The sequence below is a fragment of the Rhineura floridana genome, chromosome 5 (genome assembly GCF_030035675.1).
Source record: "Rhineura floridana isolate rRhiFlo1 chromosome 5, rRhiFlo1.hap2, whole genome shotgun sequence".
In the NCBI taxonomy this organism is placed as follows: Eukaryota; Metazoa; Chordata; class Lepidosauria; order Squamata; family Rhineuridae; genus Rhineura; species Rhineura floridana.
In genome coordinates, this window is record NC_084484.1 from 31,832,243 (window position 1) to 31,904,331 (window position 72,089).

General features: G+C 41.5%; 1 long non-coding RNA gene across 1 annotated transcript; it reads left to right on the top strand.

Annotated features, from left to right (window-relative positions):
- Positions 1-18,409: 18,409 nt before the first annotated feature.
- LOC133385790 (uncharacterized) lies at positions 18,410-43,895 on the top strand. The gene is made up of 4 exons (XR_009762957.1): positions 18,410-18,547; positions 27,186-27,323; positions 43,123-43,192; positions 43,775-43,895. It is a non-coding gene; the product is annotated as an uncharacterized LOC133385790 (long non-coding RNA).
- Positions 43,896-72,089: the final 28,194 nt, after the last annotated feature.

Consider the following 72,089-nt stretch of genomic DNA (forward strand, 5'->3'; position numbering starts at 1 on the left):
ACTCCCCTGAAGGAGCAGGTTTGTAGCTTGGGGGTTCTCCTAGAACCATCTCTGTCACTTGAGGCTCAGGTAGCCTCGGTGGCACGGAGTGCCTTCTACCAACTTTGGTTGGTAGCCCAGCTGCACCCCTATCTGGACAGGGATAACCTGGCTTCAGTTGTCCATGCTCTGGTAACCTCCAAGTTAGATTACTGCAATACACTCTATGTGGGGCTGCCTTTGAAGACGGTTCGGAAACGGCAGCTTGTGCAAAATGCAGCGGCCAGATTGGTAACAGGAACCAGACGGTCTGAACATATAAAACCGATTCTGGCCCGCTTGGATTGGCTGCCTGTATGTTTCCGAGCTCGATTCAAGGTGCTGGTTTTAACCTATAAAGCCTTACACGGCTTGGGACCACAAAACCTGATGGAACGCCTCTCCTGATACGAACCAACCCGTACACTACGCTCAACATCTAAGGCCCTCCTCCGGGTGCCTACTCCGAGGGAAGCTCAGAGGGTGGCAACAAGGGAGAGGGCCTTCTCAGTGGTGGCCCCCAAATTATGGAATGATCTTTCTGACAAGGTGCACCTGGCGCCATCACTTTTATCCTTTCGGTGCCAGGTCAAGACTTTCCTTTTCTCCCAGGCATTTTAGCATGTGTTTTTTTAATTGTTTTAAATTTTTAAATTGTGTTTTAAATTGTTTTTAAAAGATGTGTTTTAAATTTGTATATGTATTTTTAGTGTTTTTAGGTACTGTAAACTGCCGAGAGAGCTTCGGCTACGGTGCGGTATACAAATACAATAAATAAATAAATAAATATCCTGCCTGATTTTCCTTACGTTACATAAACCAGTAAGAATATAATCTTACTTCTTTAGGTCACTGCAGCTTCCTGAGAACACAACTTTATTACGATGCTACCCTAGACCAGAATGCTTAGAGTTCTTTTTCTTGAAGAGGGTACACCTAATTCAGAATCCATGAGTAAGTGCTGGCAGTCTAAATTGCTCTTTCCAATGTACATTATCTCATGCTTATTGAGAGGCGCTTCAGCTAAGTTAAACTGCAATTGCTTTTCTGAAGACTCTAGTATTTGCATGCCACATACTGTCACTACAAGTAGAGAATAAAAGGAGCTGGAAATCATATCAGTTTATAGTCAGCCTCATGCTCTATTCACATGTGCAGAAGTTTAGTTTCATTCCTTCCAGTATCCACTCACATTCAATGAATGAAATTCAATGAGAAATGCCATATGATGACTTTTCATTACTGTCTTTTGCAGCTGGGCTAGCAAGTACAAGGTATAGGGGAAGGGTTGGAAACCTGTGTCCATCAAGTGTTGCTGGACTCCAGATCCCATTATCCATGACATTTGGCTTGATGGAAATTGAAGTCTAACATCTGGATGGATCAGACCAAAGGTTTCCAGCATTGAGCAGCTGCCTCTGGAAAGACCACAAGCAATATATGAAAACAACATGTACATGTCTTCCAACCATTGTCCCCAATGTGTGTTATTCTGAAAGGAAGTTTCTAAACATGGGTGTTCTATATAGTTGTCATGATGGGCAGAACAATCCTAACTAAAGGAAGCTCTGGAAATTAGGCCAGCGTACCTTAAAGTGGGGTAACTTACCCCTTTTCCAAACTCTATTCAGGAGACTCTGGTGGCTATTGCTGGAGTGGCTGAGCTGGCAGGTGAGCATGGGCCTGAGTTTTAAGTATGGGACTCTAGGTCACATGACCGAGCTGAACACAGTTTTTAATAGGGGTAGGTGTCCCCTATGCCCTGCTACACCCCTGCCATGTCACTTTCTCTGGACTTACCCTGGCCTCGACTGAGCCAGCTTTGGCTAAACCAGTTGAGCTGGGATGGAAGACTTATGCCAGCATATCTCCAACTGAGCCGAGAGGAGGGACTTCAGCCAGCATAGCCTCAGCTGAGCCCAGGCTCAGCCAGGAGATCCACCCGTTCCAATTCCGCTTATCCCAGCAGATGTTTGGTTCGGATTGCTCACTAATAGTACCCAGCAAAATGTTATCTTCCATGAATATGTGTATTCCTTTTAAAAGCCACCAAACACAGTGACATTCACCACATCTTGTAGTGATATAACTCCCACTCTTGAAAGGTACATGTAAGTCAATACTGGAGTATTTTAGGAAGAATGTACCAATGTTTCTCTTTCTGAAAGGAAAAAACTGTATGAAAATGGCTTAATGTTCTGTGATACAATTTTATGTTAGTTTTGGAGTGTATAGCTTTGTTTTTTAAAAAGAAAAGAAAAGAATGGTCTATCATCTATGTTAAATGCATTTTCATTGCACTTTATTTGTCACTTACCTTGGGTCTTCTGGCGGGAGGGAGAGATTGGGAAGCGGAATAAATGAAGAAACAATAATCATTAACTGTACAGTGGCTTTGGGTACTTTTGCACATTGTTCTGATCAGTAGCATGACATGCAAATTGGAAGCACTATCCACAAAGCACTTTATTGAAGAAAGGACATGACTGCCACATTACCTGCAGTTCCACTATACAGCTGTCATTGTCTGTGGTACATATAGTAATTTTTCTGTGTCCCACTACAGTCTGAAGGAAACTTTAGTGGAACCTTAACATCCAGAAGCCCAATTAGCACTCTTACAAGAGGTGCACATGCATTTTGATAAGACTGATACAAGGACCCATTAGATATTGCCCATGATAAGATAACAGTATGCCCCCTTCCTGTTGTGCAAAAAGTGTCAAATTGTTTTGAAAGCTAGGAAGATGTCCTCGTCAGCTTGGCATGGGTTCTTTGGTTTGTATGCCTTTCTTCCAAATAGCTGTGCAATAGTACTTCTTCATTGTGTCTTGATAAACCAGCACATTATCAGCCTGGGATGCATGGTACACCCCCAAGTGGTCAAGTGGATAGATATTAAGCTAAGGAAGCTTAACCATGAAGTCACTGGGTTGAACTGGGAAAAGCCCTGTCTTGCATTTTAAAAAAAGTGGGAGAGCTGCAAGGATTGATTATGCCAATGCTTTATCAAAAGAAATTATATGTTATGAGTGAGATCCAACATAACATTAGTGCATGAAGTTTGAGAGTTGATATTGCTGCACAAGTGTTTATGCTAGGGGTTGAGCAACATATTTCACAAGCACAAGATGGCTGTTGCATGAGTGGGTTACCCCAGTTGGATGTTGCCCATAATTCCTTTATGAGCCTGCTCAACAAAACTATGTGCTCTAATAACCTCACATACTGTATACTCTAGCAAACTTTGCAAATCCCCCTTTCACAGCATGACTGTCTATCTGTAAAACAGAGATAGTAATAGGAGAATACCTCACGGCAGGGGTTTCCACCTTTGGGGGCTTACAGGCACATTTGAAAACCAGAGAAATTGTCATGGGCACCACACACCACAACCTATTCTATTAGGTACAACTGAGTTCTTCTTTCAAGCCTAATTTCAGGGGGGAGGGGGAGAGGATCCTGTGAGTGCTAGGGAAAATATCTGTAGGTGCATATGCACCCATGGGTGCCACATTGGCAAGCTCTGATTCATATTGGGGGGGGAACAATGCAAGGGTGGGAGGAGGAAAAACAATGCAAGGGCGGGAGGGAGAGAGCCAGAATAGATGGAGTGATGGAAGGAGGAGAGTGAAAAAATTCTGCAAGTGATCAGTGCCAATAGCGGCTGCTAGGGCGGGGTGCTGCAGCATTGCTTAACTGACTTCTCAACTCAGATGTCACTGCCAATAGCGGAGACAGAGAGCAACAAAGCAACAGGGAGGCTGGTGCTCTGCAGGTGCAGAGGTAGGAACATTAGATTGGCTCCACTACTGCGCCTGCACTGTGCTGACCTTCCTGCCCCCTCCCTCTTGGTGACCGGCAATGACGTCTGCCTTGGAAAGCCAGGTAAGCAATGCCACCTTACCCTGCTCTGCTGCAAGTGACCAGTTTACTGGCAAGAGATCTCTGTCCCTCCACTTGCAGCCTATTGGATATGGAGAGAGAAAGGGAAAATGAGGCCAAGGGAGAGAAGGAAGTATCAGAGAAGGAGGGGAGAAAGAGAGGAATGGGGGAGAGAGAATAAGGCTGGTCCCCTACTTTTGGCTCTGGCCTCATCCACTGCTGGCTTCAGTCCCTTTCACTGTCAGCATGCAGACCCTGACAGATTACCCCCAAGGGAATGTGGCCCTTGAGAGGAAAAAAAGGTTACCTCCCCATGCTCTATACTATACAAAACAATTAGAGTGAATGAATTCATTCTGAAAATGGTACACAGTTAGCTCATTTTAAACATACAATGAATGAAAGCTCATGGAATGCCTACTTGCTGCACTGTACTGTATATTACAGTGATAGTTCTTGTATTCTTTGATCCCAAGGACTTAATGAACGGAGACATTCTCTCCTTATGTGTTTCAATGGTGCCTTGATGTACTTATTAGATCCAGAGTTAGTGGATCAGAGCATTTGTCTTATAAGCCTAGGATGTTTAAATATCTTCCTAAATTCTGGCAGCTGCAAGTTGGTAATACTTATAACCAGAGCTTGGAAATGTTACTTTTTTGAACTACAACTCCCATCAGCCCAATCCAGTGGCCATGCTGGCTGGGGCTGATGGGAGTTGTAGTTCAAAAAAGTAACTTTTCCAAGCTCTGCTTATGACTGCTATCATTTAAACAATAAAACAATTAAAAAGGTGTGTCAGTGCAAGAAATTTAATCATCATCATCTGTAAAAGCAGACTGTAGACATATTATTTTTTGTACAATATGGTAGGTTGTATATTCAGTGCATTGAGATTTCTGATTTTCTGTTGCTCAGCTGCTCTTCTCATTTCTAACAGTGATCCTGTTATAATTCAGTTTCTGTACAAAACCTCTATTATTGGCTGAGTGGTTTCCTGAGACTTCGGGTGGATTTGTTTGCCATAAAGGTATTGCTTTCTTCACTGAATTCCAAATATTTTCCTTTTCACTATCAGCTTTCTGAGTGTTCAGTGAGGAATCATTGACTAGTTTTACATTTCACCATGCATGGGGGAAGGAGTCCTCTAATCCATTTTTAGCTGTGTACTGTGGAGAAAATCCTGGAAGTTCAATAATCTAGTGAGCATGTACAATCTATTTAACAGAATCCAGATCCCTGCCAAATGACTCCCTGTTGATCATGATATATCCCAATTTCTGGTGTACTGCTATCATAAGAACATATAATTTCCAGGGACAAGAAAATCAACAGCTCATCTAAGATGAAACCAGGCTATTACCATCTGTGATCAGTGCTGAATACCTTAATGGAAACTAGCATAACAACATTTTGCTACAAAAACTCTGCTTTCTTTTATGTAATTATTTCTATTAAAGCATAATAATATGTTGCCCTTAAAATGGTTATTTCATAATTCAGAACTGAATAATGTAATACCTAGTATTTTATATATTGCATATAATTCTATAATATGTTCCTGTTAATGTTCAGTCACAATATTCACTATTTGCTACGTTTATATCTCACTCTTCTTCTAAGAAGCTCAGAATGACTTTCCCAGATGATCTCCCATCCAGGCATAATTTAGGACCAGACTTCCTTGTGGTCTAAATTTTACTATGTGCCTTCGGAAAGTACCTGGAACATATTTCTTTTAGACCAGAGGTGGTCAACCTATGGTCATCCAGATGCTGTTACACTCCATCTCCCTCAGCATACATGAGCAATGGTCAAGGATCATGGTAGGCGCAGCGCAACATCTGGAAGACCACAGGTTCCCCATCCCTCCTTTAAGGGACCAAAGCTATGGTAGGGTTTCTTGCCATCAGTTATCGCCACAAATGTTTCATGTAGCACATTGTATCAACATTAATGGCAAAATGCTTGGCAAAATGCTAATGGGACTGATAAACTCATGACACGATGGAATTGAAACACCCTGATGCAACAATGGGAATCTGGTTCCATAGACAGCCTTCTGCATGCCCAACAATCTGGATATGCATCTATATCCACATTGTGATACTCATCCATTGCACTGCAGTGATGTATCTTTTGATGCGCATAGCAAAGCACATCCCATCCTGAGGAACACTATTTGCTGTGTGCTACTAGTTGTGTGTAACAATAATAGGATCAGGGCCAAAGAACTGCATATCTTTTCTTTGGGTGAGTAAATTTATTCTGAAGTACATGAACGTCTATTATGCCACGAGCATAGCATGAATTTATTCATCAGGGTTTGAGAATTGAAGGAATCTCAGAAAACCTTCTAGGGGCAAAACATTGACCCTATTGAAATGAATGCATTAACTCCAGCAGTGTCTGAATTTCCCTGAAAGAGGTTAAATAATTTATAGAGAGAATGAGTATCACCTATTTCCCTGCAACGATGCAATAATGAAGTTCAGACTATTTCAAAAAGGGACCAGTTTTTGAATTCACACACAAGGTTTTAGAATTCTGTTACTCCCCCCCCATTTCCAAAAGTACATTGCACATTATTAAGTTGTAGGAATTTTTGTAGTTACAAAAATGGCTTAAATATCTTCCCTGTTTTGATAATTGTAATTTTAAAATGAAAAATTATAAGCTAGTATGATTTGTACTGTTTTAATTAACTACAAGGCAAGGTTATTGTAAAGGTTAATTAAAATCTGCCTCCTATGACTGTGGGGAAAACACTTTATAATAAGTACTTCAAGAGGTATTGTAGTTTTCTGTATGTGCACTCAAGCATGGTAACTTCCATCAGTTTAACATGCACAAAAGAGAGTTGTGATCTTTTTGTTTTGTTTTTGTTTGTTTGTGTGATTTACTCAAAAAGCCTGATAATCAAAAAAAATCACATCACTCATATTAAAATATAAGAAATAATAAAGTGTGTGTGTATATATGTAGGATTAACTAGCAATTTCTTAGTTTTGTTTTTGAGCTCTTATGCCACATAAAAATGATGGTGCATATTTAAAAATATGTTGAGATGATTATGACTGAAGAGACAAGATCAAAATAGTTCCCCTTTAATCCTCTGGAACTCAGCAGAGATGGTACAGGTTTCCTCTTTGATTAAACTCATCCTCAGAGGTGACTGCTTCCACAAAGAAAACAATAATTAATCAGTTAATTACACTGCTGGCTTACCTTATGAACTTGGGAACAAATGGAATTTAATTTGAAAAGAATAGCAAGGCTTTCTTTTCACCTTTCCTCATCTCTGAGAAGTGACAGATTACTTAAGGGAAATAGATCACATAAAATACAAAGTGGTGTACTCTTCTAGGATTTTATGCAGCAATATACCTGTACTTTTAGGTCCAAATCACTCTTTGTGACATACCTGATCTGGGATCTGTCAAATAGCCACAAATCAGCAGGACAGGGGTGATTTGCAGCTGAGAACATAAGAAGGTTATGGGATTGAATTGGCCTCTGTCACTTTTATGGATGACCTCTATCGGGAAAAGGGCAGGGGAAGCTCAACCGTGTTACTCTTGAACTCTCAGTGGCTTTTGATACCATTGACTATGTTATCCTCCTGAACCAGCTCTGTGAGATATGTTTTGCAATAGTTCTAGTCCTGCCTGTGGGGTCAGTTTCAGAGAATAGCACTGGATGATTATCTCTTGGCCTTCATGCTGTGGGGTGCCAAAGGGAACCATCCTTTCCCCAATGCTATTTAATATCTACATGAAGCTATTGGGAGTGGTCTCTAGAAGATTTGGGGTGAGGTGTTATCAGTACATTGATACGCAGCTCTGTTTCTCTATGACGTCTGAATCAGGAGAGGTTGAGCAAACCCTGGACTGGTACCTAGACTTGGTGGTGGGCTGAAAGAAGGCCAACAAAATGACTCTGAATCCTGGCAAGATGGAGGTGCTGTGAGTGAGCAATTCCTGTGTTCAGATAATTGGTCAACTGCCTGCTTTGGAAAAGCAGGTTCATAATTTGGAAGGGCTCTGGAGATTGAGCACAAATTCAATTCAGTATGCATTTAAAGATGAACCTACCTAATTTGCACTTTCTGAAAGAATATGCAAACTAACACAACCATCCTTTCAAATTTGCACTTCTACAAATTTTGCAATGTCGTTCTCCAGCCTTTCCCTCACAAATAGCCCCTGGTTCTATTTGTGTGCAATTTGGAAGACTTAATTCACTCTGGAAGGGCCTGTAAATTTCATCTACTTTGTCCAAAAGCAGAAAATGGTATAGTCATTTTTAGATTCCCCATTATAGTGAATAGGGAACACAGAGCTTCATTTCATACAGAGCAGCTCAGAATCCAAAACACAGGTTAAAGCAGAGACCACAGAGTGACTCATAAACAGATATAGATGCAAGGCAAATCTTGGGATCCAGGCACATCCCATTCTATACATAGCTCTAGCCTGCACTTGCATACATATTCCCACAATTTGGTAGGCATTCCATTTTTTAAAAAGTGACATAGAGAACTGAACTCCAATACCTTGAATTCACCATGAGAGATGTCAAACACCCGTGTAAATTATTCTCTGCCTTGGCTTTATCCCCTGTATAATGGTCAATTTAAGTGGTGAGAAATTTCTGTGTGATAATTGCTGCTTTTGATTGATGGCCTGAACGCATGAAACAGTTATTTAATCTGTGCTGTTCTCTTACAGCCAGCTGTTTCTCCTATAGTGTCTTTGTCAAAGTAGAGAAGGCAACCTGAGACATGATAAAAAAATAGTGTGATGCCTGGTAGCAGAGCTGCTAAGAGAGATTTCACACATGGAGGCTTCAATACTATACACACTTACCTGGGAGTAAATCTAATGGAACTCAATGGGATTTCTGAGGAGACATTCATAGGATTGCAATGTCAGACAGTCAACTGATCTGCATAGCTATTATTTGGAAAACCAAAATCTGTTACTACTTAATTTGATAGAGTGAATCCAGTCTCCAGTGCCTGATGTCAGGAATTATTGCGGACTGTTTCAGCCATATAATACCTGTTAGCGAATAGCCTTTGAAGATGGTGTTTCTCCCAATGCTTCCTTCTTTAGAATTAGTTGTACTCTTGTTGAATACAAAACAGGCAACAACAATATTCTACAATCGCTGTGTGAGAACATCCTGTTTCTGACTTGACACATGGTATCAGGAATGGTGGAGATCTGGGAAAAACCAAAATCAAATGGAGCAAAAAATAAAATAAAATCAGGAAAAACGGTATGTGTCTGTGAAAATCACACTTCCTATAAAACATTTTGTCTTTTGAAGAACTGAATGAAATATAAAGTAGTTCATACTGGTAAAAAATATTTTGATCCAAGAGTCAAAGACAGTAACATTAGTGTTTACTGGATTTGCCTGCATTGGTTGACATGAGTCGTTCAATGAAAATGTCAAATGAGCATGAAAATAAACTGATGAGTATCATGTTGCCCCTAGCCAATCTGAGGCGGACCAGCATTTGGAAGATTATGTCCAAAAGGTTATCATAAAGCTGGAAAAGATGCTGCAAATAACAATCAAAACCGTCCCTAAAAGGAAAGGCTAAAATCCATTGGAACTTTTTTGTTTAGAATATATAAAAAAATTAATTGGTATTTTCCAGTAAATAATACATTGTAACCACTTAGATATTGACCTAGTCGAGACAACAAATAATCAAAATCTCAATAAGGTTGAAAACAACAAATAAACAAATTAAAGTATTAGCCAGGTAAAACGAGCACGCTCCAGTAGAGTTAAGAGGAGACAATAGCACTGTTCATAAAATTACCTATGTTTTCTCAGAAATGAAAACCACACCTTCTGTACAGTCTAGGCGCAATGAGTGAAGGGACCTTAATGCAACCAGATCTACTTGAATACTGGTGGTAGAGATTATCCATGTTCCTTTTTACTGGTGTTATCCACAAAGGCAAACCAGACTACAATAAAGTTGCCCCTTTTGTTTTGGCCTCGCATGACCCTCATTTTAGTTGTCAGTTTTTCTAATACAACTGTGTCCTGCACAGCTCAGTACCAATATCACAGGTCGGCTCTAACTAGGAATCCTTCAATCGTGGATTTCACAGCTGTTAAAAGGTGGCTGATTAATTCCTTACCATGCAAGTCCTTGTCTTAAAACAAAATTTAAAAAGCCATGTGTTGGGGGGGACTTTTTATTTAGAAAAAAAAGATAACTAAGGAGAGACATCATAGAAGTTTATAAAATTATGCATGATATAGAGAAAGTGGATCGAAATACTTTATATCCTCTCTCTTTCTTTATACTGAAACATGAAATTGATGCATCTGTTAGACTGAAGATATCCAAAGGAAAATACTCCACACATCACATAATATCTGTAATTTGGTGGCACAAGGTGTGATGATGACCACTGACTCACACAGCTGTAAAAGGGGGGTTAGAGCCAGTGGTGTGCTGGAGCCAGCTCGTACGGGCTTGCAAGAGCCGATTGTTAAAGTTTCCAGAATTTTGCGAGCCATTTGTTAACAGAGGGAGTAGGGGAAGTCTTCTGCTCCTCTGATTGGTGGATGAAAGACGTGTGCCAGGAGCATGGGCTTCTGGACAGAGCTTAGAAAAGTTACTTGTTTGAACTGCAACTCCCATCAGCCCAATCCAGTGGCCATGCTGGCTGGGGCTGATGGGAGTTATAGTTAGGGTTGCCATATTGCCCGGTTAGCCGGGTTTTACCCGGATTCTTTGCATGCCAACTGGCGCCTATTTAGCCCCTTAGGTGACCCAGATTCTCAGCTTTAATTTTTTTAAAAAAGTAAGTTTCTAGGTGATCCAGTTCTCAAGATATACATAAATATGTCAGCCACCCCCCCACTGTTAAATCTTTTTTTTAAAATAAATCTGTACTGTATCACTTCATAGCTCAGTCTAACCCCGCCCATTCAGGATTGCAGCCAATCAGTGTGAAACCAGTTTGGTTGACCTGGGCAGTGTCTAGCAAACCTCATTGCAATGCCAGAAAATGGTCCCTCCCCCGTTTATCTGAAAATATACATTTCAGTTTTTTTCCTCTTGTATGCAGGAGTCAGATCCTGGGCAGTGTTTTCAAAACCTTCCCAATACTTGCTTTTGTGGGGGTAAAATCATGCTAATCCCATATGCCCAGAGTAAATCCCATTGAATTCAATAGGACTTACTTTTGAGTAGAGATGGTTATGAATGTGCTGAAAATTAATGGGACTTTTGAGTGAATGAAAAAAAGAATTGTGTTTGTGTTCTAACTCTTTCTGTCCCTCCTCCAGTCTTATTTTAAAGCAAGTAGGCAGGTATTACAGTTTTTATTCTGTAGGAAAGTAATACTGATTTTTTAAAAAACTAATACTGATTTTTCTGCAATGACCAACTGGTTTGACAATAAACTATTATATGGGCTGTATGTATTTCTACATCTGCAGTGTGTGTGTGTGTATGGAGTCTTTTCAACAACCCTGTGAGGTAGGGTTGGGAAACCAAGACAGCTCACAATAAGAAATAAATCCCTTTAAAATCCAATAACCATAAAGCAAGAATAAACAGTTGGAAAACAGCCTAAAGAAGCATGATTCTGAATTTTGGGTTGGGTGCATGAAGTTTATTTATTTATTATTTGATTTATATCCTGCCCTTCCTCCCAGTAGGAGCCCAGGGCGGCAAACAAAAGCACTAAAAGCACTTTAAAACATCATAAAAAACAGACTTTAAAATATATTAAAACATCTTTGAAAATATTTTTTAAAAGCTTTTAAACACCTTTTTTAAAAAAAGAAAAGGCTTAAAAACATATTAAAAAGCAATTCCAACACAGACTCAGACTGGGATAAGGTCTCAACTTAAAAGGCTTGTTGAAAGAACAAGTTCCTTATCACTTGAGGCTGTAGTTCTCTGCACACTTCCCAGTTTGAGTAAGCCCCATTGAATACATTGGGACTTGCTTCTGAGTAAACAAACATCGGATTGCACTATAAATATATTTACAGATTGTGTAATTCATAAACATATTTGATAGTCATGTTTATATAAATATATAAAGTTTCTTCATACTGTGTCCCAATAAGCATTTGATTTCACACTATGGTTGTAGATGATTTTTTCCTCTACATTTTAAGTGTGCCCTTCTTCCTGGGGGTGGTCATGGTTCTCCATTGTTTTCATCCTGAGCGGAGGATAGGCTGAGAGATGGTGAGTAGCACATTTAAGGTCTCTTCACCTCCTCCCTTTTTTATTTGTATTTATTTTATATTTCTCCAATATTTTCCCCTGGCTGTTTTTATGTATTTTAAATATTTTTAGATTAAATAAATAGGAGATCATAATTGTGAACCTCCCTAAAAGCAATTTACCTATCCTTATGTTTTGGGAAAGTGATGGTGTGAAGGCATGCTGGTAGAACAAGATACCATGTTTGAGGCATGTTATAAGGTGTTTGAGGACTTCGTCACACATTACTTTTTGAGACCTGTAGATTCATGTTGGAAAAAACACGTGCACGTATTGAATGGTGGCTTGGGTGCTGTTTTTTCAGTCTATGCTGCATGCGTAGGGAAGGTGATACATCATCTGGCAGCTAGCTTCATAACGGGAGAATGAAAAACATTTGGATCACCATTCGCTTGTTTACTTTTCTCACTACTGAGACCACTTCATATATTACTTTTTCATACACAGAAATTTAATCTTTGTATAGGAAAAAGTATTTTGTAAAATATGAAGGACAGTGGCTGCCACTGTACAAGATCTACCCAGCCACTGTAATTACCTTTTTGTTTTGAGTGCCTTTTTGTCTGGGTCTTGGTTCAGGTGTGTATCCAACTTTGATGTGCCTATGGAAGGGTGTGCAAGCAGTGCCCCCCCCAAGTGTGGAGGCTTGGACAAACATTGTTATGGACAACCAAAGTCTGTGTGAAAGTACATATTTGGGAATGCCATCAGTGTAATCCTAAACACACTTAATAAATAATATCAAACTTGCACGTCACAAAATATTTTACGGTCATGTCCATAAGCGCCAGAAGGGTGGTTGCCCAGGGGGTCTTAGTTCCTCTGCTTTTTTGGGAGCAGGGTCCCTATGTCTCCAAGCATCCTACAATCAGCATGAAAAGGGAGTGTGTTAGTCACTGAGAAGAGTCTTCTAATATGCTTCCTTGCCTTTCCTTCTGATTGCAGCCAATCAGAGTAAAAGGAGGTGAGTAAGCTGCTGAGAAGACTCTTCTCAGTTGCTAACGCTCTCCACTTACATGCTGATTGGCTCCTAGAGATGTTTGTTGTTGTGAGAGAATGCATTAACAAAGACCTCATTCTTAATCCAGGAGCAAAAAAGGGTGTATGTGGCTGCAACTATCATGAAGAAACTCTGCACTTCTGAATTTTCTGCTAAACAACTGATAAATACCTATGCAACTTTGTGTTTGGAGACTTATTATTAAGAATCACTTTCCATAATTGTAAGGAGGTATGTCCACACGCATGCATCCCAGGCACCTAAATGAGGGGTGAGAGCAGCATAGGGACATAAGCAGATGCCTTATACCAGGGGTTCCCAAACTTTTCTTCTACATAGACCACTTGAAAATTGCTGAGGGTCTGAAAGTATCTGAAAATTTACTATGGGCATATGCAAGATAATTAACTCCCATTAGTGATAAGGGCAAGAAATTATAATTATGATTTTAATTAAAACAAGAGGCTTATCAGTACTTTGAAGAGGTTGTTGTTATGTGCCTCCAAGTCGACTATGACTTATGGCGACCCTATGACCCAAGAGCTTCTGTTATGTACCACCCTGTTCAGATCTTGTAAGTTCAGGTCTGTGGTTTCCTTTATGGAATCAAGCCATCTCTTGTTTGGCCTTCCTCTTTTTCTACTCCCTTCTGTTTTTCCCAGCATTATTGTCTTTTCTAGAGAATCATGTCTTCTCATGATGTGTCCAAAGTATGACAACCTCAGTTTCATCATTTTAGCTTCTAGTGACAGTTCTGGTTTAATTTGTTCTAACACCCAATTATTTGTCTTTTTTGTAGTCCATGGTATGCCCAAAGCACTCCTCCAACACCACATTTCAAAGGAGTTGATTTTTCTCTTATCCACTTTTTTCACTGTCCAACTTTCACATCCATACATAGAGATTGGGAATACCATGGTCTGAATGATCCTGACTTTAGTGTTCAGTGATACATCTTTGCATTTGAGGACCTTTTCTAGTTCTCTCATAATTGCCCTACCCAGTCCTAGCCTTCTTCTGATTTCTTGACTATTGTCTCCATTTTGGTTAATGACTGTGCCAAGGTATTGATAATCCTTGACAAGTTCAATGTCATCATTATCAGCTTTGAAGTGACATAAATCTTCTGTTATCATTACTTTAGTCTTCTTGACGTTCAGCTATAGTCCTGCTTTTGTGCTTTCCTCTTTAACTTTCATCAGCATTCGTTTCAGATCATTACTGGTTTCTGCTAAGAGTATGGTATCATCTACATATCTTAAATTACTGATATTTCTCCCTCAATTTTCACACCTCCTCATCTTGGGCCAATCTTGCTTTCCATATGATGTGTTCTGCATATAGATTAAACAAATAGGATGATAAAATACACCCTTTCCGATGGGGAACCAATTGGTTTCCCCATATTCTGTCCTTACACTAGCCTCTTGTCCAGAGTATAGGTTGTGCATCAGAACAGTCAGATACTGTGGTACCCCCATTTCTTTTAAAACCATTCCATAGGTTTTTTTGTTATCTACACAATCAAAGACTTTGCTGTAATCTGTAAAGCACAGGGTGATTTTCTTCTGAAATAACTTGGTCCATTCCATTATCCAGCATATGCTTGCAATATTATCTCTGGTGCCTCTTCCCTTTCTAAATCCAGCTTGGATTTTTTTTTCCGGAGAGCTGGTTGTTAAATATTTACCAGCACACCACTGGTTAGAGCAGACAAAATTAATAGGGAATAGGTCTATCAATGGACATTAACTATGAGCACCAATTGGAATATGTGTGTGGAAATACAGCGTACCTCAGTTTACAGTTGTTGGGGGGACAAACATGTTGGAGTAAACAAATATTGCATGGTCACTTTAAGGGATATTTGGGAAATATCCCATGTACCTGTTTACCATGATGTAACTTCCTAATGGGTGGGGTTTAGTTACCTGACTTCCTTCTCCTTTGTCCTGGGGGATTTTTGAATAATCTCCCTTGCTGATCTTCCTACCTTTGAGAGAGGCCGCATGGCAAGATGCTCTCTCTAAGAGCATCCATTACTAAAGACCAAGATGACTGAGACTATTTTTCTTTCTTCCAAGCTAAAGCCTATGTTCTTCTAAACATATGAAAGGTCGTAAGTAAACATTCTTTTCTTTTACCTAAGAAGATTGTCTGTTGTTGTTTATATAGAGAAAGGTGGGGCTGGTTTATATTCTCATTCTGCTGCTTGTATTTTTACAACTCTGCTAAGAAATAGGACCAACCAAATCAGTTCCTATTTCTGTGTGTATTTTTATAATACCGAACAAAGCAATGGCAGAGAATTGTTGTCTTCCTATCCTGCTTCTGGACATCCAAGAGCCATCTGACTGGCCCAGAGGCTGGACAAGATAAACCCTTGGTGTAATCCAGCAGAGCTTTTCTTATCTTGTCAGCACACTTGGATGAAACGGATTATTTGGATCCATACCAATCGGGTTTCAGGACTGGACATGGAACTGAAACAGCCATGGTCGCCCTGGTGGATGATATGAGGAGGGCACTAGATAGGGGAGAATTCACCTTTCTTGTCCTCCTGGATCTTTCAGTGGCTTTTGATACCGTCGACCACTGTATCCTGTTGGATCGCCTGGAAGGAATGGGAATAGGAGGCACTGTTCTACGGTGGTTCCGTTCCTTTCTCTTTGACAGGCATCAACAGGTAGCATTGGGCGATGAGGTTTCAGACCCTTAGCCTCTCACTTGTGGAGTGCCACAGGGTTCTATCCTCTCTCCCATGCTATGTAACATCTACGTGAAGCCGCTGGGATCCATCTTCAGGAGATTTGGGCTGCGGTGTCACCAATATGCAGATGACACTCAGCTCTATCTCTCATTTAAGTCCTCACCAGAGTTGGCTGTGGAGACCATGTCCAAGTGCCTGGAATCCGTGAGTGGATGGATGGGAAGGAACAGGCTGAAGCTAAATCCTGACAAGACTGAGGTGCTGCTTCTGGGAGACAGAGGAAGGTTGGGCTTTGTTGACCTGAGGCTTAATGGGGTACAATTACCCCTGAAGGACCAGGTCCGCAGCCTTGGGGTTGTTCTTGATTCCAGGCTGTCCATGGAGGCTCAGATTTCGGCAGTGAGCCGGGCAGCCTGGTACCAATTACACCTCATACGTAGGCTGCAACCCTACCTCCCTGTTCATCAGCTCCCACTGGTAGTACATGCCCTGGTCACCTCTCGATTAGACTACTGCAATGCGCTCTACGTGGGGTTACCCTTGAAAATGGTCCGGAAACTTCAACTGGTACAGAATGCGGCGGCTCGCTTACTTACAAACAGTCGTTGCTGTGATCATATTACACCAGTATTATTCAATCTACACTGGCTTCCAGTAGTTTTCTGGGCCCAATTCAAGGTGTTGGTGTTAACCTTTAAATCCCTATACGGTTTCGGCCCAGTTTATCTGAAGGAGCACCTCCAGCACCACCAATTATGCGGCCTGACAAGATCAGCCACACAGGGCCTTCTCTCAATCCCACCAACAACAGTAGCTAGGTTGGTGGGGACTAGAGAGAGGGCTTTTTCAGTGGCGGCCCCCACTCTCTGGAATTCCCTCCCGTTTGATCTTTGGCATGCCCCTTCCCTGGATACTTTCCGCTGAGCCTTACAAACTTGGCTGTTTGGACAGGCCTTTGGGACCGCCGGGGTGGGCTAATTTACATACTGAATGCCTATTGTTATCTACTGCATATGTTGTTATTTTGTTATTGCTGAGTATATCATATTTTATTGTATTTACTGTATTTATTGTATTTTATTGGAATTTAATATGTACGTCACCTAGAGTGGCTTCAGCCAGATAGGCGACCTAAAAATTAAATTTACATTTACATTTACATTTATGTTCCTGTGTACTGAACAAGCAACATTCTTAGGACTTTTAAATGTTGCAAAATACAGAACATATTCTGTATTTGGTTCAGGAATACAGTCTGGAAGTCTACCAAACATATTGCTCCTGCAGTGCAGTGACAAGGCCTTTATGCAACACCACCCCTAGTTCCCTTCCCACAGATTTTGCATTGTGAAATACACTGACTAATGCATGAAATACAAATACACATCATCAAGGAGCGAGGTAAAACTTCAGTGAGTTCAAGGGGTCTTAGTCCCAAGGAATTTACAGTGCATGCATGGTCATGGTGATGTGATATTATTAAAATATTATTGGTCATATTATAAGGTTTACATTAATATTTCAACCATGTCTATAGAACCTTTTTCAGCCCAAGGGCCACATTCACTTTTTGGTAATATTCTGGGGGCCACATGCCAGTGGTGGGCAGCATCAGAATACATTAATACATTAATAAACAATACATTCTGCTGGGAGGAAGGGCAGGATATAAATCAAATAATAAATAAAATAAATAAATTTTACCTTTGTACAATAGCTAGTTTCTGAGCAGACACATCCCTCTCTGTTCTTCATCCAGGCAAGCAAAAGTCATTATCGGAGTTCAAGGATACATTCCAGCCAGGTAAGAACACTCAAGGAGGGTGTGAAACAACGCTGAGGGGTGTGACCTAGGGAGAGTCCCCAGAGCCAGACAAGAGAGGCCTGGAGGGCCATATTTGGCCCCTGGGCATAAGGTTTCCCATCCTGATCTAAATCTATTATTGATACTGCCTACTTTATACCAGACAAACTGAGGTGCTGATTTTGTGAATGCTTCCTTCTAAAAATAAAATCATCTTTTTGTTTACTATGGTGCTTATAGTTTCTCTTTTAAACTGTTTCTCCATTTATTTTCCCAAGGGTGCAACAGTTTTCCAACACTGAGCGTATTTGTAATTATTGTTTTAATAAAACAAAGGCATTTATATGTATTTTTTAATAAATGTATCAAATCCCACAGTTTTACATGCTTTGTAATGCATTTAATCTTCTTAAAGTAGTAAAGCACATTTAGGTTTGAAGATAAAGTATTGCAGATATTTCAATTATACCCAACATTTACTCTTAAAAACAACTACTGCAAAACAAACACAGAGGGTGGTTGTGGGTTTGTTTGCATGTTCAACTTTTTTAAAATGCTGCTTGTGCACTCGCAGCAGTGCAAGGCTCTTCACATACAGACGTACTGCCTAGCAAGATTTCTTAGGCTCCCTCTGTGACCACACCCCCATCTCACAAAATTTCTTCAAAGTTCTTCCTCCTCTGGCCTCTTCACAGTCAAAAGAACACAAGAAGAATCCTGCAGGATCAGCCAAAGGCCCATCTCATCCAGTCTCTTGTTCATACAGCAGCCAACCAGATGCCCATAGGAACAGCACTCTCCCCACTTGTGACTCCCAGCAACTGGTATTCAGAGAACATAGCCATGGCGGTGAGTAGCCATCGATAGTCTTATCCGGCATAAATTTATCAAATCCTCTTTTAAAGGATTTAAAGTTGGTGGCTGACAGCCATTACTATATCTTGTGGGAGTACATTCCATAGTTTTGTGATGTGTGAAGAAGCACTTTTTTTGTCTGTCCGGAATCTTCCAACATTCAATTTCATTGGATTGCCCTGAGTTCTAGTGTTGTGAAAGAGGGGAAAGTATCCACTTTCTCCACACCATGCAAAATGTTATATACCTCTATTACGTCTTCTTTCCCCCACCCCCTCAAACTGTTGAAAATGACACATGCAAATTGTTTGGCACAGCACTAATTTGGCTTTATTTACAGTTAAGTACATTGAGAATGAGTGGAGGTAGACAACTTTTTAATTAAATAAGCAGCAGTTAAGTAAGGCAACACCTGCACCATACATTGAAAGTACTCTTATACCACTTTAACAGTCATGTTAGAGGGGGTATTCACACATTACTCTGAACCCAGGTAGAAGCCCCCTGTACCTGGGTACAGCTGCTCTTGAGAAAGTTTACATGTGGTGATTTTTCAAATCACCATGTGTACAGGTACCCTGAAAAAAGGCATATTTTGTTCAAGTGGTGATTCTCCCTGCATGCGGTCCATTTTTCTCCCCGGGGACAGCCTGAGCCTTTGCTCTAGCAGCAGCAGCTGCTGCTGCTGCCAATCAGAAATGAGCTCAAGGAAACATCAGTTGCTGGAGCCACGGAATGGGAAAGAGGAATGAAGCTACAAGGGGGGGAGCTTTGAAGGACTCACTGCAATTTTTAAGAAGTCTACTCAGAAGTATGTCCCATTGAGTTCAGTGCTTCTACATGCTGGCAGTGATTGAGTTTGAGGGAAGGAAGGAAAAAAATGGGGGAGAGGAGAAAGCGTTGGAGAATTCACATTTGAATTTTAAAAATGCCTACTCAGAAGTAAATCCCACTGAGTTCAGTGGGGCTTACTCCCAGGTAAATGGAGTGACTAAAAATGTGAGAGAGACTTGTTAGGAAGCTGGAGCTAGGTTTAAAAAATAAGTTTGTTTTACAAACTTAAATGGAGTTTAAGCCTCTTGTGGGCTCAGACAAGTGAAAACTGCTATCTTGAGAGAAGGGCAGAAGGAAGCAGTAATCCGAAAGCTAGTGACGAGAGAGAAGGGGCAGAGATTCTGAGGGCTCACAATATAATTCTAAAGTCATCTACTCAGAAGTAAGTCTCACTTAGTTCAATGGGGCTTACTCACAGGCAAGTGGAGTTAGGATTGCCTAAAAAAAGCAAGTGTTCTGTCAGAGAAGCTAGAGCTAGGCAAGGACTGTTTACATTGTTAATTTTTACAAAATTAAGTTTGATTACTTTCCTAGTACAATCCTAACCCCATGCCTCCTCTAAAGTAAACTCCATTCAGCTTGGTGGGGCTTACTCCCAGGTAAGAAAGATTAGGATTCTAGCCCCTTAGAAGAAACAGTTGGAGGGGCAGAGAAGGGGGGGAGTGTGCCTCTTTGTCTGCTCACAATCCAGTCCAGTCCTAGCTATGTTTACTCAGAAGTGAGTCCCACTGAGCTCAGTGGAACTTACTCCCAGGTAAGTGGGGTTGGGATAGGATTGCAGCATCACTTTGAGGGGAATGTAGGAAGATGTGAAAGAACAACAGAGAGGTAATGAAGAGAGAAAAGGCTTGTGGGGGGACCCTAAGACTCTGAAGCAGAACTTGTGTGACCCCTGTGGGCTCAGACAAGTGAAAATTGCTATCTTGAGAGAAGGTGGGAGGATGTACCAGTAATCTAGTTAACGGGATGGGGAGAAACACTTAGGAATCTGAAGTTACAGTGCAATCCTAACCATGTTTATTCAGAAGTTCCACTGAATTTATTGGGGCTTACTCCTGAAGTGAAAGTGGATATAGAATTATAGCCTTTAACTTCTAAATTCAATCCTTTCCTTTAAATTCTAGGTGATTTATCAATAAATATTATAAAATTTATAATGTCTGTTAAATGTTCAGTGTGTCATCATGTGACTCTTATTGTTGTTTGTTACGAGTAGTACACCTACTTTTCAGGATAGTGCCACAAATAGATACCAAAACTTGCTCCAACCCCCCTGTGCAGGTAATGAATAATAGCTGCTATCACAACTGTAATAATAAAATAACATACTGCTGATGTGTGAGTGCACTCTCTTTTCTAATAAACCTATTTTTGTAGTTTTACTTCCAAACTGCTGTCCAGTGTCTTTTCCATTGACCAGAGTGAGAGGCGAACAGTTTTCTTCTAACAATCGCCAGAGTGAGATGATCAGTTTTCTTCTAACAAGGGGAACAGTGGAAATGCAAATAAACTCTGTCCAAAAGCAATAGCCAACTGCTTATACTATTCTAAATGGACACTTGTTCCGTTAAAAAAAGGATCCAATAAACTCCTTCATTTGCTGCTAAGATGACAGTAGAGGCAACAGCTATGGGCGATGGATCCTCACCCCCATTGGCTTTTATGAGGTAATGCCGGAGGCTACAACACACGAGAATGCTCATAAAATACATGGGAGCCCCCTCCCTTCCTTCTATGCTGCCTCCCTCGTTATTTGACCTGGACTCAGATGCTAGCTATCGGTATGACCCACGAACATGACTTGATATTCCATCTACGCCAGGCCGCCACCACCACCTCTCACAGTGGAGGGCGCCAAGCCGGGCTGGAGCCAGAGAGGGACTGTAGCTTCTTGGTGGACCTGATGCTTTGGCCTGTCCTTGGAAGACACCGTTTTTGCTGTGAAGATCTTTCGGTGTCTTCTGAGCTGGGAAAAGCCCCTGCAGTTGTTGCAGCTAAGATCAAGAGGAGATGTAGCCTTTGATCTTGCAAACGGATTATCACCCACATTGGCTTTTAGTGGGAAGACTTATATTAGGAGTTTCCATTTGAAATTACATCTTTCAGACTATACAGGCGAGAAGCCCTATTAGTGAAATCTAGTTGCCTCTACCTTATTGTTTAGTCTTTATTGTTTAGCTTTGATGTTTTGATGTTCTGATGCTCTTGTTGTTTTTGTTGCTCTGATGTTTTATATGCTTTTGCTTTGTACGTTGCTCAGAGTGGCTGAGTATTCCAGCCAGATGGGCAACTAATACATTGAATAAATAAATAAATAAATAACTTAATGGCTAGGTAACACATCGCTCCGAAATGATAGTTATCAATAAATAATAGAAATGTTGGGTGATAGTTATGCCTTGTATCTTAACAACATAATCCCAAGCAGGTTTATCAAAAGTAACTTTCACAGTTCAATGGAGCTTACTCTCAAGTAATTGTGCAAAGGTTTGTAGCCTTATTCTTATTTATATGCCTTATTTCCTTTATGTCTCAACTTTCTTGCAAAGAGCTCAGTGTGGCATACGTAGTCCTGCACCTCCCAAATATATCCTCAGAATAGCCCCATGAGGTAGTTTAGGCTGAGAAGGTGAGTAGCCCAAAAATCACCCAGTGAGTTTCATGGCTAAATGAGGGTTTGAATCCAGGTCTCCCAGGCCCTAGCCCAGTACTCTTATCACTACACCACACTGGCTTTTGCAGAACTTGTACACTACAGTACCTCTATAAATCCAATATAAATTACCCACTATACTTTTCTTTCTTGGTCTTTTAAAACCTATTGAAATCAATGGTAAGGTAAATTCTGTTGTGTGCTTTCTATTTCCTCCTAAAGGTCAAGAAAGATAAATATAGCCAAGACTGTTCCAATAATTTGATGACATAGGCCAGCAGTGATACATGGAGGGGGAGAATGGCAGTGGCACAGAGGTAGCAAGGTTGGCGGTACTTTGGTGGAATGCAGCACAAGCCTGCAGGTGTGTGCCCACCTGCTGCAGGATGGTGATGCCACCAGCCCTGAACTTGCAGGCACCTTGCTCCATTCAGTGAGTGGCAATGCTGCCATTACTGAGAGAGAACTGCTATTGCAGAGTCTGGGATCCACCCTGTGTTTTACTAGAAACTCAAGAACCACCAACTGCAGCCAGCTGCAAAAGACATATGTCTATGAAAGAACACGGCATCTCTGAGAAGCTGCTGAGCACAGGGTTATCAGAACTGAGATGCGCTCACAGTCTTTCCACACATAGATCTATTCCTACTTTCCACAAGTATTCTTAATTTCAGTTGTCAAATTTCCAAATGAATGAATGAATGAATGTTGATTACAGTCACATGACCAGCATATCCAAGAGCATTTTACAATTAATATAACAACATAAAAATATAAAATCTTAATTTACAAATTCCATCATTCAGTATAAAAAGACATCCCCCTTTAATGTTCAGCAACATCTCATATAATCAATTAAACTTGACTTTAGGTCAAAGGGACCACTAGATGATTGTCTGTGATAAATGTTCTAGGGTTATCTTAATTCCTTTTTATTTAAAAAAAAAATTAGTAGTGAGTGTTAATTTTAGATCTTCTCTCTGATATAGCTGATAGAGTAAATTTTGCTACTGCTAATGTTGTCTCGGCGTTATAATCTCCTAATAAATAATTCAATTGGGCGGATTCAGATTTTAGAGCATATGGTGCTAAGAGTGGCAAGATTAGTTGTAGTCTCTTTTGGTCGTAAAAAGGGCACCTTAAGAGCACATGGGCATTCGATTCCACCTCCCTTTTTCCACAGAGGCAGAGTCGTTCTGCATATGGTGTTTTGTTGTATCGGCCCTCAAGTAGGGCAGAGGGAAGAATATTCAATCTAACTAAAGTAAAAGCTTTCCTATATTTAGCCGTACACAGGTTTGATAAATATGACATTGGTATAAAAAAGTTTACATTATGTCTGTATCTTTTTGCTTGTGCATATGATGTTGATGATCAATATCTCTTAATCGTTGTTTTACATTTAAGCGGGCAGATTCTATTCCCATCTGCATAATAGATTGCATGGAGAAACCTAGGAATTGTAATTTATTTTGAATTAAAATATTCCAAGTTGATTTAAAATTGTCATTAAGGATGAGTGGAGCTAATCCTTGTGGTTCTAGAGCCAGTTTTAACCAGTAATTAATTCTCAGTGTCCAAATAATTGACTCTATTGATTGTAGACCTGTTTCAAGTCGGATTACGCAATTTGGGACACAGGATGGTATTGCCATACTTGTCCGTATGAAAGAGGTCATAACAGCTTCTTGGTCATTAAATTTATCCTCTGTTGTTACTTGCATGCCATAGGTTAGTTGAGGGATAATTTTCGCTTTGAACACTCTAATGGCAGGAGCAATCAGTTGTCCTCCATTAGAGTAATAGAAGGATATCAGCGTTGATGTTTTTCTTGCATTCAGCAATATCGATTTTATATGATGGTGATGGCTACCTGAAGATTGGAAGGTAAAGCCTAAATATTTAAATGATTTAACCTGCTCTATTGGCTTACCATCTAATAGCCACTGATGTTTCAATCTTTTTTTACTAAATACCATTACCTTGGTTTTTTGATAATTTATCTCTAAGGCCTCAGTATGGCAGTATTGGGCTAATCCTCCTAATAACCTCTTTAATCCAACCGATGTTCTTGATAACAGAGCCAGATCATCTGCATATAAAAGGGCGTTTCTAGGGGTATTGGCCAGCATTGGCGAATGGATAGCATAAAGAGCTAGGTTCTTTATAACATCATTAATGTATAGGTTAAATAACAAGGGCGATAAAATACATCCTTGTCTCACCCCTTTAGTAGTTAATATGGGGTTAGTTAGATGAGCTTGGGTGTTACATCTGACTTGGAGCATTGTGTTTCTATATAGGCCTTGCATCAATGATATTAAACGTCTATCCAATCCTAGGTTGTATAACTTAGATCACAGCCGAGCTCTAGATATCGAGTCAAATGCAGCTTTCAGATCTATATATGCTACATAAAGAAAACCTCCCTTCCTCTGTGCATATTTAGAAATAATATGTTGCAATACTAATATATGATCTATTACAGATCTTTTTGGGCGAAAACCTGCCTGTTCTGGGGCCAATAAATCTACCTGCTCTAACCATGCAATTAATTTGTTATGTAAGTGAGCCGCATATATTTTGCTTATTACATTTAAAAGACTTATTGGTCTATAATTTGTTGGATCTGACCTAGAGCCTTTTTTAAAAATGGGGATAACCGTTGCCATTCCCCAGTCTTCCGGAATGGTCATAGTAGAGTCAATGTGTGAGAATAATGCTGGCAACACCGGTGCCCACCAGTTAGCATTTGCTTTAAATACTTCTGGGGGGATATTATCTGGACCGGGGGCTTTGTTAGATTTAAGGTTACCAATCAAACTTAAAATTTCCTCACACGTTACTGGTGGCCATTCTGGTAGATCATTTAAAATCGTATACTCATAAATTCCCATATCAGCTGATCCATTAAACAAATTACCATAATGCTTTTCCCAAACTTTAGAGGAAATATTACAGTTAGGATAGGAATATGATTTTGGCCAATAATATGTAATTAAGCACCAGAAAAGTTCGAGTTTTTTAGCTTTGCTGCATTCTGGAGGCGAAGCCAAATTTCAGTTCTTTCAGCTCCTTTTTTATTTTTAATTACTTGTTTGTATTTTTTCTTTATTAAGCCATATTTTTGCAGGGCTTCTTGAGAGCCTGACAACCTATACAATTGGTAAGTTTCCCTTAATTGTTTTTTGATCTTAATACAATCCTGATCAAACCATGATTTTGATTTCTGTAATCCCTCTTTCGGAGTTTTGTTGGAATATTCATATAGTGTCGATTGTAAAAGCATAATTAATTTCTGAAATTTATTCAAAGAATCTCCTGAATAGGGATAGGTTAATATATCTTGTTTTAGAGACTTGGCCTCTGGTGTTATATAAACTCTATTAATTTGTTCTTCTATTTAGGGCATCCATCTGATTCTAGTTGAATGCATAAGGATATCCTCATCTGGGAATGATTTTTTGTTTAAATGTATGGATTTCTTCATGCAATTTAATACTATACTAATTGGGAAATGATCACTCTCTGTACGGCTAATAACAGCATAATTAGATATCATAAAGAACAATTCATTTGAAATAAAACCTAAATCAATAAGGGATGCTCCTGTGTGAGAAACAAAAGTGAATTCACCCTCTAAATCTCCCGGGGATCGGCCGTTCAATAAGGTGAGATTTAGTTTAGATGTTAGTTTAGTTATGAGAAGACCCGCATAGTTTATTCCCGAATCTTTCGAGCATCTTGGAGGGAAGTTCATGTTCTCCTCAGAAATTAAATGCTGCTGTGAATATTTAAAATATAATGCTTCATCAGAGGATCCAAGCCTCGCACTGAAATCTCCTAATAATATAGCCGGAATATCCGGATAAGTTGTTATCAAATTAGTGAGAAATGATTGCAGCATAGCAAAATAATTACTAATAATATCTTTAGAACGACCCGGGGGTAAATAAACATTGATAAAAATTATTGAAAAATGAGGGAATTCTAGCATTAAAGCAATAGCCAGATCTTGGAGTGAATTCAATAGTTTGATATTAGCTGTTAAGGAGGTCGAGACCGATATAGAAATCCCCCCCATGGGTCACCCTCCCTTTAAATTAACAGAGGCTTGGATGTCAAATGTTGAGTATCCTTCCATATGTAATTTATCTTTATGCCAAGTTTCTTGGAACAGGATTATATCAAAGGAATGTAAGAATGATTTAAGATCACAGTCTTTTACTTTGCTCTGCCATCCCGCAATGTTCCATGAGATTATTTTAAGTTGATCTGATGGAGAGGATGTTTGCAGTCAATGAGGTGAGTAATGAGAAGTGCGATTTCTGTCGAGTTGTTTCCTATTGGAGTGAATGTTTAAGGAACAGGCATTCAATTTTTCCTTCTCATCTTGTTCAGAGGACTTTAGTAGAGGATTAGAGTCCTCAAAATTTTCAATGTCATTCATAGGAGTCGTTTGTACTTTTTGACTATATGATGACTCTGATTCCTGTATTTCATTTGAAGTAATTGTATGTGTTATTATCATTCTTTCCTCAATAGCTACAATTAAAGCTCTGAGGCGGGCAATCATCTTTTCACATTCCTTTGTATCTTGCTCAGTGCATAGATCAACAAGCATCCGTTCTTCTGGTACAATTGATGAAACTAATGAGTTTTCAGCCAATTCAACCTTATCTATATTAACTTGTATTTGTCCTATGGAATTTTCCATAGGATCCTGTGTCTCATTTGAACTTGTAATTGATAATGTCTTTATATTAGTTTGCATAGAACCTGTTTCGTTAGATGTAATATAAGTTGGCAATTTCAATGGAGGTGCAACATTCTCAAATAGTCTTGATACCTGGATATTTTGGGTAAGAAGGGATGATCTTTTATCATATATTAAGTTCGCAATATCAGGGCTTCGAAAGGTAATCACTGCTCTAGCCTTTCTGTAGTTATGGAATAAATATTGAATCGACAGGATTCCATCTATATCTAAAGGTCCTGATTCAGAAGCTTTAATTATTTTCCAGAGATGAAGCCTTCATTGGGACAAACTTAATAATCCTCTAGGTTTTGGATAATTTATGAACACCAACGTGCTCGTGTTCAAAACTAATTCCCATGTTTTCTCTTTTGGGTCTAATTTCTCAGTGGGTAAGGTCCCAGGAGTGGCGGTATGGTCAGAGATCCGATCCATCCTAGACACATCCTCTAGGTCCTCGGCTAATTTCTCCTCAACAGTTCCTTCCTTGATGCCGATGGGATTAGGAGGGGTATCATTTAGTATAGGTAAGTTTTGTTCAAGATCAGATTTGCAACTGCTTTTCTTACGCTTCCTATTCCTTCTTTTCTTTCTCGGTTGTTGCTGTGAGGTGTCTAGGAGTGTATACAATTTCTTAAAATTCAATGAAGTATGATCTTTTACTTTGGAGTTCTTAATGTTCTTACTTTTCTAACCTCTAAGTACCTTCTGATTCTTTGTTTTATTTTCCTTTATTAATAATGCAGGGTTTATCCGAGTTGTTTGCGAAAACTGAGATTTCATGATCGGTTTTTTATCTCCGCTAGTATTGGAGCTTTTCGTATTTGTAATTCATTCCGTTAAAATTGTCAGCAAAGGGATAGCTTCTTCTATACATTTGGAGATTTGTGATAGAGAAGCTGTAACCATTAATGGCCAAGTCCCCTCTTTTGTACTTTTATCATCAAGTATCTGAATCTCTGTTTCCCCCATTATCTATTGATGTTTCTATATGTAGATCTTCAACTTCCTGTATATTCCAAGGTTCTATATTCGAAAGTTCCATAGAGTTCAAGTTATCCAGCCTGAGGTTTTCGCCTATTTTAAGTTCCTGATTAATTACCAACTGCTGAGCAATCATGTCTCTTAAGGGGGACTTTATTGAATCAAGTAATTCCTCCTCCGGCGATGATTCTAAAGTAGGCATAGAACTACTTGTACTGATGTTTGCATCATCATATTCAGGGCACGATAAAAAACCTGCTAACTCTCCTTCTGTCTGTAATTCAAAGGCTATGCTTTCTCTTGGCACATTCACTTTACTTAGAATGGGAGGGAGGCGTTCGTTCGTTAACTTGATCTCTTCCAAGTTAGCAGGGGATTCAAGCTCCTTCGGTATGGAGGAATTAACCTCTGGTTCTTTTACCTTATAATACTGTGTGATTTTAGGTTGTTTTCTTGTTGGCAATCTGGAATTGTTTCTAGATGAATCCATTTCAGGGTAGAGAGTAATGCCCAGCTCTTTATATGAATGTCTTGTTAACACCATTGCTGCTAATCCCGTCTTTACTCAACATGGGGCTGGGAAATGGTAGTATCAACAGAACTGGGACAAATAAAGGTGTATATTAAGGAAACGAACAACTTATTAAATACGTTGATTGGCTCTATAGGGCCTTTTCTTATCGGGAAAGCTACACCCCATGATAAGTTGGAGAGTGATCATAACATTCAACCCCCCCCCTCCCAGGGGCTCAAATTGAATGACAGGGACGTTAAGACTAAAAAGGTGGCTTCCCGGAGAGGAAAAAAACTGAAAAAATCAAAGAACATTAAAAATTTTAAATCAGCTCCAATAAAGAAAATGAATTTTAAGCCTTTATTTAAATTATTGGAGTCTACATCTAAAAGCCGCCAAGCCTCTCGACAGGGTGGAAAAGAAGCATCATCGAAAAGTACAATTCCTTTGAGTCAGAGTAAACAAAGCCCCCCACCAGGGGCAGCTAAACCCGACATTGAGAGTGCGGTAGAGATAACAAATAGTGTCTGCTATAATCAAGCCAATGATAAATCACTTGATGCATCACTGACTCCAACTAGTCACAGCGAGGATACAAATTGGAAGCTACAGCTAGTAAGAGATAAGCTAGCAATTTCATTTTTATCGAAGATAACAAAATTTAGAGCAACTTCTTCGATAAGACAGTTTTTCATTACCTGCCTAGAGCGTTATCTGCCACACATACAGTGCAGAAATTGTATTAAACATGTGACCTATTTGTTCTCTAATGACTTTGAAAGACGCACTATTTTTACAGTACAATCATCATACCTGGCGGACCGGATTTACAAAATCAAAAACACTCTGGTTTCGCAAGGCATCCTAGTGAATCGATATTTCATCAATAAGGCCTCCCCTCAACCATTGTTTAACTTCCCTCCCCCACAGTTGGGGAAACTGGACCAGGGAAGGTTGGCTCCTGCTACTAACCAGAGATCTCAAGTACGCCCATCTTCTTCCGCCTTGTCAAGCGGCCAGCAACATTTAGTTACAAAAGTTTCTTCAGAGTGTAGGCCTTCAAGACAGGTGGACTTTGTCCCGGAGGAGCTCCTCCTTTTGGAATCATATGACTCCCTACTGAAACTCGAACAAGAGGAAATCATCAATAGATTAACTCATCTGCTGCAAAGATTAGCAAAAGGAACTCAAGATCCTAAGGGTGTGAAACAATTATTAGCCAGGGACAATAGTCTCGATTCTCAATTAACAAGTCCGGTTAATAACCTTCCCAGTCAAATGAAACAATCGAGCAAAAATAATAGCTTCTCATCATCTGACAATGACATGATACCTCCAAGTCTACTATATCGTGAATGGGTCCAGATCCCCAGGAAGACGGCAAACAATCCGACTTGGCTAGAGATGCGTGAGTTACAACCGGAGGAACAGGGTTCCTTGGATGAAACATCGAGGAGTAAAGATGTTGCCCAAAAGATGACGATCCTACCCGCACAGATTATTTCGAATGTCAGCACACTCTATCCAGAAGTAAATATCATCACTCCATGCCCATGACAAGGGCCAATAACATCAGTTATCTCAATGGATACAATGACTACGCCCAGTCCCCAAAAAGGATTTTACATTTCTAGAGGCAGAGAAAGGGACTCTTCCTTTTCCATCTTATCGTGGATGGAAGAGCAAGATGGCTGATCTGGCATTTAAACAGTTCCTTCAACAATTTGACATTATTTTCCTTCAGGAAACGTGGTTAACTGAGGGAGAATCCCTTGAGATTAGGGGCTATAAAACTTGGTTAAATCCAGCGATCAAATCCGCTTCTAGAGGTTGCGGACGAGGGGGATTGGCTATATTAGTTTCCACCCATCTAAATGGCCAAGTAATAGATCTGAACCCCCATGCCTCGTCAGTCTCTCTAGCGCTGGGTATGAAGTTCCAGGGCCTACCGCCGGTCATAGGCGTAAATATCTACATTCCCCCAGCAAATTCTAGCTTGCCAGATTCTCCCTGGTTAGTGTTAGACTCTTTTCTAGAAAGTTTACAGGACAGGTTTCCATCCTATGAGCTCCTCCTAGGAGGTGACTTTCATGCCAGAATGGGCATTAATTATCCTATAGGGGATGATGGTTTGACAGGTCCCCTGGAGGGCCTTCCATTTTTAAACAGATCAGCGAAAGATCGAGTAATTAACAAGTACGGCTGTGCCCTGTTTCAATTAATCAAAAAATTCCAACTGGTATGTCTAAACGGCTCTCCATTAGATATTTCTAAAGGCTCTTTTACTTACCATGCAAGGTCCGGGGCCAGCCTAGTGGATTTCTTTCTAGGCTCCTTGCTTTTGGTAAACAACATTAAAGAACTCATTGTCTTAACCAGGCCTGAAAGTGACCATCTCCCCCTAAGGCTAACCTTCAAGACCGCGGCAAATAATAGATCTGATCTTGTAAAGGCCCCTTATTTAGACCCTGAATATGGACGCAAATGATTAAAATGGTCGCAGGAGATAGGGGGAAAAAAATTTCCAAATGGATGTGCTTTTGTTGCTATTGTTAAACAACTGGAAGCCAGAAGCGCTTGCCAATTGACTACAGATCTCCCAGGGACCTACCAATAGATTACAGTCTATCTTCTGGCCATCCCTGCACTAAATCATTTGTATGGGCACAGGCCTACTTTGCAGGGTTGTTGTAGTATGGATCAAAGGAGTGCTTGCAAGAATAAAACTACAATAGCAGAGGTAAGACTCTTCAAAACATTGCCAAAAAAGGCATTCTCAAAAAAGCAATGTCACCTTTCTACTGTGTACCCAGAAACTGTGAAGAAAAAATTGTGGACTTGCTCATCTCTGTGCAACTCTTACCTTCTGTGTCAAGTGTCATGCATCAAAATTAGACACACCTGATGGTCAACCACATGATAATGGCTGCCTCCATTAGAAACTGCTGTCAGAAGTAGCTGCATCACATGGTTTTATGGTAACGCAAACCTGCCTTGTAGGGTTGTAATGTTTTGTTTGTTTATTTCTTTATTATTTGATTTATATCCTGCCCTTCCTCCCAGCAGGAGCCCAGGGTGGCAAATACTCTATGGTTAGGATGGTTAGACTTCATGGTTAGACTAGATCAGGATCTTATACTTTAGATCAGGATGGTTAGACCAGGTTTTTTGTATTGATTTTATTATTATTATTATTATTATTATTATTATTATTATTATTATTATTATTATTATTATTATTATTATTACAAAAACCCAAGATCCACCAACCAGAGCAAGCCACAAAATATATGCACTTAGAGTTAAATAATTCTTAGCCCAGGAATTTGTTTTGAGTTCCAAAATTGAAATGAGCTCACAGTATTTCCACACAAAAATCCACTCAGATTACCCCCCACTTTCTTCATTTCAGCAGTATAATGGTGGGGTGGTCATTTTCTTGTTTTCATTGTGAAACAGGAGTCTGAAATCCTCACTGGTCTTCTGTGAGTCATCCTGAGATACACCAATACATTTTGTTCTACTTTCTGCCCACCCTGCATTTAAAGTGCTATCCAAAAGCTAAATATTATGACATAGATCAGTGGTTCCCAACCTGTGGGCCGTGAAGTAATCCAGAGGGGGCTGCAAACAGTAAAGAAATTATTAATGTTTTTTTAAAAAGTCTTCACTCCCTGGACACTGTCTGCTCCCCATTGCCTCTGCAGATGACACTTCCTTGCTCCAAATGAGAGGGGAGGACTTTTGCTGAAGTGCTAGAGCATCTTTCAAGCACACCAAAGGCAGGCATCTGCCTATAAAATACATGGCAGACACCAAAGGAGGCTGAGGGTGGAGCTACCAGAAAGAAGAGGGAATTACTACCACTGGCTGCTGTCTCCTCACACTACCACTGCTGATGACACCCCTTCTCAGAACAAGAGGGCTTTTAGTGAAGCAAAAAAGCAAGGCTGCAAGGAAAGGCTGCTTTCCCCCTTCCTTCCTGACAGCCAAGCTGCCTTCCTGAAGGGAGGAGGTCACAAAATTTGTTGAACTTATAAAGGGGGTCCCGTACTCATAAAGGTTGGGAATCACTGACATAGATCATAAAAAGAGATACTGATGATCACTTTTTGATACTGAGCTACAAACATTTCTATTGAAAAACCATAAAAACCACAGCGCAGAGCTTTCCTGTTTCCCAAGTACCAGGAAAGGCTTTCCAGGGGACAGAGTATGTTACAGTGGGAGCAGTAGGCTGGAAAGCCCAATTGATAAATAATTTTTCCCACATTTATATTTTGAGTTCAGTTTTGTGTATTAAAAAGCATGATGTCCTCAAGAAAGAATCAGGTGTACCATGTTGGAAGAATAGTTTCAGTTCATAATCTTTTAAGCAGCTTGTTTTTGTTGCAGCCCCTTCCTCAAAATATTTTCATATATAAATATTCAATATATTGAGGTCTGCACTTTCACAGATTTATCTATGAGTAAGTCCTAGTGATCTTATAGGACTTTATAGACATGTATAGGATTGTTCCATGAAAGCCTACATCAAAAACCATACATACTCTATTAACAGGCAATGAAAAATGCAGTATTTTAATAGCTATAATTATGATAGTTACAGGCTGGTATTTTCTTTTAAAAAGTTGGTGTTTTGATTTTAAAAACTTAAGAATCTGCAGGAAAAATGAAAAGAGTAAAACTACATTCTTGTTTCTGCCAAAACTCTTTCTATTGAATGTACCCCTTGACAGGAAACAGTTTCAGGAAGTATAACAGACCCAGCATGCCTTGCCTTGTTGCCAGTAAAAGGGAATTGCTTCAATGGCGCATTTAATAAGTGTCACTGAAGCCATTTTCTTTCCCTGGCAGCAATGTGTATATAACAGACTGTACACTCTTTGAATGTTACATGTGAATAACTGTATGAGTGTACAGCCCAGGTACTTGTGTACCTATGTACATAATCTGTACACTTATTGAATGTTACATGTGAACAACTGTATGAGTGTACAGCACAACTACTTGGGTACCCAGGTACACAGACTGTACACTCGTTGACTGTAACGTGTGAACAGGGCCAAAGAGTCCCCCAAATCCTGGTAACTGGTAGTTTGTTAAGGATGCTGAGAGTTCTTAGGAGACACCTCAGAGCTACCTCTCCCAGCATCCATAACAAACTACAGTTTATTTATTATTTATTTATTATTTGATTTATATCCCGCACGTTCTCCCAGCAGGAGCCCAGGGCGGCAAACAAAAGCACTGAAAACATGTTAAAAAATCATAAAAACAGACCTTAAAATACATTAAAACAAAACAACTTTAAAAACATTTTTTAAAAAGCTTCAAAAACATCTTAAATAAAAATGGTTAAAAAACATATTGTTTAGAAAGAAAAGTTTTCTTTTAAAAAAAAAGTATTAAAAAGCAATTCCAACACAGATGCAGATTGGGATAGGTTTCAACTTAAAAGGATTGTTGAAAGAGGACAGTCTTCAAAAGGCACCAAAAAGATAACAGAGATGGCACCTGTCTAATATTTAAGGGGAGGGAATTCCACAGGGTAGGTACTGCCACACTAAAGGTCCGTTTCCTATGTTGTGCAGAATGGACCTCTTGATAAGATGGTATCTACAGGAGACCCTCACCTGCAGAGCTCAGTGATCGACTGGGTATATAAGAGGTAAGACAGTCTTTCAGGTATCCTGGTCCCAAGCTGTTTAGGGCTTTGTATACCAAAACTAGAACCCTGAACTTGGCCCGGTAGCAAATAGGCAGCCAGTGTAATTCTTTCAGCAGCGGAGTGACATGTTGGTAATACCCTGCTCCAGTGAGTAGTCTCGCCGCCACATTTTGCACCAGCTGCAACTTCTGGACCAACCACAAGGGCAACCCCACATAGAGCGCATTACAGTAATCCAGCCTGGAGGTTACCAGTGTGTGGTCCAGAAATGGCTGCAGCTGTGTTATCAGCCAAAGCTGGTAAAAGGCACTCCTAGCCACTGAGGTCACCTGGGCCTCTAGCAACAAAGATGGATCCAGGAGCACCCCCAGACTACGAATCCGCTCCTTCAGGGCAGGCAACTGACCAATTATCTGAACTCAGGAACCACCAACCCACAGTGCCTCTGTCTTGCAAGGATTCAGACTCAGTTCATTGGCCCTCATCCAGTGCACCACCGAGTCCAGGCAGTGGTCCAGGACTTGCACGGCCTCTCCTGATTCAGATGCTACTGAGAAATAGAACTGGGTATCGTCAGCATACTGCTGGCACCTCGCCCCAAAGCTCCTGATGACTGCTTCCAAGGGCTTCATATAGATGTTAAACAGCATGGGGGACAAGATGGTACACCCAGTGCTATTCTCTGAGAGCGACCGTGGATATAGGTTCCACTATAAAACAGTGCCTCCAATACTCATCTCACCAAGTGGGCACTGAAGGATACCATGGTGAATGATATCAAAAGCCGCTGAGAGATCAAGTAAGAATAACATGGTTGCACTCCCCCTGTCATTCTCCCGATAAAGGTCATCCATCAGGGCGACCAAGGCCGATTCAGTCCCATAACCAAGCCTGAACCCAGACTGGGATGGGTTAAGATAATCTGTTTCATCCAAGAATGCTTGCAATTGCTGTGCCACAACCCCCTCAATCACCTTCCCTAAAAAGGGGGTATTTGCAACTGGTTGGGAGTTGTCATAAACCAATGGGTCCAGGGTGAGCTTTTTCAGGAGTGGTCAGATCACCACCTGTTTCAAGGCGACTGGAAGCACTCCCTCCCACAATGATGTGTTGACCATACCCTGGATTCACTCAGTCAAACCCACTCAGCAAACTTTAATAAGCCAAAAGGGCAAGGTTCGAGAGGACACGTTGCTAGCTGCATCATCGCAAGCACCTTGTCTACATCATCAGGCTGCATCAACTGAAACCATTCCCAAGAAGTTGCAGCAGACGTTGCACTGGACACCTTATTGGGGACTACAGTAGATGTGGATGGGGCATCAAGACTGCTACAGAGGCGAGTAACTTTACCCTCAAAGTGCCTTGCAAACAATTCACAGTGGGCCTCCAAAGGGTCTAAAACTCCATTTCCTGGAGTTGATGTCAACAGACTCATGACAATACAGAAAAGCTCCACTGGAAGGCTACTTGTGGATGCGATGGAGGCAGAGAAGTGGGCCTTCTTCGCCACCCTCACCGCCACACAGTAGGCACAGATATGAAGTTTTACTCATGCCCAATCAGCCTCACAGCACTCTTTCGCCACTTGCATTCTAGCCATCGTCCAGCCTGTTTCATTGCCCTTAGCTCACTGGTGTACCAAGGGGCAAACCAGGCTCCACAATGCCAGAGAGGGCGCTCGGGGGCAACCGTGTCAAAAGCCTGATGTGCCTCGCTGTTACAGCATGAGAAGTGCTTCAACAGGGTCACCTGCTCTATCTACTGGGAACTCCCCCAGGGCATTCAGGAATCCTGTGGAGTCTCCGAGGGTGGACCATCTTTATCTGTCCACCACCCCTGCAGGGAAGGATTGGAGCAATAAGTCTAAACTTCACCAGGAAGTGGTTTGACCATGACGATGGGGTGACATCCACCCCCTATCTCCAGACTACCCCTTCTTCCATTTGGAGCAAAAACCAAGTCGAGGGTGTGCCCTGCCCTATGTGTTGGGCCAGTGACAACTTGAGACAGCCCCATGGTCTTTATGGAGGCCAAGAAGTCCTGAGCTGGAACACTAGAGGTAGCCTCAGCATGGACATTGAAATCACCCAGCACTATCGTTCTGGGCTCTTCCAACACCACAGCCATGACGGCCTCCACCAGCTCAGTCAGAGAAGCTGCTGGGCAGCAGGGTGGACAGTACACCAGCAGCAACCCTAGTTTACTGTCTCCTCGGCCCAACACCAGATGAAGGCTCTCAGAGCCAGCTCCAAGACAGAGTGGTTTCCTGGTGACAGACATGGAAGTTCTGTAGACCACAACAACTCCTCCCCCCACCCATCCCTGCATCCTGTGCTGGTGTTGCACTGAGTATCCAGGTGGGTAAAGCTGGGCCAGATGAACTCCTCCCAGCTCACCCACCCAGGTCTCGGTAATGCACACCAAATCGGCACCTTCATCCACAATCAAATCATGGATGAGAGTGGTCTTATTGTGTACTGATCTGGTGTTGAACAACAACACACACAGGCCAGTGGGCATAGCAGTTGAGCAACGAATAACCCATCCATGAGAAGAGTGCCAGCAAGGAACAAGGTGCAGATAGCCTTGCCCTCATCTTCTATAATATTTCACCACATCTCCACGGCTATATTTCCCTCTAGCCATGATCTCTGAAATTGGGTGGCATCACCCATATTCCTCCGTACTAAGACTCCTGCTAAACACCTGATATGGACCCAACACAAGCCCACCAACAAAACCTGCTGGAGCCAATTATCCCAGTAGGCCTCTGCGGGAACTGGGAACAGTCATACCCATTCATACGTTTTCACACAGGGCCCATCTACTCCCCCTCCTGTCTCACACCCAGGGAGGGCCAGGCTTCTACCAGTTACAGACTCTCACTCTGAAGGCATCTGGTGACTTTCTCCTATCATTCAGTTCACTGCACAGGCTCTCACCCTGTGCAGGAACTACACATGCACCACATGCCTCCCCCACCACCATTCTCCTCTAGATTGGTTTAACCGGAAAACAAATTAAATATAAGAAAAAACAGGTAATAGAAGGGGGTAGCACCCTTGCTCTTGGGACTGCCTAAGAGGCTCCCCAAGGGGCAACCACTTTGGCATTTCCTCTTTGGTGGTGACCCCACCGGTGGTAAACCCGCTGCCCAAGAGCAGCTGGGTTTTTATGCCTCCTGACCCAGCCAGCAGCTGTGATGCAAGGGACTGCTAGAATAACTGTAGCCTCTCTCTGGAGCAAGAGTCAGGCAAGGGGTACGAGTGCTTGCAGCACTTACCAGGGACTTCAGCTGTCTTGAGAGACAGCACCCCAAAGGAGCAAGCAGCAAGCACCCAGATGCCAGATACTCCCAGGACAGGTCTTCTTCAGTCCCTTAGTGCTGCAGCTGTTCCCAGGATTCTTTGGGGAAAGCTGTGACTCATTTTTCTAATCTTAAATTTGATTAAAAAATTGAAAGTTCTTCAGTATTTTAATGCGGATTTCTCCTTATAAATACATTTTTGTCTGCAGTTTTGAGTAATGTACCCATTTTTTGCAAGCTGTTTATCCTAATGTAACACATTTTTGTGAGTTATTTTCACCAAGATATTCATTTTGTGCATACTTTCCCCCAATATATGCATTTTTGTAAACAATGCTTGGTTGGAGAACTGCATCTATAGATTTCATAGATCTATAGCCTTGGTCAGACTGTATGTGTGTTGCTACCACTGCCACGGTGGCAAGGATAGGCTTGGGGGAGCACTGCTGCATTGGGGTATGTGTGTTGGGGGAATGGAAGCACATCAGCAGCACTGTGGCAAAGGCCCCCTGAAGTCTGGTGTCAGCCTCTCAGTGGCAGGCACACTTTTCCTATGACAAGTAATAGAATAGACTCATAAGAACATAAGAAGAGCCTGCTGGATCAGGCCAGTAGCCCATCTAGCCCAGCATCCTGTTCTCACAGTGGCCAACCAGGTGCCTGGGGGAAGCCCGCAAGCAGGACCCGAGTGCAAGAACACTCTCTCCTCCTGAGGCTTCCGGCAACTGGTTTTCAGAAGCATGCTGCCTCTGAGTAGGGTGGCAGAGCACAGCCATCATGGCTAGCAGCCATTGATAGCCCTGTCCTCCATGAATTTGTCTAATCTTCTTTTAAAGCCATCCAAGCTGGTGGCCATTACTGCATCTTGTGGGAGCAAATTCTATAGTTTAACTATACGCTGAGTAAAGAAGTACTTCCTTTTGTCTGTCCTGAATCTTCCAACATTCAGCTTCTTTGAATGTCCACGAGTTCTAGTATTATGAGAGAGGGAGAAAAACTTTTCTCTATCCGCTTTCTCAATGCCATGCATAATTTTATACACTTCTATCATGTCTTCTGTGACCCGCCTTTTCTCTAAACTAAAAAGCCCCAAATGCTGCAAACTTTCTTCATAAGGGAGTTGCTCCATCCCCTTGATCATTCTGGTTGCCCTCTTCTGAACCTTTTCCAACTCTATAATATCCTTTTTGAGATGAGGCGACCAGAACTGTACACAGTATTCCAAACGCGGCCGCACCATAGATTTATAGAACGGCATTATGATATCGGCTGTTTTATTTTCAATACCTTTCCTAATTATCGCTAGCATGGAATTTGCCTTTTTCACAGCTGCCGCACACTGGGTCGACATTTTCATTGTGCTGTCCACTACAAACCTGAGGTCTCTCTCCTGGTCGGTCACCGCCAGTTCAGACCCCATGAGCATATATGTGAAATTAAGATTTTTTGCTCCAATATGCATAATTTTACACTTATTTATATTGAATTGCATTTGCCATTTTTCCGCCCATTCACTCAGTTTGGAGAGGTCTTTTTGGAGCTCTTCGCAATCCCTTCTTGTTTTAACAACCCTGAACAATTTAGTATTGTCAGCAAACTTGGCCGCTTCACTGCTCACTCCTAACTCTAGCTCATTAATGAACAACTTGAATAGTACAGGTCCCAATACTGATCCCTGAGGGACTCCACTTTCTACAGCCCTCCACTGGGAGAACTGTCCACTTATTCCTACTCTCCGCCCTCTGCTTCTTAACCAATCCCTTATCCACAAGAGGACCTCTCCTCTTATTCCATGACTGCTAAGCCTCCCCAGAAGTCCTCGGTGAGGTACCTTGTCAAAAGCTTTTTGAAAGTCCAAGTACAGACTTCCGGGAAGGGTGACTTAGCCTGTGCCTGCTTTTGAGACGGGCTCCTGCCTCAAAAGAAGCTTATTCAGATATATCAGTCAGTTTTTTCTTTTTTTTTGACTGATTAAACTTCTCCCGGGTAGGGAGAAACGAAGAGATTAACCTCAAAGCCTATTTTTGTTGGGACGACCAGATCTCATTAATTTATGGGACGAGGTCCAGCCGACGAAGGTGGGACGGATTTTCAACAGCAAGCTCTATCTGATAAAGCGAACGTTCACCTTATCTTCTAAGAGAGAACGCACTAACAGGCAAGCACCCTTCTTTCTATATTTTTCTTTTACTTGACTTAAATTGTTGCTGTTTAAAAGAGATTTGCCAGATTGATCGGTTTTTGACATCTCACTGGGGAGCCATAACTTCTCTCTGCTACGCACTAATTAATAGCTTATCTCTGTTTTTGTTGCAAAAAGCTGTCCTGGATTTGCATTCTAAAGATATACACAGAAGAGGGATTTCTATTCCAGATTTTTATTTTGAAGAATATTATATTGTCTGAGACTACTCTCTTTTTGGTCTATTTTATTTTATTTTATTTTGACGAATCTGTTTTCTGACGATTGCCATTAATTGTTTCGATCCTGGGAACTGCAGTTTGTTTACTTAACTATGGAGAGATAAGGCTGTCTGCTCTGTTTATACTGTGATGTCACCAAGTTTGGAGTATTAACCCAATTGTTGCTGAAATAAGAAGTGGTTTTCCTATATTTTTCTTTTAAAATGGCAATTAAGAAAGTGGCTGAGAATCTGGAAATAACTATGTTTCAGAAAATAATGGATGAGATTGAGATAACGAAACAAAACCTGCGACAGGGTTGTAAGGAGCTGAAAATTGAATTGAGTAAAATGACGCAGGAGATTAAAGATATAGGGGTCCCTGTGAGAGAGGTGACCCTGGAAGGGGTCCCTGTGAGAGAGGAGACCCCGGAGATTGGAACAAACGTGGAACAGGAAAAAGATTTGGAGTCTATGGACTTTAGAAATAAAATCTATTGTTTGGAGACACAGGAGATTAAAGACATAGGGGTCCCTGTGAGAGAGGAGACCCTGGAGACTGGAACAGGGGTCCCTGTGAGAGAGGAGACCCCGGAGATTGGAACAAACGTGGAACAGGAAAAAGATTTGGAGTCTATGGACTTTAGAAATAAAATCTATTGTTTGGAACTCAATGTTATCTCTGAAGAAATTAATGAAGATTCTAGAGATAAAGTTATCAATGGCATGGATAATCTTCTGGACTGGAATGATGTGATGGAGCCCAATATAGAGGAAATCTATGGAATTAACTGCAGCCATGTGACAATGGAAAAACTTCCAAGAGATGACCCAGTGTATTTTGAAAAAAAGAACAGAGATATGATTTTACAGCAGTATTTCAGCAACCTATTCAGAATGGATGGCAAGAAAATATTTGGGATAGAGGTAATTCCCATCAGACTCTTACTATATGACTATGGCTTTGACAGCAAGATTATTATGGAATACTGATAATGGAAGATTGGATACTGAAATTACTGGACTTAACAAGACTACTGAAGATGGAAGATGGATAATGGAACTAATAGGGATAATAGAACAATGGCTACTGAAATTACTGAACCTAACAGATTCTGATGTGATGGATTAATTGAAATGTTTATTTTGACTATGGTTATGACAATAAGATTATCATAATTAGTAATGAGATGGGTTAATCGATATGCTTATCTGGAAAAAAAAATTGATAGATATATTTCTTAAAGAATTGAAACCTCTCTTTGACTTTTTGTGGAAAGAATAAAGTAATGTTTATGAGATTTGATGATTAAGTAAGATAACTATTGGAGGAAAGTGATTTTATAATATGACTTAAGAGACAGGATTGTTATATATTATAGACTTATAACTGATCTGATCTTTGACAAATGGGAAGTCAATATTTTACTCTTTATTTTTATTTTTATTTTTATTTTTATTTTTTTTTTGTTTAACTATTTTTGATTTTGTTTTTTGTCTTTGAATGTTTTATGATTTTGTCTTGTATGTTTTATGAAAATTTGAATAAAAATTATTGAAAAAAAAAAAAAGAAAGTCCAAGTACACTATGTCCACTGGATCACCTCTATCTATATGCTTGTTGACACTCTCAAAGAATTCCAATAGGTTACTGAGACATGACTTTCTCTTGCAGAAGCCACGCTGGCTCTGCTTCAGCAAGGCCTGTCCCTCTATGTGCTTAGTTAATCTAGCTTTAATAATACTTTCTACCAGTTTTCCAGGGACAGAAGTTAAGCTAACTGACCTGTAATTTCCGGGATCCCCCCTGGATCCCTTTTTGAATATTGGTGTTACATTTGCCACTTTCCAGTCCTCAGGCATGGAGGAGGACCTGAGGGACAAGTTACATATTTTAGTTAGCAGATCAGCAATTTCACATTTGAGTTCTTTGAGAACTCTCGGGTGGATGCCATCCAGGCCCAGTGATTTGTCAGTTTTTATATAGTCCTTTAAGCCTTGAACTTCCTCTCTCATTACCACTATTTGTCTCAGTTCCTCAGAATCCCTTCCTGCAAATGTTAGTTCAGGTTCAGGGATCTGCCCTATATCTTCCACTGTGAAGACAGATGCAAAGAATTCATTTAGCTTCTCTGCAATCTCCTTATCGTTCTTTAGTACACCTTTGACTCCCTTATCATCCAAGGGTCCAATCGCCTCCCTAGATGGTCTCCTGCTTTGAATGTATTTATAGAATTTTTTGTAGTTGGCTTTTATGTTCTTAGCAATGTGCTCCTCAAATTCTTTTTTAGCATCCCTTATTCTCTTGTTGCATTTCTTTTGCCAGAGTTTGTGTTCCTTTTTATTTTCCTCATTCGGACAAGACTTCCATTTTCTGAAGGAAGACTTTTTGCCTCTAGGAGCTTCCTTGACTTTGCTCGTTAACCATGCTGGCATCTTCTTGGCCCTGGTGGTACCTTTTCTGATCTGCGGTATACACTCCAGTTGCACTTCTAATATAGTGTTTTTAAACAACTTCCAAGCATTTTTGAGTGATGTGACCCTCTGGACTTTGTTTTTCAGCTTTCTTTTTACCAATCCCCTCATTTTTGTGAAGTTTCCTCTCTTGAAGTCAAATGTGACCGTGTTGGATTTTCTTGGCAATTGGCCATTTACATGTATGTTTAGTTTAATAGCACTATGGTCACTGCTCCCAATCTGTTTGACAACACTTACATCTCGCACCAGGTCCTGGTCCCCACTGAGGATTAAGTCCAGGGTTGCCATCCCTCTGATCAGTTCCATGACCAACTGGTCTAGGGCATAGTCATTTAGAATATCTAGAAATTTTGCTTCTTTGTCATGACTGGAACACATATGTAGCCAGTCTATGTCCGGGTAGTTGAAGTCACCCATTACTACCACATTTCCTAGTTTGGATGCTTCCTCAATTTCATATCTCATCTCAAGGTCTCCCTGAGCATTTTGATCAGGGGGACGATAGATCGTTCCCAGTATTAAATCCCTCCTGGGGCATGGTATCCCCACCCACAATGATTCTGTGGAGGAGTCCGCCTCTTTTGGGGTTTCCAGCTTGCTGGATTCAATGCCTTCTTTCACGTATCGAGCGACACCGCCACCAATACGTCCTTCCCTGTCCTTCCGATATAGTTTATATCCAGGGATAACCGTATCCCACTGGTTTTCTCCATTCCACCAGGTCTCCGTTATACTCACTATATCAATGCTCTCCTCTAAGACCAAGCACTCCAGTTCTCCCATCTTGGTTCGGAGGCTCCTAGCATTAGCGTACAGGCACTTGTAAGCAGTGTCTCTCTTCAAGTGTCTTTGGCACTTTTGGTTTGGCCTGTGGTAATTTTGCCCTTCTGAATTGATATCCTGTGCCCCTGCTCTCACAATGCCTACCCCTTTTAAAATTTCATCATTTCTTTTGTCTTTATCCCAGGGGGGAGGTTTATTCCGAACCAGACTCATCAAACACACTAGAAGTGGGAATGTCCTGACTGAAGCAAAATGTAAGTTACTGCCTTGACATACAGTAGGACTTAAGACTAGTTCATGATGCCATTAGTTTGAGGAAGTCATTGCAAGTCCATCACTAGAATCACAATTTGACCCCAGTGTAAGCTCTCATTTTTATATTTATAAAGATTCACTGAGATGTAAGAATTTACTTTGGGAGAGATGCTTTTATAAAATGAAATAAGCTTCTTTTTTTAAAGGAGTATTAATCTATAGTTGTATAATGGTGGCAGGTGGGTTTTGGAGGGTTTTTGCACTTTCATGTATACTATAAAGTGGACTTTGAAATAAAAAAAAAGTATTTCTCTGCAATGTTGCCATATGGGTCCCCTACTCTTTTCAAATAAAGCAAAGAAATCATAGTTGTTTGAGATCAAAAGCACATATATTCCAGACTTAGCTCAGTGTCAAAAATTTTATCTAATGCCATGAGGCACCAGTTAGGTTAGAGGAGGCACAATTTTCTTTTTAGTCCATACATATTACTAAAGCTCTATTGAGATTTGACATGTTGTGGACCTGCAGGACAAGAATATAAATGGTGATAAAAGTAAATTATTGACATTATTTTCCAGCATCGCATATATTGTTACTGCAAAGAGAAATAGAGCTGAATGTCATCAGCATACCGAAGGCCCTGCATGCCAAGTTCCAGATGACCTCTCCCAATGGCTTCATATAGCTGTTTAAAAAGCACAGTCAGTTGAGCAACAAACCTGCTTCAGACACCAGGACAGGTTATTGCAAAGTAAACTGTATTCTGAAGCCGTCTGTCCTACACTGGCCATTATCAACTGTGAAATGCTTCTTTGTTTCATTTAAAATACTTATACCCTAACAACAGAAAAAAATAAAATGCAAGGCAACCCAACAAAAAATTGAAAGGTTTGTTACAGCATCATCTATATATTTTGAATCTCAGGTATCTGTTCAGGTATTACTGTAGGGCATCATTGTTGTTAATCTGGAGCAGGGCTGCATTTTGGCCCTGCCTCTGAACTTGAAGTGGTGTTTCCTCTCTCTGCAAGAGTGTGTTGCACCCAGTTGTTAGAGGGAGAACATATTGAGAGCCTCCTGGATCAGACCAGTGGCCCATCTAGTCCGGTATCCTGTTCTCACAATAGCCAACCAGATGCCCATAGGAAGCATGCAAGCAGGACTCTCCCCTCCTGTGGTTTCCAGCAACTAGTATTCAGAAGCATGCTACCTCTTGACATTTGGTGTTGGGAGTGAGACTGAAGACTCTGCTTCAGATTAGACATGGCAATACCATACATGTGAATAATGTGTGGATAAGGCTTTATTTTTCTGAATAATACATTCTGCATCCCTCACATCGATATACTTATATCATCCAGCCTTTCTGTTTCAAAGAGTTTGAACAGCAAAGAGAAGCTGGTATATTCTGTATATAAATGCTTCTGAATATGACAATTTGATTATTACAGTTTCTTACAAGCAATCCTTCAAAAAGCACATGTACTCACTGCATTTTTTGTTATTATGAATTAATCTATAAGCCACTGACCTCCTACAAAGACTTTAAATTAACAAGTCAATAAACAACCTAGACCAGCACACAAAGTAAATCTCTGATATTCTTGTCTACAAGTGAATGCAAGCCTAGAGTGGTATTGATTATATAATTAATTCTGACGTTTCTGCATGAGAGATCACTAAAAGCACCGAGGCTACAAAGGCCCATTTGATCTTGAATCCATGATGGCAACAATCCTGACACCTGTTAAATTAAAGAATCCTTAAAAGTGACCATTAAGAAGAAACTTAACACTAAAGCCGTGATCCACATCCTCAGCTGCACTCCTCTTCTGTGAGATCAGTGCACCTTTACAAGACGCCTCTCCCAACATTGCACCTGCTATGTAATGCTGCAGTATGCAGACATGGACTTAAAGAACTCTGGGATTTTGTCAGAGCAGGCGACAAATAAGATTGTGGTGTTTTTATTTCAGCATAAACTGGGCCTGTGTAATCCAGTGCACTTGACATTCAAGCACTCTCATCCAAACTGATGTCAGAGTAAAAAAAAAAAAAGGAACTACATCAGCCTCCCCAAACCTAGTGTCCTCTAGATATTTTGGACTACAACTTCCATTATTCCTGCCCATTTATCATGTTGTGTGGTGCTAAGAATGGGGGAGAAATTAAATATGGATTGCATTTAATGCCAAATGATCAAATTTGCCATTTCTGGAACATCGTGAAAATCAAAATACGGCTATCCAAATTTTGCATTTATCTGAATTTTGCAATGCAGTTCTCCAGCCAATGTTTACAAAAATGCATATATTCAGGGAAAATGCACACAGAAATAAATGTTAGTGAAAATACATTAGGAGAAATTGCTTGCAAAAATGGGTGCATTAGTCAAGATTGCATACAAAAATGTGTTTAGTAAGACAAATTTGCACTAAAATGCTGAAGGTTTTCATGAGGGTTAAAAAAAAATCTCAAATTCCTGCAGAACTAAATTTAAGATTGGAAAAATGAGGTACTGAGAGAATCAAAATGGACAGATTTTTCTCTCTCTAGCTGTGGCTGAAGGGAGCTGGGTTGGGGAAAGGTGATGTGCACATTTTAAGCAGCCACACCATTCAGCTCTCCTTGTCACATTATATCATTGCAGGTGGTAAATGCATGTTAGAATTTCCATGTCGGTTTTCCATTTCTTACGTATGTGGGTGAGGTTCATCACCGGTCCATCGACCAACACATTTTTGTTCAGTTGCTTATACAAACAGGGATGTAAGATGTTCTTAAGTGTTATAAAGTGTTATGAAGTATCTCCATGCTGAGTTTATTTTATGGATATCCAGCTTAAAATATTTTAGAACTTCAACGACATAATTCTTTAGAAAATGCTGCATTATGAGAGCTGTTGTATTTTATTCAATTGTTTTTGTTACCATGATATGAGTATACACACTGTAGTGTAGTGGCAAATTTGGAAGTGCGGGGGCCCATGATAGGTACAGCCACACCCCTTCTAAGATTATACAACCTTCTAAGATTATAGAATAGTCTGGCCAGGTTCGGATACTGATTGCTGCTTCACTATTCTTGTCCCACGGCCCTAGGAGCTAATCACCATGAAAGGGGGATGTGTTAGCTACTGAGAAGAGTTTTCTTAGTGGCTGATTCACCTCTTTTCACTCTGATTGGCTCCAATCAGCAGGAAAGGACAAGGAAGAATGTGAGAAAACTCTTCTCAGTGGCCAACACACTCCCCTTTCACCCTGATTGGCTCATAGGATGCTGGAGTCATAGGGACCCTGCTGGGGCCTGGCTCCCAAAAAACTAAGGTGTCTAAGACTACATCCCTGTATACACAAAGGGAAAGAAAACAATAATCACCATTGAAAGGGCACAGAGGAAAAGAGTTCTGACAAAGACCTCCCATGTTATGCTGGATTTCTATGTGCCGAGTAGTGTTCTTTAAAATAATAATAATAATAATGTGAGGGTATATTCAACCAGGCAATGCTCCTTTTGCAAAAGTGGCATACTACACATTATTTTTCTGAACTTTAGAGAGAGGCTCTATCTTCACCTTAAATAGCAGATGGCTACCTATGTTAATATGGATAAGCAATGGCTCCACCCAGGCACGTCCCCTTTAAGACAGGGGTGGCTAACCAATGGCCCTCCAGTAATTACAGAACTGTAACCCTCATCGTCCCTCACCATTGGGCATGCTGGCTGCAACTGATGGGACCTGAAGTCCGACAAAATCTGAAGGGCCATACATTCCCTACCTCTGCTCTGAGAGGGCTATACAGTAGCTCTTTGATTGTTATTTTTTACATTTAGTTGTAAGTGTGGGGATTTCAAAGAGCTAGACAAATATAGTAGAGCCCCACTTTTTGGTAGCCTGCTTTTCAGCATTCTGCTAATACGGCGGTTTTCAATTAGAGTACGGCCCAATTCATACGGTGCTTGTTCCGCTTTTACAGCATTTTTCGGCCATTGGGCGCCATTCTATTGACAGAGTCCTGCTTTTCAGCGGGTTTTGCTTTGAGGTGGGGGTGTGGAACGTAACCCGCCATATGAGTGGGGCCCTACTGTGTAGAAAATGGGAAATTGCTTTTGACATCTTACAGTACTTAAATGAATGCATAAAAATAGTAATTACAATATTCCATCGTACAGTGTAGTTTTCTCTATATAAGAAATCACTGTTTGCTCTCCTAAGTGGGAAATGGAATTAGTGTGGGAAATTAGTCTGTTCTTCTAAGACAGCACAGATCATTTGTTTACCTCTTTCTTCACACTTTTAAAGCAGTTTATGACCATAAGATATGCCACAGGGAGTTCAATGGGAGCCACAGGTTTGGGGAATCATAAATCACTATAATGTCGCTTTGCAAGGGTTTTTTATTATTTGCGTTTGATGGGCTTTCAAAGCACAGGAATGATGAAAGAACTTATTCAGTGGAGAAACACCTGGTGTGATCTAAGTTGACATCCAGGCTGAATAACAAAAAGCAATCATTTGCATATGTCCAATTTAGACGGCACTTTGTGGAATGCGGCAAGACGATGGCTGCTTTATGGGATTATTTGTTTCTTTTGTTCTGCGGACTTTGGTTTCAAAATATCTGATCACCATAAAGATCAAGACCATAGTCTTTAATTTGGGATTCCTTTAGTTCAGGGTCTGTGGACCAGCTTCATTCAGGTCATCTGTGGCACATCTGTAAAAATATAACTAAAACATAATACTACAGGCAGAAATAAATATTAAGTGGTCAGCCCAGACCCTCTGCAATTTTCATGTGGTCCATGGGGAAAAAAGTTTGGGAACTACTGCTTTAGATTTCCTTCCTTCCTTCCTTCCTTCCTTCCTTCCTTCCTTCCTTCCTTCCTTCCTTCCTTGGTGTCATTAGTGTCTCCACACACACCCCAATTCTGGGTGACTCACTCCTCCCACTGTAGCCTTCCATGCCACAGCTTATGCAAAGTTAGGAATACAGGATGAAGTGTGACATCATCATTGTGCATGCCAAAGATTATCAGCACAACCTTAAATTTGAGTGTAACATGTCATTAAACTTCAGCTTTACATTTATAATAACAATTATAAAAATATCCTCAGTAAGCAAACACAAATATTGACCTCTAGTTTTATGACACTATAGCATTCCACTCCGAGGCATGAAGCTCCTCGCCCTTGATCAAGAGTACACATCAGGGGGACAAAATGGTGGGTAAAAGATACAGGACAGAAAGAGATCCTACCATAGTACACTGATGAGGGCACTGGGTGAGAGTGGGGAGTGTGTATGTGTCGTAGGAACATAGGAAGCTGCCTTTTACTGAGTCAAACCATTGGTCCATCTAGTTCAGTATTGTCTACACTGATTGTCAGTGGCTCTCCGGGATTTCAGATAGCAGTCTCTTCCAGCCTTACCTGAATGTTGGGGACTAGTGATGGGGAGAAATTCGCTAAAGCTGATCTGTACAATGGACTACCCTCCAGTTCACATGATTGCTACCTTTGTGGACCATATTTCTTTGCTACGAGCTTCAAAATGACAACTGAATTGGCACCAAACTATGAACTACATACCTACCGGGAACTGAACCTGGGACATTCTGCATGTAAAGCAGGGGATCCACCACTGAGTTATGGGCCTGTCTGTGTTGGAATTTACCAGCCAAAACACTAGTGGCAGGCATCTAGAACATACCATATGAAGAAAAGAGGTAAACAGTAACATATCCATAATAGTAAGAGTACGGGGAAATGTCAGATGGGTGGAAATTAAAATCAACCAGTTAATGATGTAACTATTTTTTTGCAGCATTTTTGAAGACTGATATTGCAAAGAATAAAAGGAAGTATAAGATTGCATAAAGGCTAACGGACTGAAAATATCATTTCCTTTGCAGAAAGATCAGAGACTTTTGTTGTTGTTGCATACCTTCCATAGGGAAGGAATTGCCGTCACCAAAAGTATCAACAGGAAATAAAAACTTAACAATCCCATAGCTGTCCTTCAATCAAACAATAAGGCATATCAAATGTGCTTCTTTACCAAACAAAAGCCATATGGGACAGTGAAGCAGCTGGTTCTAACTCCAGCTGTTCTTAATGTGACAGATAAAGGGCCCTTTTATGGTTCTGAACCTTAATTAACCCAAATTTCAAAGATGACAAACATGTCTAGAGAACAGAATGGAGAACTGAGAACTAGGTGACACAGCTTCTATTCACAAGTCTCCTATAAACAAAATGGAGCAGTTGTGCATCTGCAGTTTTCTTAATGAATTTGGAGGTGTTTTGCAGTGTTTGTGGATTAACATAGCAGTAGCCCAAACGTATTTATGGGGAGGTAGGTTTTTGCCCTCCATTCCCATTTCCCCTAGGGACAGCTCTTAAACACAGCCCCCTAGCCAAGCAAATGAGATTCTTTGTTGTTTTGCTGGGGAGCTACTTTGAAGACTGCTCCCCCCCAAAAAAACCCCTTAGACTTGGCACCAAAAGCTCACTCTCCACTCTTTGGGCTAAGAACATAATATGTGGGGTGGGGTTTTGCCCCATAGCCTCAGTTTTTCCATGTTTAGCACTTTATCTTGTGAAGTCTTCTCCAGTTTTGATTTTTTCATGTGAACTGGAAAAGTATTCAGGGCCTTCTAATGTCTGCTTCTTCTTTAAAGTGAGCTTTGTAAAGCCCCCTAAAGCTCATTTCTAGGTCTCAGCTTAGCAAAGTTTGATCATATGTTTACCGTAAATTTACTATACTCCAAAAAAGAAATTTTAAAGGGAGACTCCAGTGTGAAGCTGCCTAATTGGAATTATTTAGTAAATTTGACAGCATGTTGTTGTTTTTTACAAATCATAGGAAGAGGGAACTCTACAGAAAGTAAGAGTACCACTTGAAGTATTTATTTACACTATTGATCAAGCAATACCAACTCGTCACCACTAGTGGCCACTTGTCAGTGTTGGGTCACATTCATGCTGATTGGATGTTGCACTGGATTATGCATTCATATTATTTACTTGTGCATATGTGCTCTGCACAGTACTCATATTGCTATTCTCTTATAGGCAGGAAAAAACCCTTGGAATTTAAGAACATACCTATAGCCAACACATATTTCTAACAAATTTAAAAAGCAGGGAAATTGGGCAGCTATAGTGAATGCACCAGGGGAGCAGGAGACCTGACCTCCTCTCTGAGATGTTGTATTGCCCTACAAATTTGTAAAAATGCAAACAAAATTTGGGCTGGTCTTTTATAGTCCAATCCACTTCCTGTGTAGCTTGGAAGAATTTTGTAACATGTGCCTCTGATTATGCCCTTAATGACCTCCAAATATTGTTGGACTCCCAACTCCCATTAGCCCCAGCCAGCATGGTCACTGGGCAGTCCAACAACATGTGGAGGGCACCATGCTTGGTATTCCCAGTTTAGATAATCTCAAACCAGTAACCACTATCCCTGATAGTTTGGATGGGGTTTTGTGTGTGTGTGTGTGTAACCCTACATATGGATAGCACTTTTAAGTGTTAAGAATTGTATGTGCAGCAGACAGAATTGCATGTATCTGGACAGCTGGATCAAAGTCTTTGTGTATTCAAGCTTTCAAAGTTTCTTGTAAGCTTGAAGTTCACAGTTTGGATTCCACTGTGAGTCCAGCATAGGGATGAAAGAATCTGTCAATTTCATTTTCACTCAGCTTCTCATTTGCAGTTCTCCACCTTTCTGCAACAATTTGTGTGTGTGTTTTGGTATGACTTTCCTAACAAACAAATTTTTGTATGCAGGTTTGAGTAATATATACATCTTTTGCAAGCAGTTTCTTCTAATAGATGCTTTTTTGTATGAGGTGCATTGCCTTGCAAAATAATCAGACCCCTGACCAATGCTCTCATATTACTGAATTACAAATGGTACATTGTAATTTCGTTCTATATGATATTCTGAAACCCTGAAACTCAAAATCAATTACTGTAAGGTGACATTGGTTTTATGTTGGGAAATGTTTGTAAGAGACCTAAAAAACTGAAACATGTTGCTTGCATAAGTATTCAACCCATGTGCTGTGGAAGCTCCCAGTTTACACAGATAAAAGAAATTGTCCTATCGAGGACACAGTTACCTTACCATTGGCCTCCACCTGTGAGCCATTAAAGTTGCTGTCACGTTGTCAGGATAAAAACCCCACTGTTGAAGGATCATTGATCAGGCTGTGGATGTGAAGGAAAATGAAGTCCAAACAGCATTCTGTAGAAGTGAAAGACAATGCAATACAAATGCATAAATTAGGAAAAGGGTACAAAACAATATCCAAGTGTTTCGATATCCCAGTGAGCACAGCTGGATCAATAGTCAGGAAGTGGAAGCTGCATCACACCATCCAGGCACTGCAAGAAAAGGCCGTCCCTAAAAACTCAGCACATGAATAAGAAGGAGACTTGTGAGAGAAGCCACAAAGAGGCCAACAATCTCTTTGAAGGAGCTACAGAGTTCAGTGGCTAGGAGTGGAGTAGTAGTGTACCTGTCAACCATATCAAGAGCTCTGCATAACACTGGCCTGTATAGGAGGGTGGCAAGAAAGAAGCTGTTACTCAAAAAGTACCATCTGAAAGCATGTCTGGAGTTTGCCAGAAAGCATGAGAGTGCCCCAGCTGTGATGCGGGAAAAGGATTTGTGGTCAGTTGAGACCAAGTTAGAGCTTTTTGGCTAAAACTCAAAGTGCTATGTGTGGTGCAAACCTAACACTGCCCATGCCTCAAGACACACCATCCCTACAGTGACATATGGTGGTGGCAGCATCATGCTGTGAGGATGCTTCTCATTGACAGGGACTGAACATCTTGTTAAAATGGAAGGAAGAATGGATGGAGCAAAATACAGGGAAATACTGCAAGAGAATTTGCTTCAGTTCACTAAACACTGAAGCTTGGGAGGAAATTCACTTTTCAGCAGGACAATGTTCCCAAGCACAAGGCCAAAGCAACATTGGAGTGGCTCAAGAACAAAAAGGTGAATGTCCTATAGTGGCCCAGTTAAAGTTCTGATCTCAACCCATTGAGAATCTGTGGCATCTGATAATTGTGGTCCACAAGCGATGTCCAACCAACCTGAACAACCTGGAGCAAATCTGCCAAGAAGAATGGGCCAAATTCCCTCTGACACTGTGTGCAAAGCTGGTACATACCTACCCAAAAGACTTAAAGCTATTATTGCAGTGAAAGGTGGCTCTACCAAATATTAATGTGTGGGAGTTGAATACTTGTGCAAGCAGCATGTTTCAGTTTATTATGTTTCTTACAAACATTTCCCAACATAAAACCAATGTCACCTTACAACAACTGATTTTGAGTTTCAGTGTTTCAAAATAAAATATACAGAATGAAATTACAATGTAATTCAGTAATATGAGAGTATTGGTTACGGGTCCGATTACTTTTGCAAGGCACTGTAAATGTAAATAAAATACATAAATTTTGGAGTCGCTGTATGTTGTTTTATATTGTACATTATTTTCACTAACATATGTATTTTATACACATTTTCCCCAAATGTTCGCAGTTTTGTTCATGTTGTTTGGTTGAAGAAGTGCATCGCAAAATTCAGAAGTGTGCGAATTTTGAAGTGACTGGGTTTTGATTTGCTTATTGCTGTACATACTGCAAATTAGGTAGGTTGCCTTTAAATGCAAACAGAATCAAATTTGTCCCCCATACCTAGTTCAACATAATGGGCCATGCCCACTTCAAATAACTTGAATATCCTGGTCCCAGTACATCAGGTGAAAGTTGCCAATCAAACTTGATTATTTACAAGTTTTGTCAAAAAGTGTGCAGCTAGCAGACAGTGCCTCCTGAATGATTTCTTTTCCTCATTTATAGTCTTTCCCATGCAGGTTGCAAGAAAGATGGCTTAAAGCAGGAGAGAGAGTGCACAATAAATTTCAAAACCTAACATTCAGCTTTTAAAATGAACTTTGGCTCCCCCAAAAGCCACCTATTATTTTTAATGAAGCAATTCATAAAACTTATATTGACTTAAAATGGAGCAGATAGACGTGGAGGAACAGGCAGGGGAGCCATTCTGCCTGATTCATTTAGCGCTGAATTGAGTACTTAGGATTGTTTGTCAAACAGTCAGCAATTCATTTACAGTACTGATGGCCTCTTATTTATCTAGCATGCTTTATGTAATTCCTGATTCTTCTTTGGACAACTTGGTGAATTTTCACAATTTCTTCCCAAAAGTGAAACAAAAGTTTAAAGCTCCCCCCAATTTGTTTTTCACAGAGTTGGGAATATTGGAGAATACTTTTTACTGATAGCCAGAAATGTGGTATATCTATAGGTCAGCTTGAATGAATTGCACTGATGTTCCAAATTTTGCAAATCCCATCCTGTTCAAAATAGCAGGCACACCTAGAAGTGTGGCATTTTGTATTTGGCAAGCAGATTGTTGAGCCTGAAACAAAGAGGTTTAAGTAAGGTTCCAGGCAGGACTCCTTTTAGTCTGAGAGCAACTTAGCATAGCATGCACAGAGAGCGTAACAAACTATTAGGTGAGTTTGCAGTTTATTAGTGCAGGTGGAAAAATACTATCTCCTCTGGGCAATTTAGTAATAATAATAACAACAACAACAACAATAATAATAATGATGATGATAATAATATTTCTATACTGCCCTTTCTCCCAAAGGAGCTCAGGGCGGATCCCTGCTAGTTGTACTATTGCCACAGGCAGTGGTAGTACTGGAGTGCCACAGAGTTCAGGCCAGCAGTTCCTTCTGCTTGTAAAGTTCCTGGGCCCCACAGGCAGACTCCTTGGTTTGGCATCTCCGGTAGCTTACACAGGTAAACAGACCACTACTACACTGCATAAAAAGGAGTGACTACATCAGAATGACAGAGATGAAAACATAAGCCAAGCAGAATGGCTTACAAAATGCAATTCTCCCCTCCCCCATTAATTGATGTCTCAGAACCCCTTCTTCCAAAGCCATTTTTCTGCCTGGTGAACTGACACTTTACTTTTATACCGCACAAAATTAACCCCAAATGATTTTGGCATAAATAAGCAATGCACATATCACAATCCATGTGCTCTGGAGGAAGGCGGGTGGCATCTCTGCTATCTTTTTGGTGCCTTTTGAAGACTTTCCTCTTCCAGCAAGCCTTTTAAGCTGAGACCTATCCCAGTCTGTGTCAGTGTTAGAATTGCTTGTAAATATGTTTTTAAATGTTTTTAACCCTTTTAAAAAGATGTTTTTAAAGCTTTTAAAAATGTTTTTAAGGTTGTTTTGTTTTCATGTATTTTAAGGTCTGTTTTTATGATATTTTAAAGTGTTTTTAGTGCTTCTGTTTGCCGCCCTGGGCTCTTGCTGGGAGGAAGGGCGGGATATAAATAAAATAATAAATAAATAAATAAATATCTTGCTCACAGACCCCACAACTGCACCCATGACCAGCTAATAACTTCTACACCCCATTGCTTTGAATGGGAGAGACAGTATATGAACACCTGCTTGAATTAATAAGACTTAAATTGCATGTATCATATTCATAACGTTTTCAACCACAATCCTCCATGGGGGGGGGTTTACGCTAAGTCACCAATTGTTGATCTGTTTATCCCTTCTCAACCGGGTGCCCTCCAGATGACTATAACTTCCATAATCTCTGTCGGCCATGGTGCCTGAGGTTGATAGGAATTGTATGTATCCAAATGTCTGGTGGACACCAGGTTGAGAAAGACTAGTATATGCTGTGTGTGCATTGGAAGTCTGGTTTTTCTCAGTCCTCCTGATAGCAGAAGGTACTAGAAAATATTTTTCTGTCTATCCCATCTAAATTTTGATATATGTTTTAATGCTGAAATGATAAACATTTTTCTTCTGTAAAGGTTAACATCCCCATCTCCAATTTGACCAAAAATAAGAATTTTAGTTGGCAGGTGTAAATTTTATTCATTGGAAAGGTCTGATCAATTTGGAAAACAATATGATGCAATATTTATAAACCAATTAAGAAACCATTTAATAAAAAAGTCCTTAATTAAAGAAATATTACATTGAGAGCAATTAATTATTAACCACATGGAACATACAAAATATAGAGCAGAAAACCAAGATCTAAGCCTTCCTTATTGACTCTTCATGATGAATCTATTTAGTAGTTCATTATAATTTAATTCCACAAACGCTTTGCTAGACTAGAATGCTAAAAGAAAATATAATTGGTCAAATGTATTTTACAGTTCTTGTTATTTACTGGGTCAGTGGTGAATGTCACTCAAAGAAGTGAATTTGGAAGTGGAGTCAACCTCTTCCTTGCATTAAAAGGCTCAACCAGCATTTCTTAAACTTTTGACACCTGGGGCACAGTTTCTTTTTTCTAGATTAAAATGGGAAACACCCACCTTCACCTTTGCAACCATGGGACATCCCAATTAATAATGTTTCCCAGCATCCCATCTCTCCTTTCCTCACCCACTCAGGTTTCCTATTTTAAATTGCCCTTGAATGAAAATCTTAAAAATAATGATGGCTGCTTCCAGACAGGTGGCTCCTATCATTATCCAATCATTCCTCTTCCATTGTAAGGTACAAGGTATATTGCAATCAACATTAGGGAAGGGCGAGAAATTACATTCAGTTCTCATTTCAAGCTGAATTTATCAAACTTGCACTTTCTGAAGCAATATTAGAACCAAAATGCAGTCATCCTTCAAAATTTGCACTTATTCAAATTTTGCAATTCAGTTTACCAGACAAACAATGTTTATAAAAATGTATATGTGAGGGGAAAGTGTGCATAAAAATGAATATGTGAGTAAACATACAAAACTGCATTATATGTTGAGAAACAGCTTGCCAAAAAGGTGTACTTTAGTCAACGTGTTTATTAGGAGAAATTCACACTAAAATGCAGAAGAATTTTCATGAGGTTTTTTTTTTTAATTTAGACACCACCCACCTCCCCACAAAAGAGCAGAAGTATAAATTTTAATTTTGGAAACAAAAACAGGGTCATAAAATGACACGTACCACAAGTGTTATAATGCATGTGAACTGATCTGTAATAGGTACACTTTCATCATTCATCACTGCCTACATCAAAATTCTGCTCTCTTAAAAAGGCAGAAGAGTACCATCAAAGCCGTTGTCCTGGACAACTCTGTCAAATTCAGATTCAGACTTACTGGTGTGTTTTTCTCCATTATGTTTAAGGTGGAATTTCAGCTCAGAGTGTTTCATAGATCAGCTGACACTTTACACAGAATTCTGCATCCCTACACAGCTATTCAAGCTAATAAGATGTTGCAGCAATTAGGCATGCCCCTTGAGATCCTTTAAGTAAGTTTGTGGTGGGCTCCCTCTATTTGTGTGGGGAAGGTTTCTCTGAATGGGACTGCATATGCAAGCAAACACTCATAAGTTGAAAAGCTTCTGCTGTCTGTGCATGCCTGCATATCTGCCTGTGCATCCATGGCGATGGCGCTTCACTGAGATCTTCCTCAGACACTGGCTAAATCTCCAGCTGCTTCTCTAAAGGAGGGGAAGAGAAGAAGTCGACTCATTGTCAGACATTGTTTCTTAACTTGTAACTGGAGCTAAGGGGATGGAGCTGTGACTGTCAAAAGTGCTTAAGCCTCCTGTTTCAGTTTCCCCCATCTGCAACCTACTGGGCCTCTCCCCTGCATCCCATTCTATTTCTTCCTCTTCCTGATCACTTCAAGTACATCCTCATGGAGTTAATCTGTGAAGATTCTGCTACTCTTCTGTTCTCCTGAGGAATTGAATTGAATTGAATTTAAACTTTATTTTTACCCCGCCCTTTTTCCAAACTGGAACTCAGGGCGGCTTACAAATAAAACTACATGTAGTTAAAAACATAGAAGAACATACAATTAAAATACAATTAAACTATGCACAACCTTAAAAACGTAAAAGGCACTTAAAAATTTAAAAACAATTTAAAATAATACAGATAATAATATAAAACAATAAAACAAGCCTTGTAAAGCCCAATCCTAAATACCTTCTATCCCAAAAGCCTGTTGGAATAAAAAAGTCTTTACTTGCTGATGGAAGGATGGCAAGGAGGGGGCCATTTGTGGCTCCCCAGGAAGGGAGTTCCAGAACCTAGAAGCAGCCACTGAGAAGGCCCTATCTCGTGTCCCCACCAATCGCACTTGCGAGGGTGTTGGGACTGAGAGAAGGGCCTCTCCTGAAGATCTCAGGGCCCAGGCAGGCTCATATAAGGAGATACAGTCTGACAGATAGCCTGGACCTGGGCCGTATAGGGCTTTAAAGGTCAAAACCAGCACTTTGAATTGTGACCGGAAACAAACTGGCAGCCAGTGGAGCTGTTGTAACAAGGGAGTTGTATGGTCCCTGTAACCAGCCCCTGTTAATACTCTGGCTGCAGCTCTTTGTACCAGTTTAAGTTTCCAAACAGTCTTCAAAGGCAGCCCCACATAGAGCGCGTTACAGTAGTCTAAACAGGATGTAACTAAGGCATGCATCACCATAGTCAAATCAGGCATTTCCAGGAATGGGCGCAGCTGGCGCACTAGTCTTAAATGGGCAAAGGCACTCCTGGCCACGGCCAAGACCTGGGCCTCCAAGTTCAGAGCAGAGTCCAGGAGCACACCCAAACTGCGAACCTGTGTCTTCAGGGGGAGTGTAACCCCATCCAGCACAGGCTGAATCCCTGTTCCCTGATCTGCCCTTCGACTGACCAGGAGCACCTCTGTCTTGTCTGGATTTAGTTTCAATTTGTTCACCCTCATCCAGTCCATCACTGATGTCAGGCACTGGTTCAGGACCAGGACAGCTTCCTTGGCTTTAGGTGGAAAGGAGAAATAGAGTTGAGTGTCATCCACATACTGATGGCACCGAACCCCAAACCCCAGGACAACCTCTCCCAACGGTTTCATATAGTTGTTAAATAACATGGGGGACAAAACTGAACCCTGAGGGACCCCATAGGTCAACAACCAAGGAGTCAAACAGGAGTCCCCCATCACCACCTGGGGTGAGGAGGAAATGTTGGACTTTCTGTTGCCTGAGAAAAAAATGAAAAAAACACAAAGAAATAACAGAATGGCAATGCTTGGTTGACTATATTCCAATCTGTCCTTACTTATTACTTACTTACTTATTTATTAAATTTATATCCCGCCCTTCCTCCAAGAAGGAGCCCAGGACGGTAAACAAAAACACTACAAATACTCTAAAACACCTTAATAACAAATGACTAAAACATATTAAAATATATTTAAAAACATATTTTTAAAAAAAGCTTTAAAAACATCCAAAAAAAACCAACAACTTCCAACACAGATCCAGACTGGGATAAGGTTTCTACTTAAAAGGCTTGTTGAAAAAGGAAGGTCTTCAGTCGATGCCGAGAAGATAACAAAGATGGCACCTGTCTAATATTTAAGGGGAGGGAATTCCAAAAGATATGTGCCACATCACAAAAGGTCTGCTTCCTATGTTGTGCAGAACGGACCTCCTGATAATATGGTGTCTGCAGGAAGGTCTCTCCTCCAGAGCGCAGTGATCAACTGGGCATATAAGGAGTAAGATTATCTCCCAAGATGATGTCCCAAGCTGTGTAGGGCTTTATATACCAACACCAGAACCTTGAACGTGGCCTGGTAGCTAATGAGCAGCCAGTGCAATTCTTTCAGTAGCATGGTAACATGTTGGTGATACCCTGCCTCAGTGAGCAGTAGCACCACCTCATTTTGCACCACCTGCAGCATCTGGACCAACTTCAAGGGCAGACTCACACTGAGTGCATTACAGTATCCAACCTGTAGGTTACCAGTGCATGGACAACAATGACCAGAATATCCCAGAAATGGCCGCAACTGTCTTACCAGCTGAAGCTGGTAAAAGGCACTCCTAGCAACTGAGGTCACCTGGGCCTCTAGTGACAAAGATGGATCCAGGAGCACCCCCAGACTACAAACCTGCTATCTCAGAGGGAGTACAACCCCATCCAAAGCAGGCAATTGACCAATTATCCAAACCTGGGAACCATCAACCCACAGTCTCTCCATCTTGCTAGGAATCAGACTTAGTTTATTTGCCCTCATTCAGCCTACCACCAAGTCCAGGCACCAGTCCAGGGTTTCACGGCCTCTCAATTCACATGTTACAGAGAAATATAAGTGGGCATCATCAGCGTACTGCTGACACTTCATCCCAAATCTCCTGATGATCGCTCCCAAGGGCTTCATATAGATGTTAAACAGCATCAGGGACAAAATGGAACCCTGCGGCACCCCACAGCACATTTGCCAGAGTGCTCAAAGATAACCACCTAATGCTATTATCTGAAAATGACCCTGGAGGTAGAATCAGAACCACTGTAAAGCAGCGATTAGCTACAAGGTCAATGCAGGAACTTATTAAGTCAGGCCAGTGGTTGCAGCACCATGGATAGCTCCAAGTGAGCCACATGCTAAGACAAATGCTGGAGGTGAAATGAGATCTCAGTTAAACCTTCCCCTCCCTGCACAACCTGGAGACTGTACATCTTCAAGAGCCAGTCCCTGGCTTGACAACAAGGACTTCTTCACTTTACTGTAGCCTCCCACCTGGTATGCTCTTTGAGCAGGTGTGGTAGTGTGAGAGGCACTTGATTCCTCATCTCATATCATTTGGTGGTTATGCAGTTATTGGCAAAAATGAGCTGGGTGGAATGAGAATGTCAACTTGAAAATTGATAGAGATCTCAAGACTTGTATTTTAAGGCTCTGAAATACAAGTATTGGAGGCTCATAAAAATCACATCGAATAAAGGGAACAGATTCATGGAGGATAAGGCTATCAATGGCTATGCCTAATTGCTATGTTCTGCCTCTATGGTTGGAGGCATATACTTGTGAATACCAGTTACTGGAAACCACAGGAGAGGAAGATATTCCTGCAGTCAGGTTCTGCTTGAGGACTTCCCATAGGCATCTGATTGGGCACTATGAGAATAGGATGCTGGACTAGATGGGCCATTGGCTGGATCCAGCAGGCTCTTTGTATGTTCATATGTTCTTAGCATTGCAACAAGAAGAGATATGACAAACATTTCTGCAGAGATGCTTGCATAAGCATGCACCATTGCTTGAATGCTTGCAAGCATGATTTTGACGTGGACACAGTTCTGTTCACTAGGCGATGCCCACCTTGATCCTATAAGCAAACAGTCAAGAAATGCCAGACTAAACAGAAAAGTCTTTCACTATCTGCAAATGCCTCCCATCGTCAGTGCTCACTTTATCCCCATAGGGAGCTCCTCCCACAAAATGGGCACCACATCCAGTGGAGCATCTGTTTCCTGACAGAACTACTTTCCTGAGGGAAACTGACAATATGGGCATCAACAGATGTATCCCTGACATACATGCCCTCCATTTTTTCATTTTTAATTAATAATTCCAGAAACACAATTATAATACATTAGAAACAACAAACATAATGCTATAGAATCAAAATGAAAGTATCATACGTACTCAAAACACTGAAAAGTCATATTGAACCCTTGAGAGTAAGTCATATATTCTACAGTAATCCATGAATTTACTCCATTTTAAGATAAAACGACCTTGACCAAAGTTTTGCTTTGGTGTCCCCGCACTTGTAGTGCAAGTCATTTCTGTCTCTTAGGGCGACGTCTTGCGACGTTTACTAGGCAGACCATATATATGGGGTGGGATAGCCAGTTCCTTCCCCAGCCTTTCTTTACCCCCCAGCATATCCGGGTACTCTAATGTAATTTAATATAATTTAATATAATTTTGACATGATTATGTAATCCTATATTTTACTGTACCATTCTGTAATTGCTGGAATCATGGCCAATCTACATTTCCCTGCATATAGAATATGCCCTCCATTTTGATATAGTGTAGTGATCCCTACTTTTTTACTTGCTAGAACATTCCAGATGAAGCCTTTCACAGGGTCCCACTTCATTGTGGAGAGCACAGCATAGTTACAGCATTTTTTAAAAAAAACAACTGTTGAGGGCGACGGAGCAGTTAAGCATTGAGAAAGACAGTGCTAGTCTTTAAAGCAGCATTCATTTATCCAAAACAAAAGCCAAATCTTGGAGCCCGCCACCAAGAATTCTCTTTGCCTGCAAAAATTCCGGCTCTGTCTCCCTGACTGGATAATTTTTAACTGTCCAAGTTGTTTCTTCAGCCTCTGCCTAAGCAGGTGAAGTATGGGAAATAGCTAGTTGCCATCAGCTATCAAAATCCAACGATTCCGCTCCTCTCCATCCGTCACCAAAAAGAGGTCCAGGCGGGAGCGCTTTTGTGTGAGGGGCAGGAAGAAGCGCATGAAGCCACTTCTGGCCTGTTTGGCACCAAGAATGCCGGTGCAGGCGAGGATCAGTGGAGGCTATTTAAGGCCATGCCCCTGCTGACCTCCCCCTCTTTCTCTTCAAGGATTGCGAAGGATAGCGGCTCGTGAGGGGTTTTCCTCATTTTTTCACTTTTGGAGTGAACAGGTGCAATTTTTCTTCCAGCGCCTTTACCTGGGCTGTTTTTTCCCAGCCAGTGCTAGAGCCTGAGATCAGCTGTGGGGTGGCCACACAACAGCTGATCGCAGCTTGGCCTCCTAACCACTGATCGCAGCGTGGTTGCTGCGATCAGTTCACTGCCTCAGCTCGAGGCTCAGCGGCAGCCTAGGGGAGAGCCTGTGATGGCGGTGGAGGTTGGCAGGGGCAGCGTGAACAGAGACTGGCAGTGCTGACTGGTGGCGGAGGCATGGCTGGAGGTGGTGGCTGGCGGCCTAGGCAAGAGTGATGACTGCGGTAGTGGGGCCTAGCCCCCTTAGTGGTTTGGAGCTGGGGAAAGGTTTGGGTGGGAGGAGGGAGGCCCAGGTTAGTGGGGCCTAAGGTACTACCTACCTTGGGGGAGGAGGGGGGTCTAGGACAGTGGGGCCTAAGGTGCTACCTACCTTGGGGGAGGAGGGAGGTTTGGGTCAGTGGGGGCCTTCAGTAGTACCTACCATGGGGGAGGAGGGAGGCACAGGACTGTGGGGCTTTGGGCCATACCTACCTTGGGGGAGAAGGGAGACCTGCCTTGGGAGAGGAGAGTGGCTAGTAGGCCTAGAAGGGTGGGCATTCACCTAAAAGGGGGTTGCCCAGGTTAAGGTGTTTAGGAAGTTGGCAGTTTAGCACAGTTATTTTGGGTACCAGAGTTAATTTTGAAGTGGTTAACATGGCACCAAAGAAGGGTCTTGGTGGTAAAAAGGGTAAGGGCAAAGGCCCAAAGCAGCCTGCTAAGGTGCCTATTAGGCACAGGGTGGCAGAGGACTCTGCTTCAGTTCCATGCCCTGGCTTCCCTACCACCAAGGAAATGTTCCAGTTCCTTATTTGGCATATATTCCGGTTGCATGGCCTCCCGGTGTCCCGGCCAACTCCATTGGATTCAGACTCAGACTCACTAGTGTATTTTTCTCCGTTTGGGTTAATGTGAAATCTCAGCTTAGAGCATTTCGTAGATCAGCATACTGATCACATAGAACTCCACATCTCTACACAGTATAACTAGGGATGGCTACTCAAGCTAAGATGTTGTTGTAGCAATTAGACATGCCCCTTGTTGTTGTTGTTATCTGCCTACAAGTCAGTTACAACTTATGGTGACCCTATGAATCAGCGACCTCCAAGAGCATCTCTTATAAACCACCCTGTGCAAATCGTGTAAGTTCAGGTCTGTGGCTTCCTTTATGGAATCAAACCATCTCTTCTTTGGTCTTCCTTGTTGTCTACTCCCTTCTGTTTTTCCCAGCATTGTGGTCTTTTCTAGTGAATCACATCTTCTCATGATGGGTCCAAAGTATGATACCATCAGTTTCATAATTTTAGCTTCTAATGATAGTTCTGGTTTAATTTGTGCTAACACCCAATTATTTGTCTTTTTCACTGTCAGTGGTATCTGCAAAGCTCTCCAACATCACATTTCAAATGAGTAGATTATTCTCTTCTCCGCTTTTTTCACTGTCTAACTTTCACATCCATACATAGAGATCGAGAACACCATGGTCTGATTGATCCTGACTTTAATACATCTTTGCATTTGTGGACCTTTTCTAGTTCTCTCATAGCTGTCCTCCCCAGTCCTAGCCTTCTTCTAATTTCTTGATGATCACCTCCATTTTGGTTAATGACAGCACCAAGGTATTGATAATCTGCGACAAGTTCAATGTCCTCATTGTCAACTTTAAAGTTACATAAATCTTCTGTTGTCATTACTTTAGTCTTCTTGACATTCAGCTGTAGTCCTGCTTTTGTGCTTTCCCCTTTAACTTTCAAAAGCATTCCTTTCAAGTCATTATTGGTTTCTGCTAGTAGCATGGTATCATCTGCATATCTTAAATTACTGATATTTCTCCCTCCAAATTTCACACCTCCTTCATCTTGGTCCAATCCTGCTTTCCGTATGATACATTCTGCATATAGATTAATCAAATAGGGAGATAAAATACACCCTTGTCTCACACCCTTTCCAATTGGGAACCAATCGGTTTCTCCATATTTTATCCTTACAGTAGTCTCTTGTCCAGAGCATAGGTAGCACATCAGGACAATCAGATGGTGTGGCACCCCTATTTCTTTTAAAGCATTCCATAGTTTTTCATGATCTACAAAATCAAAGGCTTTGCTGTAATCTAGAAAGCCCCTTCAAACCCTTTCAATATGCTCAGAGCAGGCGTTCTATTCCTGCGGGCAGGGTTTTCCTGAGTGGGACTGTGCTAGCAATCTGGCACTCCTATGAACAGGTCGAAAAGCTAGCACCATCTGTGTTGAAGTCAGATGCAGAGAAGAAGGTGCACTTTTTAAAATAGGTTTAATGGAGAATTTCAGTTCAGAGCACTTCATGAATTAGCTTACAGGTTACACAGGGTCCAGCATCTCCACAGTGCATAAATAAGCACGACTACAGAGAGCTAAGATGTGGTCGCAGCAATTAGACACACTCCTTTACAACCCTTAAGTAAGTGTGGGTGGCCTCCTTCTACTTATGTAGAAAGGTGTCATGGATGGGAGCACGCTCGCAGGTGAGCACTCCTCCCCAGTGGGAAAGTGGAAGTAAGGAGGGAAGCACGCAAAAACAGTCAACCCCAAAAGAGGGGGATCTTCAAGGTGCTACCCCAGGGAATGGCAGGAGGTTGAGAAGAAGAAAACTCATTTATTGAAGCCCAACAAAACCCATTGTCAAGGGCAATCTTGTACAAGTATCAGACCGGTTTCTCAGAAGTGTAGCAAACCATAAAGCTCTCTCATACTGGGTAGCTTGGCCATCTTTACTACCCTGCTGAGAGGCAAAAAGGTGTGTTCCACCCCCGAAAGAAATCATTTCTCACCATCTCAGTTGTATGTCAACATGCTAAGATCAAGCATTCAGTGTAAAATGTAGGCCCCAAAGAGAACAACTTTGGCCTCAAATATCTCACATAGTGCCTCCTTCCTTACAGACCCCCTTGGGTATTAATATTGGCAAAGGGGGTCCCCTTGGTACTTTCACTGCCCACAGAAGTTTGGGAAGGTGGGGGTCTGGGAGAAGACATTCTCTGTGGCAGCTTCTAAGCTTTGGAATTCCCTCCCCACAGAGACATGTCTGGCACCTTCATTTTGCAGTTTTTGTTGTATCCTGAAGATTCTACCCTGGCCTTTGATACCTGACATATATATATGTTTTCAGACTGATGCTGTTCTTTTTTCTTTTGTACTGATTTGACTGTTGTATTTCAACATTGTTGTAATCTGCCCTGGGACCTCATGGGGAAGGGTGTGGAAGAAACATACATAACTTATAACCACCGGATTCCTTCTCCCATTTTAAGTGTAAAGACACAGTCAACTCTTGGATGATGCCTGTAACGTCTCCACCCACCTATCCCTGCCTTCCTGTAACAGATGAAGGGGACGTCTGCCCCTATGCATTGTAAAATCTACCCTTTACACATGTACAGAGGTTATTCATCACCTCCCAACCTTGATGTGCAATGTTTCTGTTCACAGCCTGGGCAAGCCACAGTATCCCACTCTTATCTCTGGGTTGTGCTGGATACCCCAAACCCACAGTGATTATATTGATTGCCGGGTTGCACGTGAGGCAAACCTTTCCTTCCAGGGATGCCCCTATGGTAGAAAGCTGCCACCAGTTTCTGAATGAAACCCCTTGATCGTATTTGCCAAGAGACATTGTAGATTGTGAGTATTAGATTCGGTAGCATGTCTTTTTATACCACCTCCCTGACTGATATGTATTTTTTGGTATACAGTAACCAGGCTTAGGTGTGAGCCCAGAACAAGATCAAACACCATGATCCTTTCAGATTTACAGAGGAGTATTTTAAAACCTGAAAGGCAGAATTAAGCTCTGTCTACAATGTATCACTACACTACACTATCTAACAATATCTCAGTATTTCCCTGACCAACCTGCACCCCCTACCTCCAATTCCTCATCCAACTATCCAAATCCTGGAATAAAATCAGCTGACCCACTCACTGACAAAACCTCCAGTATGTTTTAAAAACAAAAGCCTCTCTCATTCCCTCCTCCCAACCCGAGGAACCAACACCCAATCAGAAGCATTCACACCAAACCCTCCCTCCCTAACATTCCATTTTACCCCTCCCCTCTCTATTTGCCAAAGAAGGACATATAGTAGCAAATCAACACCAGCAGATCCAGGATAACATATTGACATGGTCTTATGATGCCACAACACCCACAGAATGAGAAAGTCCCATGGCATGGCCCCAATCGTGGGTTCTACATAATGATATATGGAGACAGCATTGCTGTGGGGCAGGAGAGAGCGCCGTGAAGCTTACTGAGTACTGTGGTGACAGAAGCACGGCTCTGCTAGGTCTCTCAAGAGATGAAGCCGGAAAGGAGGATCGTGGATAGCTTCCACTTTCTTCTAAAAGCAGCCCCCGTGTTTCAGGGTGGAATATTGTGTAACCCAATGGGTCATCTGCAAAGAAATGCTTGCTAGAAAACGCCCCCTGCTAAACATGAAGATGATTGGATGCCAAAGAAGAGCTCTTCTAGGTAGAGCCAAGGGGCATCTAGGCAAGCATCTCATTTCCCACACAGGGATCAGCCAGATGCCTGTGGAAGTGGAGCTGTGCATGGACCCACCCCACCCGATGTATGTCTTCGATTTGCAAATACACAGATGGCCTGGTCCAGACACATTTATTCCCCGTCCCAAGCTGAGCCAGAGCCGGATATTACAAGCGTCCAGAAATCCCCTTAACTTGCATCACACAACAAAAGCAACCCTGAGTTTCTTGGGTTTTGGCATACGGACATGAAGTCTGGGGATGTGGTAGCCAAATATCAGGTGAGTGGCCAGAGGACGATTCATGTCACACACCTGTAAAGTTTAAAACCTTTTAAAATTGGGCCTCAACAGGTGGCTGGGAGGCTGGCCTCGGTGGGTGCCCCCAATCCCTCAACAAGTGGGTGGGAGGCCAGCGGCAGCGAGGAAAGCGGGCAGAGGAGTGAAGTTTAATTTTCCAGGATAGCACCAGACTTCAACAAGTGAACAAGGGTTTTTCCTTGGTGCATGAGCACTAAGGATGTGTTCTTTGTATTTCTGGAAGATGCCACTAAAACTGCTGAAGAGAGCTCCATTCGATGGGGGGGCGGCTCCCAAAACTGAAAATGTCATTCAGTTCTGTCAGAAGGAGGGATGGTTATAGCTGTTTATTTGTTTTCAACTGTAGCTTCATTTTTAAGGGGTCTCATTCAGATCCAAAACACGAATCAAACAGTACAGACCACCTATTGAATCAGAAGTGATCAGGCTCCTTCCAAAAGATACAGGGCAAAACTGAATGTTGTGGCCAGAGGACATCCTGAAGAGTTGTACCTTTCCCCTCTCCTGTACTTTCTTCATGTATCTCAAGATCGCTTTTTAGTCCACCACGAGGAGGAGGATGGCTCTAATATTAGGAGTATTTTGGCAAGGTTGGAGGCTATGGAAAGGGCAGCAGGCAAGAAGCCTGCAAAGCTAAAGAAGAGCTCTGCTAAGCAAATATTGGATGTTGCAGCACTCCGGGATGCGCTGGAAGCCTCAACAAGCAAAACTACCCCTCCAGTGGAAAGGCCAGTTGCGGAAGAGCAACAGCAAACAGAGAGGAGACCTCAGCAACTGCAACCTGAGGGGAGGCCTCAGGAGCCACAGCCACCAGGAAACTGCACTGCAGGTGAGGCCAATGCACCTACACAACTGTGGGAATGGACGGCTTCAGGCCAGCCTCCCCATGGGGTTGGCCATATTGGGGAGTTACAGGGCCATCCCCATGTACAGCTGTGGGAAATGTGCCAGGGGAAGGACAGCAGCCATCAGGGAAGCATACAACGACTGAACCGCAGCTACTTACACCTACAACAGTTAGTGCAGGTACACAGTCAGGAGGAGAGGAAGAACAAGCGGAAAAGAACATAAGAACATAAGAAGAGCCTGCTGAATCAGGCCAGTGGCCCATCTAGTCCAGCATCCTGTTCTCACAGTGGCCAACCAGGTGCCTGGGGGAAGCCCGCAAGCAGGACCCGAGTGCAAGAACACTCTCCCCTCCTGAGGCTTCCGGCAACTGGTTTTCAGAAGCATGCTGCCTCTGACTAGGGTGGCAGAGCACAGCCATCATGGCTAGTAGCCATTGATAGCCCTGTCCTCCATGAATTTGTCTAATCTTCTTTTAAAGCCATCCAAGCTGGTGGCCATTACTGCATCTTGTGGGAGCAAATTCTATAGTTTAACTATACGCTGAGTAAAGAAGTACTTCCTTTTGTCTGTCCTGAATCTTCCAACATTCAGCTTCTTTGAATGTCCACGAGTTCTAGTATTATGAGAGAGGGAGAACTTTTCTCTATCCACTTTCTCAATGCCATGCATAATTTTATACACTTCTATCATCTCTCCTCTGACCCGCCTTTTCTCTAAACTAAAAAGCCCCAAATGCTGCAACCTTTCCTCGTAAGGGAGTCGCTCCATCCCCTTGATCATTCTGGTTGCCCTCTTCTGAACCTTTTCCAACTCTATAATATCCTTTTTGAGATGAGGCGACCAGAACTGTACACAGTATTCCAAATGTGGCCACACCATAGATTTATACAACGGCATTATGATATCGGCTGTTTTATTTTCAATACCTTTCCTAATTATCCCTAGCATGGAATTTGCCTTTTTCACAGCTGCCGCACACTGGGTCGACATTTTCATCATGCTGTCCACTACAACCCCGAGGTCTCTCTCCTGGTCGGTCACCGCCAGTTCAGACCCCATGAGCGTATATGTGAAATTAAGATTTTTTGCTCCAATATGCATAATTTTACACTTGTTTATATTGAATTGCATTTGCCATTTTTCCGCCCATTCACTCAGTTTGGAGAGATCTTTTTGGAGCTCTTCACAATCCCTTTTTGTTTTAACAACCCTGGACAATTTAGTGTCGTCAGCAAACTTGGCCACTTGTCTGCTCACTCCTAATTCTAGGTCATTAATGAACAAGTTGAAAAGTACAGGTCCCAATACCGATCCTTGAGGGACTCCACTTTCTACAGCCCTCCATTGGGAGAACTGTCCGTTTATTCCTACTCTCTGCTTTCTGCTTCTTAACCAATTCCTTATCCACAAGAGGACCTCTCCTCTTATTCCATGACTGCTAAGCTTCCTCAGAAGTCTTTGGTGAGGTACCTTGTCAAACGCTTTTTGAAAGTCTAAGTACACTATGTCCACTGGATCACCTCTATCTATATGCTTGTTGACACTCTCAAAGAATTCTAATAGGTTACTGAGACAGGACTTTCCCTTGCAGAAGCCATGCTGGCTCTGCTTCAGCAAGGCTTGTTCTTCTATGTGCTTAGTTAATCTAGCTTTAATAATACTTTCTGTCAGTTTTCCAGGGACAGAAGTTAAGCTAACTGGCCTGTAATTTCCGGGATCCCCTCTGGATCCCTTTTTGAATATTGGCGTTACATTGTTGAAGTTGAGGACACATATGCAGGGGTGAGGGATACAGACATCACATATGGCAGGGCCTCTAGTAGGCTAGGGTATCATCTTCTTCCAATGACAAAGGAGAAGATATGGAAGGGAGAGTTTGTGGATGTTTTCTTGCTACTTTTTCGAGAACTGGAGCAAGTGGATAAAAACACAGGGGAACAAACGGAGAAAGAAATGTATAAAATGAAGAAAGTGGGTAGGAATTGGTCTAATTGGTTGGCCAAGATTCCTGACTTACGTGGGTGGTATTAGAAAAACAGCCCAATAAAGGGGCTGTGCTCATGAAATACACTGATACTGAATTTAGAGCATATAATGGATTCATGGGTGGACCCTGGTTGGCTTATGATGAGGCCTTTAGAATGCAGGTAGCTTTTGACTCCAGTTTGAGATGGGACAGGCAGGAGCCAGAATTGTGGCTACAATCCATGTCCGAAGCAAAGGCAGTATTTGGGGATAGGTCAGTTAGTGGTCATCTGGTATCTAAGTTACAGGCTACCAGCACAGCCCATGGAAGCACAGGACAGGTGGTTCAACCCCACTTGTTCTGTTGGGGGTACAGCTCCCGTGGACATTGTGCTAGGAACCCATGCATGAATGCTGCTTTTTTGGGGGGTCACCTATTCGCTGGTTGCGCCAGGGGCAGGAATTTCCGGCCCACAAGAGATAGCCAAGGGAGGAAACCAGGGGCACCTGGCCTTGCTCAAAGCTAGGGGCCCCAGTCCCATTAAGTTATCAGTTTTGAATAGATTGTTAAAGAACTATCCCAGGTCATTGGATAGGCGTTATCTGTTGGAAGGTTTTAAGGAAGGGTTTAGGATACCCTATCAGGGGCCAAGGGTTTCTTGTTTTAATAAGAATTTGAAATCAGTTGAAGGAATGCAATTGGTAATTAGAGATAAGATAAATAAGGAAGTGCAAGCAGGTATAGTACTGGGTCCGTTCTGTTCCCCACCTTTGCCAAAGCTGTGCACATCTCCTCTGTTTGTGGTTCCAAAAAAGGAGCCAGGGCAATTTAGGTTGGTGCACCACCTGTTGTATCCAAAAGGAGATTCTGTGAATGACTACATTCCGGAAGAGTTATGTTCAGTTCGCTACACGTGTTTGGACAGTGCAGTGAAGGTGGAGCACAGGTGTGGGCATGGGGCACAGATGGGAAAGTGCAACATCAAGTTGGCCTTTCGCCTCCTTCCAGTTCATCCAAAGGATTTTGATTTATTAGACCTTTATTATGAAGGGCAGTATTACGTTGACGGAGCCCTTCCTATGGGTTGCTCTATATCTTGTGCTGCATTTGAATGTTTTAGTTCATTCTTGGAGTGGGCTGTGAGGAGGCGGACAGGATCTGACAAGATAGTGCACTACTTGGAAGGTTTTATGCTTGTTGGGCATAAAGGCTCGGGTGCATGTACATATTTGATGAAGGAATTTAGTGAGATGGCTAAGGAGTTGGGGGTGCCTTTGGCTCCAGAGAAGACGGAGGGGGCTGATTCCCTTCTGACCTTTTTAGGAATTGAATTAGATACAGTTATGCAGTGTTCCTGGTTGCCAGAGGATAAATTGTCATTACTGAAGAATAAGATTCAACAGGTACAGACAGCTAAGAAAGTTACATTGAGGGAATTACAGGAATTAGGATCATTTAACTTTGTGTGTCATGTTGTGGCCCCAGGCAGAACGCCTTTGTGATGCCATGAGGGGTTTGTGGGTGTCACATCATAGATTGAGGGTGACAACTGAGATTTGCTTGGATCTCGGTGTTTGGCTGGAATTTTTGGATCATTTCAATGGGGTTTCATTTTGGAGAGATGACCTGTTGTTAGAAGCTGAGTTACATCAGATGCTGCAGCCACATGTGGCTTTGGAGTCATTTTAAGGGATAGGTGTTATACTGCACAGTGGCTTGTATTCTGGCATCAGGAAGGAATGACTCGATTTAACTTTCCTAGAGTTCTTTCCCATTATAGTGCCTGTATACTTGTGGCCAAAGGTCCTTGCAAATAAAGTGGTACACTTCTGGTGTGACAATCAGGCCATAGTCCAAGTGATCAATATGGTAACATCCTGAAATTCCAGGGTTACTGCAATGCCTATGGTTCAATATTCTTTTCAGGGCATGACATGTGCGAGGTTTGGGTAATAGCATAGCTGATGCCTTGTCACGTGGTCAGATGGACAGGTTTTGAAAGTTAGTTTTCTGGGCTGAGGAGCATCTGGACCCAATGCCAGCGGAGCTGTGGGAGATTGGAGGAGTGAAACTGAGAGAGCCATGAGGTTAGCCATTGCAACCAGTACTCGAACAGCCTATGACAGGGCAGGTAAGGAATTTGCAGGATTTAGAGTGGATACGGGGTCGCCACAGGCATGGCCCATTGAAGTGGACCAGCTGATGGAGTACAGTGTATGCTTGTGGGCGTGAGGATTATCTGTAGGCACAATAAGAGGCAAGTTGGTGGGTTTAGCTTTTATAGCTAAGATGAGATGGGTACAAGATACTTCAGTAGATTTCCATATTAAGAAAATGATGGAGGGGTGGTGGAGGGAGTGCTCCAGGACACAGGATCAGAGGGTGCCCATCTCACCAAGTTTACTTAGGGGGATGAGGAAACAGTGGAATAAATTATGCACTAGTCCATATGAGGCTGTGTTATTCCATGCGGCTGCATTGATGGCCTTTTTTAGAACATTCAGAATAGGGGAATTGGTAGCAGGTTTCAGAGTTGACCTGTCAGATTGGGTGCTGCAGTTCAAGGATATTTCATTCATAGGCCAGGGGGTACAGCTTCGAGTTCGATGATCCAAGACAGAGCAGAAAAGGAGGGGATTTGTGGTGGTTTT